At 44.9% G+C, this 57,119-nt stretch overlaps 1 protein-coding gene across 1 annotated transcript; it reads right to left on the reverse strand.

The window, feature by feature from the left end:
- Nucleotides 1-11,620: 11,620 nt before the first annotated feature.
- Nucleotides 11,621-45,933, reverse strand: PARP1 (poly(ADP-ribose) polymerase 1). Its single transcript, XM_027696563.1, has 23 exons — nt 45,751-45,933; nt 41,590-41,752; nt 40,595-40,713; nt 39,290-39,504; nt 33,828-33,924; nt 32,254-32,370; nt 30,541-30,717; nt 29,952-30,093; nt 28,150-28,290; nt 27,171-27,413; nt 25,963-26,031; nt 25,081-25,213; nt 23,689-23,884; nt 22,285-22,413; nt 18,967-19,050; nt 18,018-18,140; nt 17,416-17,544; nt 16,598-16,696; nt 15,913-16,065; nt 15,514-15,641; nt 15,071-15,132; nt 13,880-13,994; nt 11,621-12,469 (listed from the first exon to the last, which is right to left on the reverse strand). The coding sequence occupies exons 1-23, from the start codon at nt 45,868-45,870 to the stop codon at nt 12,388-12,390; spliced, it is 3,036 nt and encodes a 1,011-aa protein (XP_027552364.1). The 5' UTR covers nt 45,871-45,933; the 3' UTR covers nt 11,621-12,387.
- Nucleotides 45,934-57,119: the final 11,186 nt, after the last annotated feature.

Below are 57,119 nucleotides of genomic sequence, written 5' to 3' on the forward strand. Positions count from 1 at the left end.
GGGGGGGGGGGAAATCAACATTAAAATAACCCCAGCTTTGCCAAGCCTAGTGTGATAAGGGCCCTGATGTTTTCACACTTGGCTAGTTAGAAACCAATGGGCTTCAGCAGCAGCCAGCGTGGGTTCCTGCGGGTGGACAGCTCCTCCAGTCCTGAAATGCCGCTCCCTCCGAGCACACACAGTCACCAGGAATCCTTCCTCCAGCCCCAGCCGCCTTCTTCCAGCACAGGGGAGGAAGTTCAAAGCATTGCAATGAAGAGAACTTAAAAATACCTCCTCTAACTGCTCTAGAAGCCTTATGAACAGACTTTAAAAGGATCTCTGATATTTTGCCCTCCAAAAGTATTTCTGATGTGGACATAGGCTTTGAGGCACGGGAGAAAAGCACAAAAGCTTTAACCTTTTCCAAAGATTAAAGTCAAGTTTAAGTTTAAAAACAAGTACTTATTGCTGTTCACTTGAAAACTCCATAACTGAACAACAGAGGAGGAGTTCAACCACAATTCAACATGGGCAGTTGCAGATGCCCTGATGTTTATTTTCAGTACTAACATGAAGCAAAGGAGTTTAAATACGGCTTCTCAACTGCTGATCCTAAAATCTAAACAGGAACACAGACAAACATATTACATTTTTGAAAATGTTTTCATATTTTTTAATAGGGAACTTGTAACAATTATTATAATTTTGATAATAAATGTTACAAGTAACCACAGGGATGTTCCATAGCTACTGATTTTACTAATGTGTGGGGACAAATCTGTATCTAAATCAATATAGAAAATTCTAGGATCCAGACAAGCAATTACATAATGTAAAGCCTTTCCTCTCCAGATCATTACCCTCCTTTGTCTAAATTTGCACAGGTGAGCAGTTATTTTAGCACTGGTTGCATGACTACCTCAAAACCCTATGTAATTAAACTACACTGACAGCACTAAAAATGATGTGACAGAGGAAACTCACGGAGAAGAAGGGAAAAACATGAGTCTTTACTATAGACTGAGTCATTAACCCTCCAAGAGATCATTCATCTACACAAGCACAGCACAAGCTGTTTCAAAAGAGGAAGCATCTCAAATGATTGGGCACTATTAGGATAGCTTATTCAGGAAAACTTAGAAAATGAAAAGCACACATCAGTGGGAAAAGGGGCTTTGGGGAGCTTTTAAAGCTTCCCTGAAACTTTGTGTTTGTTGAAGAGATAAATAAATGAATAATTTAAATGAATATAACTTTTTGCTTCAAGCATGAGTCAGTATTTCCCTCACGTTATGAGCCCACTAATAAACTGACATATGTGTATTTCCAAACCCTGATTTAACGACTGGATGGAAGTAAATTTTTCAGCCACGCAAACCCTTCTACAGGACTTGTGCAGACAATAACCACAATAACAAAGCCCTCTTTTTGAAACACTGTTCTCATAAGGGACAATACGCTGATACCATGGTAACATACAATTTTAAAGGTATGCAGCACTGTAAAGTATTCGTTTTGGGTACTATATAGGAGCCACAAAACTAATTTGGAGCCTTTTCCCAAATGCTGTGATCTCACACAGTTCTGCTGACTTTTTACCTTAAACATCCAGAGCACAACAGTGTTAGGCTCATGGCGCCTTAGGACTGGGAAACCAAAGCGGCAAGAGGTGTGCCATATCCTTCCTGCAGCTATCCTGGAATGCATCAGAACATACCCAGAGCTATGTAGGGTTATGTAGGGGCAGGGTGCCTGTGAACCACAGCATAAGGCTGTACCGGGGCTAAAGACAACAACTTCTGCACAAAGTGCTGCTCTTATGCTGCAGCCCCTGCCCATGGGATAAAAGGCCACGCAGAAAGATCCTTATCCCCCTTCCCTTCTGATCCCTAGAACCAGTGATGTCTTAGCAATACATGGTATTTGGCAATATCCTACTGTTTGCAGTATTTATACTGTAAAAGCTGAACACTTTGACACCCATCACCTCTGCAGTCTGGCTCCTTTCTCCGATTCACCTGCCGATCGTCGGTGTTTGCCCACACACAGTGCAGACACACCGTACTCTGGTGGTTCACTGCTGGCCCCGTGCTCCTGATCCCTGAGCTGGCTAAGCATCCTTTCATTTCTGTCAAAAATGGGAGCTCACCCTCACTTTTACAGAGCTGATTCCAGGCATCCTGCTCCCTGAGACCAGCTCGTGGTGCCAAAGGACACACCACGACGCAGCTTTGCCTGTGCTGTGTCTGCAGAGCTCTGCCTCCACCGGGACCAGGACAATCTTCCAGTCACATCTGCTTTATCAGAGCCCCACCTCAGCTCCCCTGTGTGAACTTTATAACCGAGAAATCCACAAATAAGATTGCTATTACGAGGAGCAAGAGACAGGGCAATATTATGTACACTCCAATACAATCAACTGTTTCCCTCTTCTGACACAGAGAGAAAAAGCCATCTGGTCTGCAGCAGTAAGGCTGCCCACCATTTACCTCCGCTGAAAAGTTACCAGGAGATAAGAAGAGGGGAAAAAAATGCATTGACTAAAATTAGTCACTCGTTGGGCACCAACCCAACAGTCTGCAGAATCAAATTTTGTCTTCAAAATATGAATCCAATTATTAGGATTGGAAGTACTTCTGCAATTGAAACCTTTAATATTGTGGAATTTTTCAGGTAGAGGATTTGCCACAGCATTGTTCTTTCTTCACAGCACTTTATTGCATCCTGAGTTACTACATCCCTCTTCCTACTAAGAAAAGGCCTCAACTACAAGAAATGCATGTAAAAATATGCACTGCCATCTTCATTTTTTAGGCTGTCAGCGTGAACCCTCTTATCATTTCAAAAGGTCAGAATATCAGCTTTAGAGAAGAATGAGACAACAGTAAAGTCGAACACTTTCACCTCTGCAGTCTGGCAGAGACAACTATGTGCATTACATTCATCTCCTTCCTCAGTTAAGGAATAGTCACTGCCCAGCTGCATTACAGAACCCGACAAGAGGGCAAGTAGGTGCGATTAAAATACTCTGGGACAAATTCCACTTCATCAGATATCCAACCTGAAAGTGAAACTGCATGGTTCTCACCATAACAGCAAAATTTCAGTTTTCTTGTCTCTGAGTATGCTGTGTTTACTTATAATTCTTCTTACATGAAAACTCAGTTATGGCCTACTATAAACTATGCTGGAGAAAATTCACAGGTATGATACGTAAATCTGAAAGTCTGTTAGCCATGAACTATTCTAACTTTTTCAGGAACTTATTTTTACACCACTATAGAAGATTCCAAAATTAATTTTGCAATGCTTACTGTTACTATCCTGTATAAATTAAGCTGCAGATTGAAGTTAGTGTTAAATCAGTGAGGATTAAGTTTACATGCTCATTTTAAGTATAAGACTGGAAATGAAAGAACTATGTGTGGCAACAGTGTAATTTGAAAACATCCAGATCACCAAAACTGGATAGAATAGGATTGAAAGCACGAGGCAAACACATTTCAAAACTTCCACATTTCTAGCAGTTCACTACACTATAGAAAACATGAAGCTCCCTATCTGACAGAAAACATCCCCTACTTGCACCAAACTTAGGTAAATACAAACCTTAGGGCCAAGTCAACACAGCAGAAGCTTATTACCTTCACAAATACACACACTGTCTGCTTCACCTGCCGAGCAGAGACTGTACCAGTGATACTGCTGGCAAAAGTCTCCAGGATAGCCCAATCCTAAGGGAAACTGAGTCACACTATTACAGGATCTACTACGGGTGAAGCAACAGACCTGTCAAATCTTCCTGGTGCCACTGTAGGCAATATAAACGTGGCAGAGACAGAAAAGTTATTTTTCATACTTCATGTTAACTTCTTGAAACACACAGTGCCTTCCCTGGAAAGCAGGTGGAACAGTAACTTAAACACTGCTCCTTCTAGTGAAGAAGAAAACTTCATTCAATAAGAACAAACTGCTGCTAATTACTAACTATGATCTTGTCAACTGGTCCTTGACTTGTATGCTGGTCTGATTGATATGTGACTGAGCTACACTAAGTTGAGAGTGTCAGTTCTATCCTTAATTTATTATGATCCTTCATAAATCTGTTCTGTTAACACAATTGCACCAGCCACGTGGGCACACTAACCAATTTTTCTCCTGACAGTTGTTGGAGTTGTAACAACGACCCACACAGAGTAGCCAGAAGCAAGATTTCCACTCTGAGTCCCCTCCCTCGGAGAATCTTTGGATATGGAAAGAGTTGGTATGTTCATGAACTTGCAGGGGAACCACAGAACAGCATCACCAAAAATATGTCTACCCCACTGTGTGCAGTTATTGAAGCTACAAATGCCCTAGTTTTAGCTTGGCATGAGTTGACAGTTCGTAAGAGCACATGTCAAGGTAGCATGCACACACATTTTACACTGAATAATTTCCTCTTCTGTAACACTTAAGTGTTATGTGCATGAATCCATGTACACAGCAACACACGTGGTTTTCACCTACACTAAGTTTTTATCTAATCCTCATGCTCATCGAAAACAACATCCACACAAACCCTGTGGAGATGACAGAACCAATGAGGTTGGAAAACACCTCTGAGATCATCGAGTCCAACCTATGACTGAACACCACCATGTCAACTAGACCATGGCACCAAGTACCAAGTCCAGTCTTTCCTTATACACCTCCAGAGATGGTGACTCCATCACCTCCCTGGGCAGTACATTCCAATGTCCAATCGCCCCTTCAGTGAAGAAACTCCTCATAGTGTCCAACCTAAACCTCCCCTGGCGCAGCTTGAGACTGTGTCCTCTCCATCCTGTCGCCGGCTGCCTGGGAGAAGAGACTGACTCCCACCTTGCTACAACCTCCTTTCAGGTAGTTGCAAAGAACAATAAGGACTCCCCTAAGCCTCCTCTTCTCCAGGCTAAAAACCCCCAGCTCCCTCAGCTGCTCCTCATAGGACTTGTGCTCCAGACCCTTCACCAGCTTCGCTACCCTTCTCTGGACCTGCTCCAGCACCTCCATGTCCTTCCTGAATTGAGGGGCCCAGAACTGGACACAGCACTCGAGGTGCAGATGTACAGATCTGCATGTATGAAAACAAATGTCTACATGCTGTCTCCCTGTACAGCCAACTTTCATGTGCTGACACACAACACAGGGTCTCCGAGCTCTTCCCTGCACATTTATCGGTGACCCCCAGACGCACGCCCTGACCCCCCGCCCCGCGGAGCTGCTCGCACCGTGCACGGCACGGGCTATGAACACACGAGCCCTCCTTGCCCCCGAGGGCGACAGCAGGAGCAGGAGCGAGGGGCCGCTCGCCCCTTCCCCGGGGCAGGACGCCCCTTCCCCCGCAGTGCCCCGACCCCCGCGGGCAGGGCGGGCTGTCACCGCGCCCCGCCCGGCTCCCGCTGCCCGCCCCGCACGCCCGGCAGGTGCCGCCCGGGCGGGGCGGGAGGCCCAGCCCCGGCACCCCCGGGGGCAGCGGGAGTCGCACCCTCGGGACGGAGCTCCCCGCCCGCCGCCCGGGCCGGGGCCTCGCCCGGGAGGGGCGGCGGCGGCGGCGGCGGGGGGGCCGGGCCGGCCCGATTTCCAGGGAGGAGGCTCGGGCTCCGGCCCCGCACGGCGCCCGCGGCGGGAGGGAGGGAAGGAGGAGGGCGGGCGAGCGGCGGGGGCGCGGCGCGGGTGTCCCGGCGGGGCGAGGGGGCGGCGGGAGCGGGGGCACCGGTCCCTACTCACTCTCGTCAGGCAGCTGATCCAGCTCCGCCATCTTGAACGAGCCGCGCCGCTTTTTCAAAGGCTGCCTGGCGCGGGGCATTCTGGGGGAGGAGACGGGGCCGGGCGCGCGGCGGGCGCGCGCGCGAGGCGGGGCGGGCGGAGCCGCGCGCTCTGAGGGGAAGGGGCGGCGGGTCCCGCTCGTCCCGCGCCCCCATCCCGGGGGGTGCTTGGCGGGCAGGAAAGGGGCACAGAGCTTGTCACAGGAACCGTGCCGTTCCCCCCGCGGGCCGCCTGGAGCCTGGCGGGACCATCGTAGTTGAGGAGTTGGAATGGACCTTAAGAGATCACCTGACCCCAGCCCCTCCTGCCATGGGCAGGGACACCATCCACTAGACCGGGTTGCTCAGAGGCCATCGCACCTGGCTTGAACCCTTCCAGGAATTAGGCATCCACAACCTCCCTGGGCAACGTGTGTCAGTGCGTCTCACCACCGTCACAGTAAAGAATTTCTTCCTAATATCTAACCTAAATTTCCCCTTTCAGTTTTCTACCCATTACTCCTTGTCCTATCACTAGAGTTCCTGATGACGAGTCTCTCTCCAGCTTCCCTGCAGGCCCCCTTCAGATACTGGAAGGCTGCTACAAGATCTTCACACAGCCTTCTCTTCTCCAGGCTGAACAACCCCAGCTTTCTCGTGGCCTTCTTCTGGACTTGCACCAACAATTCCATGTCCATCTTATGATGAAAGATGAAGGGCAATAGGTGACTGGCAGTTCAGGGAGGGTGGGGAGGTAGGCTGTCACAAAGGGTCACCCCAAAGTAGCCATGTTAGCTACATGTCTTTAAGCAATCCCTGTGTTATATCCATCCTCCTTCATTAATAACTTTTTGCTAAACTCTGCCTCTTTTCCTTGTCTATGCTTTTCATAAATGGCTGCAAAATTGAGGTTCTGGGAGGAGAAAGAGATAGCAAACCCAGCACAGCCAGCCCTGGCCCCGCTGTCACTGTCTGTGTCACTCTTCCTCCTGGGAGGCAGCTGAAATGCTCACTGAGCCCAAGACCTGAAGGTCAAGGTCTCACTTGTTCTCACCCAGTGCCAGGAAGAGCCAACAAACCCCTGACCGTGGGTGGCTGTTGCCCAACAAGCTCCTTGTCTTGGCCTGCCCTCTTATCTCACACCCCTGAAAGCTTCCTTTGAGCAGTACCAATGTTTTTTTTGTACAGCCTCCTTAGATCTCTGCACCACAGTGAATTTTAAAGCTTATCCATCAAGAAATATAAACATGGAGATACTATCATGAACCACAAGTGCCTTAAATGGACCAGATTCTCCATATGTGTTGGGCTTTGACAACACTACCTACTATTACTTATACCAACCAAATTTCCTTTTTTTTAAATATATGAAAATGCAAATTGAGCTTCAAAATAAATCAACAGTACATCTTAGTGTCAAGGCTAAGTCTCTGTCACCTCTTAAACATATTGCCAACAGCACAATGGTGTAATGCAAAATGGATGCTATGCCTGTTTGCACCTCTTTAAATGCACCTAAATGAAACCAAATATTCTACAAAAAATAAAAAATATGTATCTTGGGACAAGGAATAGAGTTTAATTTGTGTTTTTAATTTGCTAACGAACTCACTCTGGCAGGTTGAGAGGGCAGGATATAGGTCATGTTACTAAACAATTTTAAATACATAAATAAATAAAATCCATTGTGCTCAAGAGGGAAAAAGCGAGTTTCTAAGCGAAGAAACAAATTGAGTAAAATCCTTTAGAAATTCCCCCCAGGGCTTTCCATGTACATTGTAGCAGAGTTAAAAAAAAAAAGTAAAAAGAAAAGACAAAGCCTAGCTTGCATTTCAGCCCCTTTTTCAGGTCATTCTGAAAGGCTGTTAAAACAGCCTTCCCTCCCCTTAGCCCCCAAAGGGCTTAAGACACTTCAGTGAGAGCTTTACATACTGCACAGCTCAAAAGAAAGAAAGCTGCTACACCAGACAAATGCAAAGCAGCGTAAGCATAAAACTAATGAAACTAATAACAAAAAGCAACAAAAGTAATCTGTGCTACTTCAAACACAAAAAAATACAAAACATTGAACCCTGTACAATTTTCTCCTTTAATAAAACACCTCCACCACCCAAAAGGCCTGACACGGACCAGACCTTCCAGGCTCAGCTAAACAATAATGTGTTAACAACACTAATATTTTTCTGTATTTCAGCTATGCTTGCCTTGTTCCAAGACTTGTATGTTAATGCTCAGCCAGGAGTGGCGACACTGAGACTTCCACAGTTGACAGAAGACACTGATCACCAGCGAGGTTTTTACTGCTGTGCTTTGTAAACCTTGTCATCAGGTCTGGCTGGGCTGAAAGCAGTGTTGCCCAGCGCCACCCCGATGCCAGAGCTTTCACTGAGGCAAGGGATTTTCAGGGGAGGGATGAAAAGTTTTCTACAACACAATCACATTTTGCAAAAGTCCTCAAGATCCTGAATTTCTGAAAGGGAAAGGAAAAAGGAAACCAAAAAACCCAATGCCTTTCAGGCATCTTTGTAGATGGTGATAAAACCAGAAAACAGATTAAAAAGCTAAGAGACATTTCGCCTTGCCCCAAATACCTCCTGCTGATCATCTTAAAATTACCAGGTGAGATGGCAGAATTCAGCTTTCAACAGCATGATGCTGGGTATTCCTCCATTTCATTTCATTCCAACAGCTGCATTTGGAAAATATTTAACAGAAGCTATTGCCATTCACTGTGCTGAAAGGGCAACAATCAACACTGTATTATGATTCCTGCTATAAAGGACCTTTTACATCTTGGCCTTTTATAAATGCTGCAGTATCTCTATGTTCTGGTTTTTAATTTTTCATGTGCAGGATTTTCTAAGTCAGACAAACGCGACCCTGTTTGACAAAGCCCCGGCCAGGGCCATTTGACAGTGTGCACACAAATACACCATGTTTTCAGTGCAGCCTTTTACCATTCTGGCAAATTTGTGGTTTGCACTTCGGTGACGTGGAAATAACACAACTCTTCTGACAAACAGGCAGGGTGACCAAAACCACCTGAGCTCATTGCCAACAACCTGCCATTAGGTGCTGCTGACTCACCTGCTTAGCACAGCTGGAGGGAGATCTTTAAACTGGCTTCACTGATGCCATTTGCTTTCACCGAGGGTCATGTTGGGCAACTGCTCCTAAGAGCGTGCACCGAAATGCTGCAGAAAGCACTTCCACGCTCCCATTTACCCTTAATTGCTGCAGATGATATTAAGACATGGGTTACACCACCTACTAACCAATGCATTCAGAGTCTCGTCAGCACAGAGCAGGTAGTGCTGCATCCTGGGGACAGGAGACAGATACTAGGGTGTCATTTTCTCATCTGCCCTAGGCAGGCCCTGGCAGTAGGAAGAAAAGCACAGACAGCAGGCAGAAGAGTGTGCTCTTTAGTCACTGAGGCACCTTCTTGTGAAGTCTGAGTCCTGCTGCATTAATTGCGTTATGAAATTAAACTTTGTAACGAGGGGGCGGGGGAAGAGCAGTAGTTCCCCCATTCAGTTGTTGGGAAGCCATTCCTTCTTGCCTTCAGACTGTACCTGTGTATCTCACTTTCTGTGGAAGGGACCTGCAATGCCTACAGGTCTGCAAGGTACCTTCACACTGGAACAAATGAAACTCATCACAGCAACTCACCTTGGCTGGGACCTACATCTGCATTGCTTCTCATTAGTGCTGCTGCATCTCCAAAATGACCATTTCTGGAGAAGCGGCCTGGCGTTAATTTGAAAGTAAAACCACACACAAGCTCTTGTTCAGATGCATGTACTCCACAACACTGGAAACTATTTTTCTGTGGGCATAACAGAAGGAGTATGAGTATAATGGACTAAGTTAGGGGCCTCACCACATATATAAAAGCAAATTAGGCAAAACACTGAGTGAGATTTAAATTGGCTACAATAACACTTCAGTAGACAATTATGTCATTATGTCTCCAGAATTCATAGAGGGAGGTCTGAAACAGTCTTCCAGAAAGAAAGCTGAAGCAGAGACCTCAGTAGTTACAAACACTGCATGCCTCATTTAAGAATATGAGTACAACTCTTTATGGTATTGAGAAAGTTTGATGTGTCCAGAGGTCTTTTTCATATCAAAAATATTTGTTTGGGGTTTTTTCCCCCACTTCTAATAAGAAACCAAAGGGGGTTGAGGGCAGAATGTCATTGTTTTACAGCTAAAATACTAGGTTGGGTGACTTAAGCTCTTTTTTTTTCCTCAGCCACTTCTTTCCTGCATGAGCTCAGGCAAGTCACAAAGAATTTATGCTGACTGCCAATCAGTAAGCCTAGGCTGGCTTCCTTCAATTAACTGCATTCATATAAACTGCATGGACTATCTAAATGTTTGTGAGCCACTGTACAACAGATCCTCCAGCCATGCTGAATAATGATAAAAAGGTTAAATATTTATAAATTGCTGCTTTTGGTAGTTTAATATTTAGATCAGAAGCCATTCCTTAACATGCCTTCCCTGAAAAAAGAAGAGGATGTCATGGGACCTAATGTCTTGACAACTCCTTCCTTTCAAGTGCTTTTGACAGAAATGGGGCTACCTATTCATCCAGCTCCACTCAGTGCACGTACTCCGAAAGCAACGCCTTCAGTGCTTGTCACTATGCTGCTCTTCTCAGTCTGGCCCTGGGGACAGGCTCCCTGTATGCTGGTTCCAGCGGCACCAGTGCCTGCTTCCAGGAGAGCAGATCCTACTCTGTGGTTGGACAAACTGGCAGGAGAAGCAGTGCCTGAATTCACATTAGATTTCACTGCAGGACAACCACACCAGGGCTCTCCTACAGACCCCAAAGGGCACCTGCTGCCTCTTCAGAAAGTCCTGTCCCTCTGAATCTTTCCCTGCCATATCTGTGAGGTTAGAGGCAGCTTGGGATGTACTTGCTTGTGCTGCATAACTGAGCACTACATACGCAGTGTAAAGCACTCCTTGTGATGCTTGGGTTGGATCAAAAGGCAACTTTGAGCCACCTCTAGTACAGGTAACAGAGAGAGCAACAAACCCGGGTATCTTTAACTCATGGTCCCAAACTGAACTGCAAGCTGTTTTTTTGGGGAGAAAAAAATAATGATCTACCTCACAACTAAATTCAACCAGTTCTCATGTTCTCCTTCAGAGACTGACAAAATCATACTTTAAGTGCCTGGCCAGAAGTTTTTTTTTGGAAGCAAACCAATGATTAGCCACTGGTTAAGCTACTTAAGAGCCAGAAGACATGGGCCACTCTCTTCATGTCCTCTCAAACTCCATTAGCAACAACCTCAATCAATTCTTTTCTATCGAGCTATCCTCAAGCCATACGACTTACCCAGTCCTTCCACATTTCCTTCTTTCTCTGACAGCACCTTTGTTTTCTATCACTCCTCATCCTCCTCTCCTTCAGGGGGTCCTGGAAAGATCTGCACCATCAGCAACCACTTTGGATTTGAACTCCTTCTGCAAAAGGCATTGGGACCTGACAATATTTTAGGAATCAGATCTCCTGTTTCCACACAGGTTACTAAAGACTGAAGCCACAACCATCAGAATGAGTTTGAAGTGTCCCCTTCTTAGGAATTAGCCAACTCTCCCCTCAGGGAAATCAGTAATTTTTGAAGAGAAAGATCTGATGTTGCTCTATACTTAAGTGCTCCCATATTGCTCAATGACTTACTGAAAGTGAGAAGTAAAAAACCGTTAAACATGGAAATTATCAGTTTATATTGCTGTTTCAAGACTACCCACAGTGTAGCAACAGACCTCACTCCAGGTCTCGATGAATGAAGCTGGAGCCCAAACTCAACTTACAGCTTTGTTCGGACGTCTACAACAACCAACTTACATCATGTTAAAGGTAGGTATTTAAAGGAGGTTTATTGGGGCTAATACTAAATTCAAACAGCCACAAGCTCATTTTCCATGTTTACCACACCAACTGTTGACAGATGAAGTCTCAGCAGAAAGTTCAAATTTTCATTTCACCATGACTTCCTGAAATGTGACTACAGATTTCAATATTTGGCATTTGATCTTTGAGAGAGATATCATGTTTAAGAACATTCTACAAAATACATTTAAATCATGACTCAAAATCAAAACAATTTGGAAGTTTTGAAACATAAAGCTGTTAGTATGAAATTAGCTTTTATTTTTTTTTACCTCAAAATAAATGCACATTTATCATTTATTCAAATGAAAACTGAAAAAGAGTATCTTAAACAAGGGGGAACCCTAACAGAGCAAATATCACGAACACCGTCAAATGCCTTCTCCTGCTGTTGCCCAGCTCTGTATGGCTAAAAACATCAGCTTAATTTAGTTTTCTTTTTTCTTTCTCAGTATGATCAATTAAAACAAACACTTGAAAGCACCAAAATTAGAAGTGGTATAAAACAAAACCAGATACTCCGTTCCCATCAGAATTCACGTCCATGTATTGCCACCCTTTTATATAAAACTTTCACTAAGTGTTGTACTAAATGGGATTTAGTAACCTCTTCTGCAGTTTAGCTCTTGATATCTTGGTAAGAGAAGTCAATGCATAAGCATGTCAGAAGTCAACGCTATAGTGTAACTACAGTATAACTCTAACAGGGCTTCTAAATACTGTTCACCAGAGTGATGTCTTATAGTTGAATTTCAGTTTCAGCAGGTACTTCAGATTTACCTGAGCAACATCATACACAATATATCTGGGAAGAGTGTTAAGGAATAATTACAGTAATTGATATTAATAACACAGAAAAAACTCAAAACACAGTGTAACTTTACCTTTCAATTTACATTACTACACAGATGCCTGTGTGATTAACCAGCTCTAACAGCTCAAATCACAACATTTTAAATCTGACTACTCTTTTAATCTGAAAGTGTTTTACATTATAGTTATAAACAAGCAATTAACAGTCACAAGGAGAACTGACGATGGTGCAGCAGAATCCTGAGTGACAGGCAGGTGAACCCACTTAGATACGGGGCTGTAGTTCTTGCAGATTATTTTTTGTCAGACAGTAACACACATCTCTCTCGCTATCTAAACAGCAGAATGACGTAGCCTAGATGAGATCTTCAGTTACAGACCCGGCATTTACAATTATAATTGCAGCTCTGTTGCTATTTTCCAGCACAAAGTCATTAATGCCCTCTTAATTTCCCACTAAAAAACCCAAACTGGAATCACAGAGAAGAGCTCTACAATTGTTGGCAGTGCTTGCACATTCTTATTTTTTCACAGAAAGTCCCAGCTCACCTATTTGTTTCTCAATGATTTAGGCCTCAAACTTACCTCTGATCCCAAAGTGTAAAACAAAATGAACGCACGTTATTTTACCTCAATTAGCAAATATTAATTGTATTATAGTTTATTGTCTGACCAAGACGGATACTATATTTAAGAAAACTCAAGATAAAAACAGTATTGCCCTGAGTTGTGTTGCCAACATTGCTTGTCGGAGGAAAACAGCTCACCAAGAAAGAAGACAGTTTCTACAAACCCTGAGGTTGCATTAATGGTTTCCCTGCTTCACTGGCAGTGAAGAGATTGACCCGAGATCCTAGACACCACTTATACATATTCTTATGACCTCTTGTGAATGTTAAGCACACATTTGGAATGAATACCCACTCAAAACCTGCAAAGGGTCTGTGGAACATGAGATGTGATGACAAACTCCCTAAAGCATAGATCTGGCTCCCCCCACCCTCCTGGCCACGCTGGCCAGACACAGCACCATGAGGAAGAAACCAGACTGGATCGATGTGAAACCATAGGCTGCATTCCCTTCTCCTTGTCCTGGCACATCTCTGGGCAAGACACTACTTGGCAGTGTTGCCTGGCCACTCCAATGCCTTCAGGTATTGAGTCCTGTTGGAGCAACAGCTATTGCTACATGTATAGTTTTCTATTTTTACAGAATGACAACTCAAATGCAACAACTGTAAAATCACCTCCCTTGCAGAAGGGACTGTCTGCAAATGCTCTCCAAAGCAAATGTGAAAGAAAGCAAACACAGTGCCAAAACTCCTGGCCTGCCTCAGCAAGGTCCTGCTAAACTTAGCAGCACTCAGACACTGTGTGCAGCCAACGTAACAGCAAAGGATACTCATTATACAGGAGACAGGTATCATTAATTCCAGTTGAGATCCCATTCCCTAGGGGAACCTCTACACCACCAAGGGTGGTAGTGGCTGTGGGATCAGGTGCAGTTTTGCCCAAGCCTAGAAAGGGAAAAAGCATCAGTTACAAATCTAGAAGGCAAATACAGACTTTGCACATAAAATGACTTAGCCAGCCAAATACTACTTCACATGTACTTTCAAATCAAGTGTAGAAGTACCTTAAAAAGAACGCAAGGAATACAGTCTGTTCATTCAATTTAGCATCACCATACTGACAGCAGTTGTGCTCTGCTACATTAGAAGTGACAATTTTAGACTTTTGACTTAATTGTCTAATCTGTATGATCAAAGCTAAAACAAAGATTTATAGCTCTCATATCCCAGCTCCATTAATGAAAACATGCACATTGCAGCGTTTTTAGACAAGTATAACAAACCAATTCTTATTCTCTTTAAACTTTTCAATACAAATCTGATTTGACATCATAATAACGTGTGTAGCATGTATTGAAAAAGATGCTAAATCACATTTTATTCTATTTTAGGCAACTGATGTTTTAAGCCTCTCAAAATGAATAGTTTAAGAAAAGCCACTCATTACTGAATGTTACTGTTCTTCAGTCTCCCATCTCGGTACAGAAGGCAGTCATGATTACCATTTCTTTCCCTTGAATTAAAGAGCTAAGTCTTTTCTCTCATCTTCTTTTTCAGTGCAATATACTTTTTGCAGATAGAAGTGTAATGAGAACAGCTGTTCCATCTGAACTTTTATTCTTAGCTTTTCCCTTCTCTCCAAGCTTCTAAGGCACTTTGAAAGCTAAACAATTATTCTTGTGATCTATCAAACCTCGCATCTTTCTTCTAAAATACACAGTATTGTTACAATGAAAGCGAGTAAGAAGTTCGAGAATGCACCTTATATTTTTTCCCCATGTAATATCAAATAGAAGTTTCCTCCTGAACTTCAGGCACCTTCAATCTTAACACTCCAAGTGTACTAGCTTCCATCTTAAAACAACACATACACATATACTGATGCAACTATGAAGGAACATTATGCAACTTCTTTAAGAAGTCCAGCTACGAAATGACTACAGTGCCCTTCACTAAGCAGAGCGCCACAACCCAAGTTTGTCACCAATTACAGATTACCAATGACAACTACTAATGCTTACCTTTCACACTGTGTTTTCCCTTGGGCAATTTTGTGATGTGAGAAGCATTCTTTAGCTCATACCTGGACAGCACAAAAAACACACAATAGCATTTTACATTCATCTTAAACTACACTGGTGGAAAAAAATTACAAATTTTTCAGGCTTCAGTTTATGGTGAGTTAATATAAAGCTAATCTAGTCTTCTGGAACTCAACAGCCTTCCTTGTCTTGGTTACTAATTTTGATGATGTTGGCATTTTGTACAAGATTCTAGCTAGAACAGCAACAATTATTTCCCCCCCCCATCAAATAGCTCTCATTTTAAGAAAAAACAAATCTCGTTCCTAAAGAAATACCATGTGCTCTATCCTCACACTGAAGAGAAGGCTTGCCATTTTAGCATCACCTTCTACAAGGATATATTAAGCACACTTGGCAAATACTCTTCATAAGTTACTTACATATTCCCAAGGGCAACTTCTCCCAGTAGTACTAAACCTATGGGATCAGCTTGAGATGTGTGACAGTAGTTGGCACTCTTGGATACCATGTCTGCAAAATAGATGCCCTTCCCAAACATGTAGCCAGTCTGCAAGCAGAAAATAAATAAATAAATAAAACTGGGACAATAACACAAAGGCAGCATTGAATCCACCTGGCTGGGCTCCCAGGAGAGCAAAGCTGCAACTCCAGCTCTTGTGGACACCACTCAGCAACTCACTTGGGACACATATTGGTGTGTGAATGCTGACAGATAACACAAGGCCCTCCCCACACAGAAATTCTCTGATTTAGGTTGTCTGACTGTGGTCATCCCTGGGCACAGGAATGTAGGCAGCCAGAGGAGCTGTTTCACATACCACAGGAGCTTCAGGCGGAGCTATCCGGAGACCCTGCGAGAGGATCCCGGCGAAGTTGGTGGTGCGGGAGCCGTGCCACAGCAGCTGGCGATTGTGAAGCTGCTTAAACGGTTTGTAACGCTGACTCTCCCCTTCACGCTCAATCCTGAAGATCTTCCGTTCACAAAGGGATAGGAGAAAAAGAACAACAAAGCAAGCCAATCATTACCTTCATGCAACTAATCGGGGGGGGGGGAATCATCCCATCTGAAATACACATTAATCTGCTATGAAAATTGATCTGGATGGTTTTTAGTATTTGTAATTTGCTGTGTCATGCTAGCAAAAAAGAGGTAGCGTCGATCACATGGTTCTTATTGATTACTTCACCTTTTCTTCTGCATTTTCATGAGGCCCTATTTTCCTGAAAAATCATTCAATGAACTAAGGCTCAATTTCAGATGATTGCTCCTCCACCTCGCCTTTGAGTCCAATTAAATTAAAATAAAAACAAAGACACCTCTTTAAGCTTAGATTCATCTCTGCCTACACTTCTCCTGTTCTATTAAATAGGAACTTTTCTACCAAACCATCCCTTCAACAAAGGAAAGTGGGTAAGCTACTCAAAAGTAAAAGGAAACTGCGAACAAGTCAACTAAGAAGAGTCCATCTTCACAAAGTTAAACCCCAGTATAGCCCAGCTTACATCCACAACTTTGAGGTCATATGCATTGTGCGTAGCAGCATGAGTATTCTTCACATATTGTTTAATAATCTTGGCTTCTTCTGAGTCTTTGTCAACAACCTGCAGAGAGGCAAACGAGAAGTTTCTTTAGCATCCAAACTAAAAGGCTTCTTATAACACGACAACATCCGCCCTATGCTTGCAGCTGCTCAGTTTAAGCCTCCTTTACCATTTAGGTGGAATATATTCCCAGCTAGAGAAATGTCTATATACAGATATATAGACAGCACTCAGTCACAGAATGTCTGAGACAGGAAGGCACTGCTTGAAATTGAGATGATTTTCAACTCCACTACTCAGCTGGAGGAGGTAGCCAAGGGCTGAGTCCAGTCAAGCTTTGAACACCTCCAAGAATGGAGCCTCCACAGCCTCTCTGGGCAACTTTTTACAGTGTTAGACCATTGTCAGAGCAAACAAAGAAAAAACCCAACACCTAACACCATCAACAACAAAATCTTTTTCTTTTGTTTACATACGAATTACAAATTGTATTTCAATTTGTGCCCATTGCCTCTTGTCACTGGGAGCCACTGAGAGAAGTCTGACTCTGCCTTCTTTCCTCCCTTCCCCCATCAGGTATTCATAAGCATTGATAAGATATCCCTTGAGCCTTCTTTTCTCCATGTCAGAAAGGCCCAGCTCTCTCAGCATGTCCTAATACAACCCATGGCCCAGTCCCCTAACCATCTCAGTAGCAATACATCTGTCCAGTTACAGTTTAGTTGATTTGTTATACTCCAAAATATTCACAGTCACTCATTTCCTTTTATTTCCTTTACCTTAATATCAGTTCGAAGTTTTTCATAGTTGATGTCAATTGGGTCTTTATCTCCATCGTCATTTCCACCTCTGAGAAGGCTGTAAGCAACCTCAATGTCAAGCAAGTTGTCCAACATCTGCACTTTAGCCTGAAGAATTCAAATAGGTTTTGTTATGTTAGTTGGGCCTTTGACATGTTCAGAGTAAGTCTGGAATACTCCAAATTATAGAAGTATATGACAGTCACTGGCCACATGGTGACATCTAACAACACTGTCTTTTAAATACATATACTTAAATATATTAAAATATACCCAAACCTGTATACATAACATCGCTATCTTCTAATATATCATACATATAATTATTTACACAGACACATGCACATAAACAAAATTATATTCTTAAAAAAAACAAGTTTAACCTCATGCTTTCATGAGGTTAAAGTAAGTTAAACTTGTTTTTCTTCAGAATATCTTTCTGTTTGTGAGGTTTGAACACTTACTTTAACCTCGTGCTTTTATGAGGTTACAGTAAGTGTTACAACCTTGCATATTCTCTGTGTAAGATGTCTGATATCAGACCTATTGCCTGCAAAAAACATACTGTTTCCAGTCAATACCTGAATGTATTCCAAGTTATTTAGGAGAGGTGGTTTCTTCATCCCGAAGTCATGAGGAATCAGAGTATAGAAGCGGTTGGAGAGGTCCAAGATCTGGGATTCTGAACCACTGTCAGAAACTGCCTAGACAAGACAACAAGCACCAAAGAAAATTACTGAGTAAGACTAAGTCTCCATAGCAATAAACACACAGAAGATCATCAGGTACTACAGGACTAACATGGAAGCAGCAATACAAATGGTGCTTATGCTGAAACTCTCACAGGACTAAAAAGTACAATTCTACTTAATTGTCTTGCCTGTAGTAAGGCACAGTATTTGCACAGAGATACACAGAATTTCTCATGTGAGAAAAATCTAATGGGGGTTATGGTTCTGGAGGGCAAAACAAAGTCTTCTGGATATGGAAAGGGTGCATATCCTTGTCAAGGCTCTGGTCTGTTCTCACAACTGAAGTACAAGTTCCTGTACCTATGCTTTGCCAGAGAGCCTACAACAAAAAAATGGGTTCTATACTGGTACACTTTTGCAAGTTGTTCAGGCAATACTATGTAGTGACTCTGGAATGGTTCAGATCACGATGTGTAAACACAATAACGTTATCAAATCAGACCCTTTCCTGTGTCAACTTAACCTTTATGCTCATCCTCTAATAGAATTCTCTGGGGTAGGAACACCAGCTCACTACTAGAACAAGACACTGGCTTCATTTGCTCAACTGCCATTCATGTCTGGCTCAGCCTAAAGTTTGTGCTACCAAAGGGTGAAAGACAGAAGTACTGCCCCAACTGGTACAACAGTTAAGAGACTACCCGTGGAAGCCACATCCTCTTCTCCAGAAAGAGTGAAAGAAAGCACAAATTTTTATATGCACAAGTCAACATTCACCCCACTCCAAGCCCAGAACAAATTCTGAATTCCCCTTTTTTCTAACATCTTCCATGCTCACCTGCTGAACCTCATTCAGGATGGAGTATGCGCTCTGGATCTGTCGTTTGCTCAGTTTTCCCAATGGCATCTTCTGCAGGTCAATCTGAGGAAAATATAAGTGATTAAAACCAAATCCCACCACATTTAAACCACTGCAGCATTCCCTCTCTGGTTTCTAGGGAAACTAATCCCTCCATCTTAGTAGGACTGACCCCTTGAAGAATGGAGACATTGGACTGAGGACTGTGCACTGAGGAATTATGTCAGAAGGACACATCATTGAGAAGACATCCTACAACCAAAGGAGTACTTAGCAATAGGAAGCTAAGCACACATGCTAGGGCAATGCCAAATTAGGGTATTAAGTGTCTGGCATGAAGTTTAATATTAACCTGGTGTCAGATGCATTCCTCAATCACTTCAGTAACCAGACACTTCAGCCTGGCAAAGAAGCAAACTCAAATGAAGGAATTCTTGTTCATAAGAAATCTGTTACTCTAGGCACAACCCAGACAACCTCTTCCAACTTTACAATTATCAAGGGTCAAATGCAAAGAGGTTATAAGGCGCTTCGTATTCATTCATGAAAAATGAACCAAAAAACTCCAACAAAGTTAAAAAGATGTCTTGGTTGCCTGCATTTATCCACTGATTTAACTCAGATGTTGGTTTTCTTTGTGTATTGGTGGATCTTGGGAGAGTTTCAGAAATCCTTCATTGTTAAGAACCATCTGAATGCAAAAACATTCAACAAATATCAAGTCCAATGGAGTCTTTCTAAAAGATCATACATACACCCTCTGGACTCTTGACAATAACCAAGACACACTCTGCAGGTCAAATTAGCTTTTACTTAACTCGATGGGTTTAAGATTTAGCTCATGGACCGAAGATACTATGAAATCATGACTATCACATACCATCTGGCTAAGTTCCACATTATTTATTCCCCATGGAGCTAGGATACCCAGTTGTATGCAAATCTTCTCTGCAAGCTGAACTTGGAAGGCTCTTCCAAGCCACAGAGATTGGTGTGAAAGAAGTGATTTTGCATGGAGATTCCCAGCCTGTACTGGGTTTAGGAGAATTTTACCTTTAGCGACAGCTAAGCATACATAAAGCCAGATACCAAGAAAAGCCAAGATGGGCTGCAGGAGGGAAGACAGGCTTCAAAACCAATCATGTCTTGGGGATGTGAGAGGCACAAAGCCAAGATTAATAATCTAACAAAAAACAACCTGCAATAGATTTTCAGCTCCCAAACTCTTGGGGACAATACTCTCTTGCTGAGTACCATCTGTACCAACTTGTATTATCTAATTATCAGCTGAAAAATCATGCAGAACATGTAAAAGTAAAATGGGCTATTTAACTGGGATGTACAGAATAGCTGCAGACACCTATACCAACCATAAATTAAATAAGTGTATAAAATAACAAGTATAAATGTATATAAAGTACTAAAACACTAACACCTATAAAACATCCCCCAATTATGTGATTTAGGAGTACAACTCCAACAGAGACCACAAACTGCCAAAAGGCTGGAGTTTGTGCCTCCTGCAACTCATGGGAGGTAGTCAGAGCCCTGCAGAGCTAAGCTCTGATATAAAGCTAAACTGCATCCAAAGCTTTATTGTTAGATGTGTCAAAAGAATATAGCAGCCAAGGGGCTGGGGCTAAAACAACAGCAGCACTGCAATTACCACCAGATGTACTGAGGTTAACAAGAAGAATTAGCTCCACATCACAGATGTGTGCACCAAGACTGCCATGAGAGGCAAGGAAGATGTTCTGCCTTCCACTCAGGCAAAGGAAGACACAGCATTAGAGTAGACCCAGGCCTCTAACAAACCCTTTCATGTAAGGCAGTGACACAGATAATTGTAATAAACTCATGTATGCTTGGTCAGGTAAAATGCTTGAAGGCTAAATTAGAAGCAGGAACATAAATGCATCAGATAAACCCATTGTCATGTAACAGAACAATTAAGAATTTGCTGCACTTTTGGCAGAGCGAGAGCACCTGGATGGAACGAAATACTCAAGATCAGGCTGATTAAAGGAACCAAACAGCCATTTCTGGACGATGCACAGAAACCTCTAACTAGGAAAAATATTATTTCCTCTAATGGAACACAGCTGTTCAGCAGCATCAGTACAGGAAGATAAATCTAATAGGAAGACAGGCCCATCTGGAGTCCCAGTTCTACTACAGATCTGCAGATGGTGTGAATTAACATGGTTTCAACAGAGTTCTACAAAACCAAATGACATGAAATGATGATCAGTTCAGAGTCTTTAGCCAGTTACAGTTACAAAGAATTATTAATATTAAACAAGATTTGGATGTAAAGCACCTCTGAAGATACAGGAGAACACACTTAACTGACGGTGCTACAAAATGTTGTGCAAAGCTTTCTGTAGAAAACAGTGCAAAGTTTTTCTGAAGGGCAGATACACAAAATACTGCTACAGAGAAAAAACAGCAATCGCTTAAATAAGAAGTCTTAGGGCAGGATAACTAAGCTGGCTGAAGAAAATCAGAATTTGCTATTTAGAATCAATCCAGTTTGAATGGCTGCATTAAAACAAACAGCAGGATCTCTGAACACCAGTAAAACTGTGCAAGGAGAGACAGACGAAGACAGAGAACAACTCTCTGAAAGCTTGTCAGAAAGATGGATCAAGAAGTATGGACGAAAGAATGATGGATGAAAATAGAGTATTATTAGAACGAATGAGAAATACAACAAAAACAATCTCAAGTTTTGCCCTGTTCAGAAGAGGATGTAGACTTTGTCAAGGCACTTAATAAGTATGTATCAACTGGCAGCATTTCTCAAATCTGAGCTGCGTCTCAATTGCTACCTAAACCAGCGGTAGTTCTGCAGCCCCCGGACCCCAAATGTGGTTCACCACTTAGTAAAAAAAGACGTGTCTCCAGCCTCACATCACCAGCAAATTGCTTATCTGCGTTACTATTCTAAAAGCATTCAGCAAACAGTGGTCACTATGCATGTGTCACTGGAAAAAACCCACAAACAAACAAAAAGACAGAATGATTACTGATCCCAGGACTGGCAGACGATGTTCTCACAGGCTTGTTAAATTGAAGACACCAACAGGCAAAGAATGTATCTGTGTTTTAAGAACTGCAGGTATCCTAACCAAGTTACTACTTTCAGTGCTTGGCAAATTCCAGTGGGACTCTTGCCTTTATTTTAAGGCTGATCTAAAACTTACACTGACTTTTGGGAAGTATGATGCACCCCAGATTGCAAAGAACTTGCAAATTCTGTCTGTGTAAGTATGATGGTTAGAAGGGAGAAGTCACCTCAAATTCCACCATCGCTTTCTTCATGCTCTCCACATCAAAGATCATCTTAATAAGATCTTGGATTGGCTTAGCAAGTTTTGATTTTGTCCCAGCACCTACTGTCAGTTTCCTGACAGCTTCTTCATCCTAGGAGGTAAAAATAGTATCAGAATTAGCAAAATCACAAAGGATAAAAGTAACAGGCTGGCTGCCATGGCAACAACTCAAAACCAATTTAGTGTATGCATCCTATGACGAGCCTGAAGTTCATGGGGAGCGTGGGACATTGCTCTGACATTTTGGAACAAAGTGGGCTTAAAAAACCACCTATTCAGTAATTTGGCAGATGTTATTTCAAGAGATAGCACAGTAAAAAGTAAGCAGAAAAGTAGAACTAAGGGAATAGAAACTCTCTTTGCATCTCTGCTTCACCTCAAGCAACAGTATTAATTACTTTTTCTGCAAGCCTTCTGCTGCACAGAGACTTTGATATGAAAAATAACTGTTTACTTTACTGCTTTTATGACAAAATAGATGTAATAACTAGTTTCACCAAGTTTTTGTAATAAGAATTGTCACAGATGTGTACAAGAATCATCAATTACCCAAAATACCATCTTGATGCCTTCTTGGAGAGAGCATTTTACAAATAAAGCATCTGCCAGGTGCTTTGAGTAACACTGTACATTGCAGTGAAACAGACACTTTGCCACTGAAATATTCAAATTTCCAGAACTCAAGCACTGAAAGATGACATCCGTTAATTTGGCCACACAAAAAACTCAACAGCTTGAAAACATGTTTTCTGGTAACTTTATAGCTTACTAACAACATTTAACTATTTCATCCAAAAACAGTTTAAGTTACAGGTATGTCTTTAAATAAACACATAAATCCTCACTGGGCAGAAAGAAAAGAATTCTTATTTAGTTTAGGTGTCTAAATAGCCAAACCTTACTGGCAGCAAATAATTTCTCTTTCTCAGACTGCTCAAAATGTGCACTAAGCAGAATGCTGCATAGGAGTTGCTTCTGCATTTGGGAGGATTTTGGAGGCAGAAGACAGATGAGAAGTATCTATTTTAAATAAAAGAAAATCTGGTTTTCAGACAATATGTATGTGAACTGACTGCTGAATTAGGTTCAAATTAACACCCTTGAAACTACAGAGTAAACAAGAACGAGCACTAAAGGGACTTCAGACTTGATAACAGAAAACTCCATAGTTTCCCAACAGTCTGTTTTAATGGATGGCACTCCTTGATCTACAGTTCTCCCCTGTAGCACAGAGAAGATGCAATAGCTGCACTTCAATCCTCTGGTTTGTTAAGTGTAAGCGATCCAACAGTGAGCACAGAACAGCACAGCTGTAGCAAGGCAGCTAAGCAATGCTCCACCTGGTACTTGGACATTTCACAGTTACCTGTCCATAATCTATTTCCAGCGGGTAGAATTTTTTTGGATATTTAGTGAAGTTCTTTGAATGCCAAGAATTGCCAGTTTTCTCTTCATACAAATTCAGGAAGTGTTCAACAGCATCTTCTTTTGACGGCATCTGCTCCAGCTTGTTACTCCCAATTACAGTGCCCACACGGCCCCAAGATCTGAACACCCAGTATCTATAGAAATGAAATGTGAGAAGAGAACAGACATAAGACACTCCAGTGCTGGATCTCAGTCCAAATGAAATTGACCCTGCGACACCCACACAACTGATGTGATCAGCCCTTTGCATACCATTAATTTTATGGAAGACGCTGTCTATCAGTAATTGTTGGAAATCAACAGAGGAGTCACCACAGAGTGTATGTCCAAGAACTGGCAAGAAAAATGGCCAGTGTTAATGCACCAGAACTACAGCCCTGAGAATAAACGGGTGCACAGCAGGAAAAGAGAGCCTAACACCTCTTCAGTCTTAATGGTTTGTAAATAAAAATCTTCAGGCTGTTGGGATCATATATTTGAAAAACTAAGACAATGCACCTTTAAGCCTCAAGCCCCAGAGTTCAGTATTTTAGAGAAATCAGAAGCAAATCAAGTATTTGCTTGTACTACCTCCACCACCTTGGGTGAGCTTCCATGGTATTTATGGGGATACAATCAGTCAACCTCTCCAGTATGTCAGGTACAAAATGCAGGCACAGAGATTCCTCCATGTACTGAACCAGAGATCTGATACAAACTCACACACAAGCTTATTATGAACATGGTGAAGTGCAATAAATCTGGAGCTGAACCATGGTTACTGATGACAGACATCAGCTACCCTGGATTTCTGTGTCACTTTGTTTGGCAGGGGCAGTTTCATATTAAAGAACCCTCGCAATTTCTTTATCTCATCAGCAATGCAACCACTGGACAGCTCTGCCATGCACCCAATGGGACTGAAAAGCTAAACACATGATCAGCCCTGACTATTTCAGTGCATTTTGTTAAGCCTCAGGGCTTAATTCAGGACTACACTGTGGTAGAACAGCCAGAATCTGGTTTTGTTTCCCCAGGTTACAGCTCTGCAATTAGAAGACAAGATTAGGTTGGAGAATATGGAGAAACCTCCCCCCCTTAGGTTTTGTCAACATCACAAAGAAATGTCTCCATGCAGAACAGAGATTTCTCCATGGGTGGCTTGTTGTTTGGCAGGTTTGGAGGAGTTCTTTTAGTTTTTTTTTTTTTGTTTGTTTGGGTTGTGGTGGGTTTTTTTAAAAGTATCTTCTCAAAGACATTTCACTCATAAGTGGCTTTCAGAGATGTTGAAAATCCAGTATGTATTAGGGAAAATGTGAATAAAAGTATTTCAAGGGAAAACTAAACTCACCTGTTCTCTCTGTCATCCTCTAGCAGCTGCAATTTATAATAGGAATTGGTTCCTTTCACAATATCTACTAGTCCCAGGGTTGCACTGAAAATTTTTCCACCTTTTTCAAAGACATGAGCAGAATCCTCCAAACCTGCAGAGAAGAAACGAATTAGAACACAGAGGAGGTTACTGTTTTAGCTCTCCTTCCTGCATTTGTGCTCACCCAAATGTTTCATGTAGTGTGATTTAACAAAAATACTGCAAAAACAGTGAGCATATGCTCATTCAAAACTACCTGAAGCATGTTTTCCTTCTAATGAATTGTGAGCACGCATCTTTAGATAACTGGAGTGAACATCAATCCTAACAAGAGGGGAAAAAATTGTAACCTTTGACAGAGGATGATCTAAAATCTTGTATCTAACACTGCATGACTGGCTGAAGGAATTCTCAAGAGGTGTAGCTCTGCAGGTGTTACATTAGCAAATGGACTGAAAAGCAAAGCTTGGCCTTGGATGCAGTAGGAATTCTCAGAACAACATCCATGCACCATAGGTCTGGAGAGTGGCATCAGCTGCTCCTTGAAAATTCTGGGGGCAGATGTTCATGCCAGACCTGCAGCCTCTGCCAACTGGGCTTTTATTCACCACACTGACAGATGCTCCTGAAGCTGAACAAGGTACATGCTTTCGTTTAAAAGGTCCTTCTGAAAGCTTCACTAAAAAATCCTATAATATCCAGCTTCGGATGTCAGTCAACATCCTTCCTTTGACAGCAACAAAAAAGATTTAAAAGTCCGTGTTCCTTTTATGGAATCCCTATCCTTTCACCAAAACAACACTTTGCAAACAATCACACATCCTGAAGACTGTGGGTAGTGCAGGCACTGTTATCACTCACCAGAATCAGGATCTACTGCTGCTCCACCCTTCACTGTTAGCTTCATTTTCTTTTCAGACTTGCTAGGTCCTGCAGTGAAAGACAGTTAATTTTTTTCCTAAGTGAGCAACACAGTCTGACTTGAATCAACACTTACAGTTCTCAATTTGCATAATTATCACCCTAAAGTGAATCAGATTACCAATATATGAGCACAATGACTTCAATGGCTTTTTTTTACCTAGCTTTAGCAGCCAAATTACAGCCTCCACCCCACCAAGTAAATGAAAAATAAGATTTCCCAGATTCTCTCTCTCTCCTTCTGGTTCCAAGGGGTGGACCATACCATTTTTTCACCTGCACAGCAGATAAGCACAACCAAGCCTGACAGAGTTCAAGAAGTGTTTGGACAATACTCTGGGGCATGTGGTGTGATTCTTGGGGATTGTCCTGTGCAGGGCCAGGAGCTGGACTCAATGATCCTTGTGGGTCCCTTCCAACTTGGCATATTCTGTAACCACAAATCCCAAAATGGGATTTAAAAAACTCACAGGGCATGGGGGGTGTTCAGATTCCCTGGAGATGCTACTGCTGTGAGACAGTCTGGCAATCACATACCCAATTGTATGACAGAAACCTCTGCTTTGGAGGATACAGAGAACAGGTTCCAAAGATAAGGGAGCAGACCTGATGTTTTTGTTCACTATCCAAAGTTAATAATGCAAGCTCTCTCTGGCATTGGTGAACAATGCCACCAGTGGTGGATATTTTTCCTCCTCTGTTAAAACAACATTATGTTCTTAATCAAGTAGCAGAGACCCAGCGCTCTGGACTCCAGTATTTTCTCACTTGCTAACACCCCTTGGGGGTCACCATAGTCTCTGTCATCTTGATGCCCCAGGACCTCCCTGGAGCTGCAATATTGACCAAAACTGGCAAAGAAGCTGATGTCTTATGAGGGAGAGACTAGACTGACGTCAGGGAAGCCTGGGCACATACAGCACAGATCTCTGAAGCAAGACTGACCTAGGGAAAACAAAAGCCAGCTCAGGAGAGAGTTTCACTTTTACTTAAAGCCAGTTTTGCCCTAAGGTCTCATTATTTAAATTTATTACAAGAAAAAGGGCAGAGAACTCAAAAAAAGGGCAAGGACAGACCATACCCAGGTTTGCTTTGTGCATGCACAGAATTGAACAGGCCTGTGGATAAACAACCGTTTTGTTCATCACCTTGTTCTTCTTTGACCTTGCCAGCACTCTTCATACTTGGGGGCTTGCTGCTCTTTCCATCCACAGCCATTTCCTCATGCTCCATTTTTACCTCTGCACCCCAAGGGGAAAGTGCATGGAGAGACACAAGCTCCTGGAAGTCCTTGCTGGAGGATTTCACATCCTGAAGAAACGCCTCTGAGACCACACGGACTTTGGCCTCCTTCACTTCTTCCATCTTCTTGCTCATTTTCTCCACATCTTCTGCAGAGGCAAGGGTAGGAAAAGGGAGAAAAAAAAAAAAACAGTGAGGATTTAGAACTCAGCCTCTCCCTTTGGCCACAATTCAGGGCTCTGTAACACTTTGTGGAAACACAGTTCCACTATATTTTGGATTCAACATGTTCTTTGGGGAGGAAAATCGCCTTTGGCTCAAATCTGCAGCTTGGACTAGAGCAGTAACACTCCTGCTTTACCGGACTGTGGACCAGCTCTCACCTTCCCAGAGCTGGGCTGGGGCTGTACAGTTCCTTGGGGATCTCCTGGCAGGTGGGAGAAGATCTGTCTCAGCAGTTTGCACCCCAACTCCAACAGGGAGCAAGAGCAGACCCTAACTTGCCAGTAGAGAAAACAACTGCCCTCAGGCACCCACAGTCAGCTCTGTAGCTTCTCCAAGGCAAGCACAGACACAGCCCCCAGCACCTCTCATCCCAACAAGGGTGGCTTGCACAGCACCACATTCTGCACACAGATCCCAGCTCCAGCTGCCAGACCCAACAGAGCCTTAAGGCACAACCCACAGGGTTAACCCGCTAAGCAAGTAAAGTCAAACAGCACACAGCTGTCTTTAGTTTTCCAAGCACACTAAGGCCATGTGTGCACACAAAACACTCCCCCTAATCCAAACACTGATCCCCAGACGGTTCTGAGGACACATGCCCCCTGTAATCTGCTCAGCTCTGTTACCAGTGCTACCAGTAACCGAGGCAGGGCTGCTCACTCTGTGTGCTGATGCACAGGGTGGCCTTGTTAGCTGTTGTGGTCATCTTTCCTCCCAGGTCCTCCACAATGCTCTTCACCTCCTCCTTGTTCTTTGACAGCTTTCCAACAACCAGGATCTTCATGTTGGTCAGTGGTTTGTCTAAGGGGTTTGGAAATAACACAACACGGTAGCAACAGGCATAGAGTTCCCCACACAACAAGCACAAAGGGACAGCATCCCCCCCACTCCGTACAATCAGCCCAGCTGGCAGGGGGAAAAGGGGCCAAGCAGGTCCCAACCGTGCTAAGCAAGTGGGAGGAAGTTCCCCTTCACATAGGAAAAGCAACAAAGCCCAGCAGCTGTCAACAAAGAGAAGGGACGGAACACAGGGAAATGGACATGTAGGCATATTAGTTGCCCTTTTTTTGTTTTGTTAAATGAAGAAAAAAAAAATCACTCTGCTTCAGTACTGTGCTACTAGAGACTGTGCTCTGCTTCCCTCTTTTTTGATGCCTGAACAGCATGGGAGAAACTCACTGTCACACAAAAGCTCCTGCCTCTTCAAAACGAAATCTGGTTTTGAGGGGCTGCAGAGAGGATTATCTCTCAAGCAACAGTGTTCCTACATTACAGTATATTTGAGTCTTGATCTTATAGACACTGAAAGGCGGTACCATGTAAACCCCATAACAAGTCAGGAGTAGACTGGTAACCATCTGAGGCACCATCACATTGTGTTAACACTCTGCAGTGCAGGCAGGTCCATCCAGGACACGGCAAGTGTCTAAGAGCATATTTGCACTGTTGAAGATAAATGCTATCAACTCTGATTGACCAACCGAGGCTTGTGTTTCCTCTGCTCCTCTCAACTCAGATTTGTTTGGTTGCCAGCAAACAAAGCAACCTGGCTTTAAAATCCGGTCAAACTTTTTGAGTTTACTTTCAGTGGGCACTGGGGCTGGAATCAATTTGCTAATCAGAAACAAGACCTGGGTTATTTTGTCTTCATTGCTAAAATAACATGATCTGGCTAAAGCTATCTGTGCAGAATTACTCTCACCCTTTTCACCAAGTAACAATAATGCCTTGCTCCCAAAACTATGGTCAGAGCTAGAAAGGCTGAATAAGAAAGAATTCAGCATAGATCTTAATGGACAGGCTATATCACCAAAGCATACAACTCTTCCAACAGCCTACAGGGAGTTTCTGGAGCCCAACCTTTTGGCACCTTGTGGGCTGGAGGCAGCACAACTATTTTGCATAAGGGGAGTCAGTGATTGGTAAAGCCGAATCTCAGTGGATGATTTAAAAACAAACAAACACAAAACACAAAAACCAACCAAACCAAAACAAAAACAACAGAAAAAAAAAAAGAAATCACAAAAACCCCTCTTGCCCTTAAAACCTAAAATGATGTGGAATATTTGGCATTATGCATGTCCCTGGATGTTCACCAAGAAACCAAGCAACAAGGCACTTTGCAGCAGGTCTCCATTGGGACACATTTTGCAACATCGGCATTATAAGTTTCTGATTCATTGCAAACACATAATTTCCTTACCATCAACAAACACCCAAAATGATTTGTGAGTAAACAACCAGGACCTCAAGTCCATGTCTCCAGGCAACCCACTGTACCAGGGCCCACCTGTGCTAGGAAGATGAAGCACCTGAGACTGTTTTTCAGCAGGAGAGCTCTGCCTGCTTGAGGACAGGAGGAGAAGGGCGTGCCTGTTCAGGGTAGCACGTTTGTCTGGCTGGGAATGGCAGCCTGAGCATCATTCCAAACTCCATTAACCCATGCCCAGCCAGAGACTTACCTCTGGGTGCAGACACGGTCTCTGACAAAGGAGCAGATGCGGAGGGAGGAGGTGCAGAGTTCACAGCTGCAGCATCTGGAGGGAACACTCTGTCCTGCTTCTTACATTTAAATTTCTTCAGGTAAGGAATTTCCCGAAACTCCTGTGGGATGGAAGCATAAGCAGAATTTAAAATCAATAAAAATTACTGTTAGATTTGAAGGCTAAATTGAGCACTGGCCAAATGTTGGCATTTACTGCAAGTCTTGGAAAGGATTTCCGAGAGATTCACACTAAGGTAGGCAAAACCCCACTGTACTGACTGTGAAAACAAAGCTGGAAGAGGGCAAGTGATGAGTTTTAAATCAAACCAGCAACATCTCTTTCAATTTAGTGTTATTGGAAAAAATATGATTAATTTATGCATTAGCTGCCTGCTCCTGGAGGGATGTGGCTGTGACAGGACTTCCCTGCTGTCACAGCTGCTCAGCACTGCAGCACACTGCTCTCAGGCATCCAACACTCACTGCTGCTTATTCAGTCTCCTCACAAGAGGTAACATCAGTTAAGAAATGTGCTTCAGAACATGAAATATGCAGTAAACACCCACCTTCGGGATTACCCAGTCTTTCCTGTTGGGAGTCTGCGTTTTAGCAACGCACTTTGTCCAGGCAGTGATATCACCTGAGCAGTAATATGCATCGCTCTTGAACACAAACTGCCCCTTACACTGCTCACAGGGAAGCAGAGCTCCAAATGCCATCCCATCTGCTACTCGGTCCAAAATCTAAAGCAAGAGAGAAACAACAAAACGGGTCACGGCAGGAGGAGGCTGGAAGCCCACACACTGCTCTGCACTGCAATGCACACGAAAATAATCGTCGGGCTGTTGGCACGCAGACGTTTCCAGCGCATGTCACACATACACTAAACATAAACCACAACTCTTACCCACACTGATTGATATATGATGCCTTAGAGGCATGACACAAAGTTTCTCCAGTCACACCCTATCTGCTCACACCCCTGGCTCACAGTCTCCTGTCCAGGAAGAGGCAGGTGATTCTGCCCCTCCACTCCACTCTCCTGAGACCCCACCTGGAGTGCTGCCTCCAGATCTGGGGCTCCCAACATAAGAAGGACATGGATCTGTGGAAATGAGTCCAGAGGAGGGCCACAAAAATGATCAGAGGGTTGGAGCACGTTTCCTGTAAAGACAGGCTGAAGCAGCTGGGATTGTGCAGCGTGGAGAAGACAAGGCTTCAGGGAGACCTTATAGGACCTTCCAGAACCTAAATGGCGTCTACAAGAGAGATGGTGAGGCACTTTTTACAAGGGCCTGTACTGGTAGGACAAGGGGGAATGGCTTTAAAGTGAAAGAGGGTAGGTTTAGATTGGATATTAGGAGGAGATCCTTCACTCATCAATGGTGGTGAGGCACTAGTTGCCCAGAGAAACTGTGGATGCTCCCTCTGTGGAAATGCTCAAGGCCAGGCTGGATGGGGCTTTGAGCAACCTGATCTAGGGAGTGACATACCCTGCCCACAGCAGGGGGTTTGGAACTAAATGATCTTTAGAGTCCTTTCCAACCCAAACCATTCTATAATTCTGTGGTTCAGGAGAACATACCTACCACACAGCACCTGATCAGGCTGCCATGCCAGAACAGCCAAGGAGATGAGCTACTGCCTCTGAGCACATGAGTAGGTAGGTGGGAATGTAGGCTCAGACAAGTCCAAGTTTTCCTGCCTAGAGAGTATTTCATGACCATTTTGAGTCTAGACACTTCCCACATCTCAGCCCACACTCCTTTCAAAGAGTCTTGATAAATACAAATACTTAAAGCAGTATGTGGCTCTGAAAGAGAGCAGACTTTCACACCTTACACAGACTGAAACTGACATTTTTTAGAAAAGAAACGGGAAAGAAGTTTTACGGTTTTTGCTTCATTTTGCATAATTGAGGAAGGCAACCTGAAGTGCCTTAACTAACCTGCTCTTAAAGAGACAGCAGCAAAAAAACCCAAAAAAACCCCCCCACCACAAAAAACCATGGACCACTTTGAGCATAGAATAAAGGCACATCACTGCAACCAAGGTGCTGAACTCAGCATCACACCCCACCACACTGCCCTTCACAAGAAGCCTAACAGCAATATCACCAGGGTCCTGCGACAAAAGGACTGGGCTTTGCACCAAATTTCTTTCTTATGTGTTACAGGAACGTGCTTCAGATTCATGGACCTTGCAGCAATATTGGGTCGGGTCAGCTTCACTGATTCAAAGAGCTGGTGCACATGCAGAGCAACTACAGATCAACTCACGGCATTCTCCCCTGAAGGAACCTCCTGTTTGTTGGCGATCAGCAGCTCTTTCAGGTCATTAGTGGAGCAGACCTTCCTCAGCTCATCCTTGATGCCCCAGATCAGCTCTGTCTGCTCCTGTTGACAAAACCCAGCAGCTTAGAAAGCAATCGACTGTAAGTACCTAAGAACACTCTTAAAACTGCAGTATGTGGACAAGGTTTTAGCAAGTCCATGCTTGCTAAAACCATCTCACACAGATTGTGAGGTGAAGAGCTTCAAGAACCAGTAGCTTTACCAAAGGGGAGTCACACATTTTACCAGGCACCTAGAATACATCTTTAAAGTCATACTTCAAATTGCAGCGTTCTTACTAAGCAAGGTCTCAACAGCCTTTGCAAATACCACCTAACTAGTTGACACTGATAATAGCAGGGATGTGGCTGTATCTGAGCCTTTTATCAAAATAAAAATCAGAAATGCTGATTGTCACTGTATTTATTTTAAGGTAACATAAGAGGAATTTCTACCAGCTCAGTCACCGCAGCAGTGCAGAGGAGCATGCACGTCCTTTTGGGATCTTCTACAAAAGCTGAAAGGGTTGGAAAGCAAAGCAGCATTCTAAAATATCTCAGATAGTTTTTGAATGTTATTCACTGGCTACAGTCAGAGGTGCAATCTACCCTAGAAGAACTGGTTAACTGGGTTAAATGGTTTCATTTTCAGTGTTAATGATCATGCTCGATGAAATGCTGTTAAAAAAGTAAAGCCAAAGTTAACCCTAAGAAAGGCTCATCCACAAAGTGGATTCACAAAGTACCTTGATCTGTCCTGAACATCTGCATTGCAGCAGCAAAACCTTCAAAATCCCTCAGCTAGTTTTTTTTTTTAATTAAGGTGCTGCCACACAACAAAAAAGAAAACTTTTGTTCAAAGGTGGAGACACCGTTTCTCTACAGCTCCATTAAGACTTCAATTGCAGCAAAAGCAGCTTGTTAAATTTTTTTTCTTGGGAACTTTCAATAAATACAAAATTCCTGAAGCTCTACTGGGAATTCTCCCACGATATTCTAGAAAGTGAAAGGCAGAAAGCTGTGATCTATCACAATTTGCACCCAAGAACTGAACACATCTCCCCAGAGGGTGAAAAATGTATGATTTCTCATTAATGTAGAGTTGTACACTATCTCTGTTTAATTTTTACAATGAGCTATTTATTGTTTCCCAAGCTCTTCTGCAACAGTGCTTGGGCTCCGAGCACCAGCTACCACAGCCAGGTAATACAGGAAGGACCACAGAAACAGCCTCTCTGAGAGAAAAGGCATTTAACCTCATCTATTTAAATCCAATAAGCAGAAGTCCTAGACTAGAAACATCCTTCCTGTCTCGAGAGAAAGGGGCAGGGTGAATTGCCTTCAGCAAAGCCTTAGTGACAGGGCACCACCTGTGCCAGGACACAAGGACCAGCTGTGCTGCAACTGCTCCATCTGGGCACAAGGTACTGCCTTCTCCAGGTGCTACAGCTCTTCAGTTAGTGCCTGACACTGCACTGTTCTAACAAAGCAGTTTTTAGGATGTGATCAGCTAAAACTCACCTTCAGCTGTTTTTCCTGCTTCGACTCTTTCTCTTTTTCTTTTTTCTGTTTCTTTTTTGCAGTCACATTTCCATCTACCTCTTCTCCTTTCCTCTTTCTAATAGAGAAAAACAAAACAAAACCACATACACATGAAAGGAAGTTATTTAAATGCCTGTCCAGCAGTTAGCAGAGCTCAGATTACTGACTGCCGATATCTGCAGAGGCTTGAATATCCTCAGTCTTGGCAGGCAAACCCATTTTTCAAATTCCTCAGCACTAGATTGTATGCATGTATTTGGCTCCACAACTTGAGTTGCCTCAATCAGGTCACACACATTTAGAGCTTTTCTACGGGGTAATCATATGGTCTGGCAGAAAAGCATGTCAAATACTGCAACATTTCCAGGCATCTTCATATACACCTATATTAGTTACCCTAAAGACACAGCTAAGAATCACTGAATAGCTCTCCAAATCTAAGGTGGTGTAGCAAGGTTAAAAGACCACAATGTCTTTCAGCCGAATCAACAGCTTGATATTTCAACTTAGACAGTTCATACTGAAATAAAGGACAGCAAACTAAGTAACGTTAGTAAGCTAACACACTGGGAAACTAGATATTTCCCATCTAGTTTCTCTTCAGACTGGAATATTGGCCTGCCTCTGAAATCAAACAGGTGGAAGTTTCTGCTTGAAAAGCGTTCCCAGGCCGATAGCGGTTTTGTGACGTACTATTACAAGTTGTGTGTGTGGAAATTTATTGCTATTAGCTGGGGTCCTGGAGCTTCACAGGGAGAAGTTACAAAAAACACTGCTTGAGAAAGACTGGAAAGAGGAAGCCAAATGAAAACTGGGGGATTTTTGGCAGACTTCAGAATGACAAGAGACATCAAAGGAAGATCTTTTGTGTTTCCAGAGTTATGTCATCCCCTTCGTCTGCATGGTTTCAAAATAAATCAATATTAATAAATCAAATCAGTGTGTACTCTCCCCATGAGAATACAAAGGGAAATTTTGCCCCAGTTGAGGCAGGATGGGCATGCAACTTGAGGCAGGGAATGAACACAGCTTCAATCTTGAACTTCATTTTGAGAGAGCTGCTATCGTATTGAAACATCAGCCAGGTTTCTTTTTAAGAAAGCATCTGTTTTAACTTTACAAGCCGTGGCTGATGGTTAAGCCATAAAGTTGACCTTCTCAACTGCTCTCCTACTTACAATTTTAAACAGTTCACTTTCTAGTATTTTGCTACCGTTTAGACTAACTCTGTATGACAGCTTATTAGCTATAAAGCTGCAGGAGGATGTCAGAAGGTACTCTTCTCCCAGAGACTCATGCATGAGACCTGTACATTCTAATGACCATCCTGGCCCTATAACTGGGCCAAGTGCTCATTTTAGTTGCAGGGGTCACCACTAGCCCCATCATTAGCACCTCTCACGAAACCGTGGTTCAGAGCACTCTGCAAGTCCTTGAGGGCTGGTTTTGCAGGAGAGCTCATCCTCCAGCTGTGCCCCTGCCAGGTCCCATCAGTGAGCTGGGGCTGTGCGCTGCCTCGGGGTGGGAAACCAGCTGCACTGTGCCACCAGCAATTGCTTGAGAAAAACTCCTTATTGTGTTCTAAATCAGGCAAGCAGCAACCAACATGGCAGGACTGGCTCCAGCACACACAGAGCAGTGCCCAGGCCAAGCAAGTCCTCCCTCCTCCCCAGCTGTAGCCTCTGCCAGGGGCAAAACCAGAGTGTTCACTGAGCCCCACCGTGAGGGTAGCGACCTCCCTGAGTTTGAACAGTCAGGGGTACACGACACAATCTGGGAAAAACATACCAGCTTGAGTACAACACACTCTATTACAGTATTAAGACCTCTGGTTTGGGAAGGTGTAAGTGCTTAGGATGGGTGCCCAACCCTGTATCTGCAGTGTCTGCTGATGGTCAGGCTGCCTCCAGCAAGCCAGCACTCACTCCCATAATGTAACTTGTCTCCTAGTCTCCAAGAGAAGCAAATCCAGCACACCAACCACTGGAAGGTGATCACTCTGCTGAGAGGCCCTGTGACCTAGGGAAAGCATCCAAATTCCAGCAGTGACTCAGTTTTGGCAGCTTCTCCTCAGAGTTAAGGGGACAGCAGTTGCTCTCCCAGACAGAACGATTACTGTACAACAAACGGAGCGGGAAGGATCATCCCAACTGCAGAGAGGCATAAAGCTTTTGGTCACCTTCTCCTTTGTGCCTGGCTATGCCCAAGGCTAAAGCAAACACTAATCATTTTATATAGCCTAGAGAAGGGAATGGCAAAGCTGAACTCATCTTGCACCTTCCCAAAACAGCAAATTTTAGAACAATCGACAAAATACATCTTCAGTGATACACACATTAATTTTATCTTCCATCCTTGGGACCAAACACTGTGCTGCTCACAGCAGCCGGGTGCCACTGTGTACATCCCTTTTCCTGCTGAGAAAAAGACACTCTTCCAACATCCAAGAAGTACAGCCCAACAGCTTAGAAGGACTGGTACTTCTCAGGCAACACAAAACACCACTTCTCACCTTCATGGAGGATACACAGCTACAAGACTTATTCCAGCTTTGGAATAAGATGAAGACGGAGGTGAACTGTCCTGTCCCATTCTAGCCTGGCCCCTCTTTACCATCTACTCTCTATTTTTCATGTTCCCCGCCTTACAGTGAGAATGAAGGGGTCAAAAGGACAGTCACAGCAACGCTGGGTAAGGCAAGCAGCCCACGGGAGGAATAAGAACTCCCCTTTTCACCTCCTCACAGTAAAGCACTGCCAGACTGTCAGTGACCTGAGTACTCACCATTTGCCTCAGGCAACCTCTGCAGTTAATCCAGTGCTGCATGACATCTCCAGAAGGACACCTTGCTCCTGTCCTGGACAGAAATTCTACCCAAACAAGAGAGGCAGAAAATACAGGGAAGTCTTACAGCTCAGAGCAGGAGGGTGAAACACATCCTACCAAAGGAATACTGTCCAAGGGAGCTCGCAAGCTGCTATTGCATTTGCTACATCAGTATGTGAGCATTCCTTCCACAGAGAAGCTGCAAGCAAGGACACAAGATCCTCCTCCCCCAGGCCTGCAAAATGCTGGTGCGTAGGCAGGACAGCCCCAAGCCCAGGGGAGGGTCAGTCTGTCTCACCCTGAGGAAGCTGAGGAAAAGAGACAGAATCCTCACGGGAAACCTTCCCATTTCTGCCCTTCAGAAGGAAAGGATTTTCCAACCTGTTCTCGGTAGCCCTGCTTGGCACCTCACGTCTCTCATCTGCAACAGACACACCATAATGCCAACCTTACAGAAAGGGCTGACAGGGCAGTCCCAAAGATTCTCCTCAGAGTATGGGCTGGACATGCAGAAGCAGCACTTAAACTTGGATAGGTCACATCTGACTTGTAGAGACTTCTGAGTCAAGATATAATTTGGACACAGCACAATTAGGAATATCTTTAAAGATCATTTTGAGAATCTCACTTGCAATAGATGCATCATTTCAGCAAGACGCTGTAATTTCTGTTGTTAATTCCTGTTATCTGATTGAACACACAGAGTGAATGACTGGAGGTAAGTGCACCTCATTCAAGCCTCTAGTGTGTTTTTCTTTTGTCTTCTCTATAACTGCAGTGCTTTCTTGGCAGAAAAATCATCAGGTAGTTAGCACACCACACCTCTCCACCTCATTCTGTTTATCTACACTCTCACTCATTCAGTTTGTTTGACAACTATTTTTCCAACTGACCCCTACTACCCTTGGCTCAAGCACACAGCCCAAAGAGCAGAAGGTAGTGGAGCATAAGAGCCAGCCAGCACCTTCAGGGTTGAGGGGCTGGTTCAGGCAGTGATTAGAAAACAGGAAAGATGAGATGTCCCGCTGCTTTTCTGGCATGAGGTCCTGGTTCACATTACCCTACATCACCAGCAGAGCTTTTTTCCACTGCAATTCTATGCTTTTATTTACACAGTGACTACTCTGTGGCCTGTCTTTACAAAGCCTTCATATTTTGCATAGCATCCCAGAAGTGGCCCAGAAAAGCAGAGTCAGGGCAGACAAGAGAAGCACTTACACAGTCAAATCTCTAGAGCGTTGCTGAGGACACAGGAGAAAACTACAAATAACACCATGAAACTCACACACTGTTCTAGGGCAAAGTGGGACACGCAGCTCGGCACAAAAAGCAAAGGACTACTTGAAAAGCTGCAAATGCATTAAAATACTGCACTTCTGCTTACACTCTGTAACACACACAGAGGTAAAATCCCGTGGAATGCATGGAAAGGCAGCAGACTGCCCAACACATGCACACAGCTCCTCTTGGTCTCTACCAGTTTAGCTGAGTGAGGTGAACAGCACAGAACCTGATAGGGCTCCAGCAGCACTGCAGGACCCTCCCCACAGCACTGGCACCACTGCCCAACGCTTCTGGAGCAACTGCTTTCCAACCAGGAATAAAGCATGGGGGTTGCAGCCTCTGGCCACCACACAGCTCAGCTGATGCAGGCTCCTCTGTCACCTATGCCCAAGGAGGGCATTCACATACACACCAGGCTCTGAACCTACACCACACCCATCAGCTGCATGTCTGGAGGACCAGTATTGATGAAGACCCCACAGATCTGACACGGCCACAGCCTCTCAGAACCAAAATCAGTCTCACTGGACATTTTCATGGTGAGTCCTTGCAAAAGCAAAGTTGAATTCAGTCTAAAATGCACAGAGAAGCCCAATGTTTCCCAACTACATGATCTTTCTTATTTGTAGGATTCAGAAACACCTCAGGTTCCTTCCTCTTTAAGTTTCTTGTGTTCACTGGTTTGTGTTATGAAGCATGACTAGGCAAGGTCATTTCAAGATCAAGTAACAAAAGCCTTCATTAACAAAGAAAGATTCACCAGCACCAGCAAGTCACCTGGAAACACTTCTCTGTCAGTACAAGTTCTGTCAAGAGCCTCCACTAAAAGTTTCAACGCAAGGCAATGAAATTTCAGACATACCATAAAAGATTCAGCAAACAAAAGCATCCAAGTGTAAGCACTACATGGCCAATAAACACCATTATCAGATTACTACCTGTCACAGATCAGCAGCTCATAGATAAGAGATGTCAAATCAATTCTCTAACAAGTGGTTTGAGTGGAGAAACCATCACTGATAACAGTATCACACAAGGAGATGTGGAGCCCAGTACCCATTCGTATTAAGCTTGCATTATTTTATGGTTGAAAGCCCTGCTTCAGCCCTCCAAGTCACAGCTGCAGGTCTCTGCATTTCCTCAAGGCAGACATGGGGGGGCAATGCTCCCACGGACAGGGAATGTCTGCTGTCATCTGCCTCAGGTCACAGGAAGGACCAAATCCTCCTACGACCAATGTTGTTTTAACAACGTCACACAACATTTATTATGGATGTATTTAAAGACAATGGCTCCTCTGTACAATGCAATTTCTTACGCTGCCCACATACCCTTCACTCTTGGTAGCTGGGAGCTGCTTCTTCAGAGTTTCTTTATCTTCAGCTTTCAAGATGCTGAAGCCCAGGAGCTGAGTGGCCCCATACGACGGCAGGAAGCCCAGCTCTGCTCGGCGGCTCACAAAGCAGTCCGGGTGGTACCAGTTATCTATCATTCCCAGCTGTGGCTTTTCAGGATGCACCATCTTCTTGGAAATCCGGATCTGGCCCTGAGGTAGATTAAGGTAACACAAGAGCAATTGTTAGGCCATTCTGCAAAGAGCAGAATGTTAACAACATGACGCTTCCTAAACACCTGTAAAACAGCAACAGTTCTTCTATCAAAGTCTGCAACTTTTGTTCAAGCTCTTTCACTACGGTTCCTCTGCTTTCATCAATACTCTTTCTAGGTTGAAAAAGTCACCTTTTCAGGTAGTTTTCTGTTCAAAACCCACTCAAACCGGGTAATCCTGTTGTATTTTCTCCAACTTCCAGTAAGCTTGAACAAGTAAAACTCTCACGAACAAAGTCCATAAAGGTAATTCTAAAAATTGACTTTATGTCCCTACCACTCAAACATCCATGATCTTACTCTGTCTTACCACAAATTACTTTTTAGGTGTCTAACAAGTAGTTGGTTTACCTGCATTTAGACTGCAGTACTTTGTGCGCCAACAAGGAAATGTCTACACAACAGTCACCAATGTTTCTGCAGATAAAAGCATACCTGCACTGCTGTTTGGCCCTTGCCAGCTTTAGCCAATTGGCAGGTCTATTCACACCCATCAGAGGTTCGCAACTTCATTTTGCCAACTACCCTTGGAAGCAGAGCACCAAGATGTGTTCAACTACAAGGCTGCATCATTAATTAACGTCACTGCTGGTTTTGTCTGCTCTCATGGAGTTAATACGGATACCCTGCACACACACACACACACACACACACACATACACACACACAGAGCTGGTCTGGCTGAGGAGGAAGAAGAGGCCAACACCTTTGCAGTGCAGCAACAAGTAGCACCACTGCAGTTGGTGATGGCTCTCTTGTGACAGAAAAGCTGGTGAGCAGCGTTTCAGCCTGTTCTAAGACCCAAGTGAAAGGAAGGATCAGCAGGTTTGAAGCCCAGGCTACCTCTGCCTGAGGGGTGCCTTTACTGTCGGCTGTCCAGGACGCAGCTGCTCCTCAGACACAGAAATGCATCTCTGCAAGTGCTTTCCATATGCAGGACAGACAGGAAGCAATTATAAAAGTCACTGTTTGAATCAAAACTGGTGGGATAAAAGATAAGAGATGGAGAACCAAGAAAAGCTTTTTACCTTTTCTATTTTCTGCTCACAGCCTTTGCAAGTACTTCTGTTAGACTTAGCATATTCTGCAGCAAAGTCATTTAGGCTCTTCTCAGCCTTGCCACCTCCTTCCTGTTCCCCTCCTTTTCCTGGAGAACAAAGCAAATAAATATAGAGTTCGGCTTTAATGTGCATTCCCTTATTTTCTTATTCTCTGTCCCAGATTGTTAGCAGTCTGGATTAATAAACCTCTTGTGTTCCAGCCACTCATTTGCCAAGAATCTGAATACAGAGCAAGATAAGCAGTCCATGCCCAAAAGCATTTTGCAAACAAAAACCAAGTTCTTTAAACAGCCAAGTAGAAATTGCACAGAATTGCTTATTTAATTATTTTAAAACACTTGCAAAGGTGCACACAGCTGACCCTTTCTGTTTCTTTCCTGAAAGCGGTGTAAAATGAGATCTTACTGAAGAACCGACTGGAACAGGAATCACAAACAGCTCTGCTTCAAAGCAGAATTCCTCTTCCCAACCACAAGTTGCCTTTCGTTTTTTGTATTACTACATTTCCACAAGCAAAGCTCAACCTAAAGCTGCCCAGTATCCTTAGTTTACACTGAGACACAGTGAGTTTAGCCTAGTCTGGACTTCCACCCTTCTTACTTGCTCACCTGACTCACTAGTTCATGGGGTAACAAAGAGCCACCATAACAACCACACTGCAGTGAAGGTACCATTAAAACAACATACGACAGCAGCATTTGTTAATGTTAGAGAATTGAAAACAAAATACACCAACCATGATTACAAAAAATACTTTTCAATATATCTGCCAACTGACTTGGCCTTTTCCCCCTCACTGATTTAACATGCTGGATGATACTGCCAGTGTCCTGGCAGAGACACTTCAACAGCTCCTCTAACATCACTTGCTGAAGGGATACAGAAATCAATCACCATGATAACAGCATGAGAAGAAGGAGCAAAGTTCCAGCTGAACCTCCAAACACGAGGCCTCTGCTTACCTCCTCCAGGGCCTCCAGTTTCAATGGCTTTCTTGATTTTCTCCTGATCTTCCCACCGAAGCTCAGGGAAACCATCAATGTCTGTGTGGGACACGATTCTAGCCCGCTTCCAGAAGCAGCTGTAGTGGTGCCAATGAGGGACTTTGCCATCAAACATAGGCGACTAGGAATAAAGCACATTAGGCCAAGATGAAGCAATTCAGGTAGAATCAAGGGGGGAAAAAAACCCAAACCAAAACCCAAGATAAAAAAGAGTATCTGGGCAAACATAAGCGATTTTTTTATTTATTTTATTTTTCTTTAAATTAAGAGATGGATACTATTTAGGACAAAGTCTAAGAAGAAAATCTACTAAGACAGACAAGCTGCTGGAGAGATGTCCCAAAGGGGATAGACGTGGAAGGAGCATTTAGCTAGCTTAACCAGTTCATCTTCCTGCTGCTTAGCCCATCTGTTTTACTGGAAAAAAAACAAAGGTCATAGCCTCAGCATGGCTGCACCAGCCCCTTGGAGACTGCTGCAGCACGAGACGCTGCTGATCTCACTCCACTCTGAGCGCAACAACACGATCCCTTTGAGAGCCACTTCTCAAGCAAACTGCCCATGTCCTGGAGAACCCAAGTCAGGCACAAGACAAGAAGGGTAGCTCCAAGGACCGTGGCCTGAAGAAATCCCTAAGTGGGCTGCAGGAGGCAGAGGCAAAATTTAAAGGAAACACCAAAGCCCAACTAAGTCCTGCATCAGAAGTCTAGAGGAGGCCACGAAGATGATCAGGGGGCTGGAGCACCTCTCCTGTGAAGAGAAGCTGAGTGAGTTTGGGTTGTTCAACTTGGAGAAGAGAAGGCTCCAGGGAGACTTTATAGCACCTTCCAGTACCTGAGGGGGGCCTACAAGAAAGCTGCAGAGGATGTAATGATAGGACAAGGGGAACAGCTTTAAAGTGAAAAGGGTAGATTTAGATTGGATATAAGGAAGAAATTCTTTACTGTGAGGGTGGTCTAAGGGGTGGCATTCCTGCCCATGGCAAGTTGGTTGGAACTAGATGGTCCTTAGGGTCCCTTGCAGACCACACCATTCTACGATTCTGCAATCAGGACAGAAGCATCACCCAAATCCTCCCTGAAGTGCAGCTCCAGAGTGCCCTGCCCTGCACCAGCCTTATCATGCAAGTGCTCCAATTGCTTATGACTCAGACACGTTAAGTACCAGCCTGTCATCGCTTCGGTTACCCATCAGACAAAATAACTGTACAGTGGTTTGGCTCCAAATAACACACACAAACAACTCAGTGCTGTGTAATTACTATTACTGATGATACAGAATCAACAACCTAGGAAAGCTTTCACTGTATCACTCACAAACAGGAGGGAGATTTCCAAGCCAAAAACAACAGTAGAGTTTCGTGCATGAGCAAAAAGGAAAGGGCTCTGAAGACCACAGCATGGAACCAGGAGAGCTGGGAGCCCAAAATACAACTAACAATCAACCAAAACTGTAAGAAGACATTTTTATTTCCAGCTGGACTCTTCCCACAAGCCAGGATTTGGATTACCCAGCACCACAGCACTCACAGCACCACAGCAGCCACCCTGCAGTTGCTCTCAACGCCTCTGGAAGTCACAAGCACTTTTGGCACCGAAAGTTGGACACATCTGGGCTTGTGTTGAGTTTTCCTGAAGGACTCCTCAGGGCTCTGCCCCCAGCAGAAAGATGCTGGCGGCACAAGGCACTGGGGTGTATGAAAGGGAGCAGAGCTGGCTCAATGTACAAGATAGCCACGCATGCAGTGAGTAGATCTCCTCCTCTATGTGGAGTTGTAGACTTCCTGAGTTCTCTATGTGAAAAATGAAACCTTCAGGCAAGCTAGGTCTTGTTTACACAACTTCTCTCAGCTCACCTATCTTCAGACCAAAGTTTCCTAAACAAACTAAGGAAAAAAGAGATCGATTCACTTTCACATTGCATATGCAGATAACAGAAACCACTCAGTTCTAGCTGGAAGCAAAAGGCGAAGCTGTGCTGATCCTGCAGTGCCTGGGTGCCTGCCTTGTTCCAAACATTGAGCACCCCACTGACGTTCAGAGCTCTTGAGGAACCAAAACAAAAGGGGGGTCACGGCTGACCCAGCTAAGGACTTGGTCTGGGCTTCCCTTTGATTTCTTCTGCACAGTTTGCAAAAGAGCTCTGTGTATTGATGGCGGCACAGAGGCTGCTCTGCAGGGGATTTCCCCAAGAGGAAGCAAGGGGCCTTCGTGCTCTGTGCTCTGCTGTGCTCTGCTGAAATTCGGGAGGAGGGATGCTCAGCAGCACGGTGTGAGAAGTGCTCTGCTGGTAGAAAAATTGGCAGTGGCGGGAGAGAGCCCTTTGCAGAAAAGATCAAACAAATTCAAGACATTGTGGGGGAATAAATAAAATTACAAGTGTTTGGTGCAAGACTTGCAGTTTTGGGGAGATGGTTGGCAATAAAAGGCAGTGGCTCTGTGAGGAATGCCACAGTCCCTGCTGTCTCCTTCCACCTGCCCCCAGGAGATCGCTCCATAAACCAAACCCTACAGAACCAGAACACAGGCACGCCGCGGATCCCCAGGCCTCCGTGCTGAGGAAGGGCAGCCCGCCTCGCATCAGCTTAAACTGCTGGGGAAGGCAGGAAAGGATAACAAACGCGAGAAAACCGAGGAGCAGCAGCTGGAGCAGGGGAGGAGGAGCAGCTCCAGCGAGCGGCTTAGGGCAGCCGGAGAGACAAAAGGAAAAGGCAGCAGCAGGAACACGTGCGAGCAAACACCGCAGCCTGGCACCGCACGGTCCCACGTTTTTCCCAGAGGAAGGAGGCTCTGGGGAACAAAGGCAGAGGCAGGTATTTCCCCTGTGGGGAGCCAGCTGTGCCTCCAAGCCAGGCAGACCTGCCAGCCCTGCCCCGCATGCAGCAGCCCCCGCGGGGGGCCAGGCCCCGGCAGCCTGGGCGAGGAAGGACTGGACCCTTCTCCTCCTGCTTCTAAGTGCTGTCTCTCTCCTGGGCACAAGGAGGTATGTCCTCCAGAACCTGCTCCTCAGGGAACCACAGCAGCCATCCATGCGCAAGGCTTTCCTCTGGCGCTCGCACTCCACGACCTTGCTCGCCTTCCACAGTTACACACATATATATGCCTTTGCTTATCTTTCACAACAACAACCCCCAACCTCAGCCCGCTGTCCTCCCGCATCCCCAGAATGCTGCAGGTGCCCCCTCCCACCTCCCCTGCTGGAGCCAGGGGAGATCAAGTACCCCCCTCCCGAGAAAGACGCGTATGCCTCCCCCGCACAGAGGCGATTCCCTGCCCATCCTCGCACAGCGGTGTGCGATGTCGGCTCCGTGCACAGCCCCCAGCTCTCCAAAGCAGGACAGGGCCCTTCCCACCATTCCGAAGGGAAATTGAGCAGTTTCTTTCCCAAAAGGCAAATAACAACGTGAGGGTGGCTGACAGCAGGACGTGCCTTCGCAGCCAGTTCGCTGATTGCGGTTCGGCTGCTCCACGCCTGCCCTGTGCCAGCAGCTCTGCAGGACCATCCGGCCCGCCCGCCCACCCTGCGGTGTTACTGGGACTGTCAGGGGGGCTCGCACGGGGCTGCCCCAGACCTCTCACCCCTTCGGTGGTGTCCCTTTGCATACAGTGTCTCGTATGCAAAGCGGCCACCCAGCGGAGATTCCCCGGCCCCGACACCGGGTGCCCCGAGCGATGACGCTTCCCGGGGCACGGAAAATCCGACCCACGGAGCGAACTCACCTCCCACCTCCCCCCCTGGGCGGCAACAAAGCGCCTCTGTGGGGGCCCCCAGGCCGCCCCCCCGGCCTTGCCACGGCACCGAGCGGTGAACTTGGCACCGCTTCGCCTCCAGCCGCCCCTGCAGCGCGGGTGGAGCGGGTCCCACCTGCGCCGGGGAGCTGCGGGCAGGCTGCCCCGGGCACGGCGCCTGCGGCGGGCACGGCACCGAGCGAAGGCGCCTCCGCTAAAAATAGCCAGCGCTCGCCCCCGCGCCAGCGAGCGGCGCGGCCGGGCGGCTCCGGAACGCCGCGGCGGGCGGAGGATGCGGAGCCCCGGACTGGCCCCGCCGCTGGCGGCACCGATCGCAGCGGCCAGCCCAGCCCAGCCCAGCCCAGCCCGAGCGGGCCCCGCCACGCTGTACCTGCACCATGAGCGCCAGGCGCAGCGAATCCTTGGCGATGCTCTCGCCGCACTTCTTGCAGGAGGCGCGGCCGCTCTTGGCGTACTCGGCCCGGTACAGCTTCTCCGCCGGCTCCGCCATCGCCGCCGCTCCCGCCGCCGCGGAGCCGCCCCGCGCCGCGCGCCCGCCGCGCCCCCCGCCCGCGGCAGCAACAGCCGAGCGCCGAGCGCCCGGCCCCGCCTCGGCCGCCGGACTGATCGGCCGCTCGGGCATCGATTGAGCATGCCTGGCAGGCTCCTACGGTGTATCAATGGGGGGCGGGGGCGGTGGCGCGTCACGTGGCGCGGGGCCGCGCGGACCCCAGAGGACGCTGGTTCGAGACCCTCCTGATCCCCATCCCGTCCCCTGCCGGGACCCTCTACATCCTTCCGCCTCCCTCCGCCTCTCTGTCCGCAGCCGCACAGAGCAGGCTCCCCGGCTCTTGGGAGAACCTGTGCTCAGCAGCTCTCCCGCAGCCAAACACTGACCGCGTGATGCCGCTTCCAGGCGGGCATCTCAGTGGTGCCCAGAGAGAGGATGGGGAGCGATGGCCATACACTGAAACACAAGAAGTTCCGCCTCAACATGAGGAAGAGCTTCTTTATGTTGACGGTGGCAGAGCACTGGGACAGGTTGCCTAGGGAGGTCGTGGAGTCTCTCTCTCTGGAGATATTCAAAACCGACCTGGATGCACTCCTGTGTCACCTGCTGGAGGTGACCCTGCCCTAGCAGGTGGGTTGGACTGGATGATCTCCAGAGGCCCCTTCCAACCCTAACAATCCTGTGATTCAGTTTTCTCCAGCCTCTGGGGATAACGATGAGACTTCTGACAAAAGCAAAGGAGAGCGATTTGAGAAGTTAAACCTGGATTTTTTTTTTCTCCCTCACAGGAGGTAATTATCCCCTAGTATCAGCAGAGGGCATTGGCTCTACAGCTTCTTTGGAGAAAGGAAGAGGAGAGCACTAAAGTTACTCCAAACCCTTTCTAAGTATTTGTCGTGAATTTTATAGAGATTCTGGAAATAAGGTTTAACTAAGGCTGGATGTGCAGCTCCGGCTGGGATTCAGGCACCTCGCAGGTGTCACTCAGAGTTGCACACCGGCATCTCAGCTAAACCTGCGATGCTGACAGACCTCTGATCTTGTGCTGCCCATCTCCCCGGCTGTCACACGTCTGCTGTGTACCAACGCAGCGCTGGCCTCACAGTAAGCCCCCCAGCAGCCTCCGGACTAGCGGCGTGCCAGGGAGGAAGGATGGACCCTGGATACATCACTGCGGATTTGGGGAAGGAATAAGAAAAAAATCTCTGTGCAGCACTAGATGGTGCTGCGAACACACAGTCGGATACACAGGTACTCAATACAGCGGAGCCTTTGCTATTGCTAGTTACTTCTTACAGGAGTTCTTTACCCAAACACCAGTGGTTCAGAGGCACATCAGCGCATTTGGTTCCACACTGGGGAAAAGTGACAGACCCAAGAGAGCTCATCTGGATGATCCGACGGGCAATTGGGGGTGGTTACACCCCACACTGTCCAGCACAGCTGCCAGAGGCTTTGCCCGCTTTGAAGGTGACCAGCAGAGAAGCGTGTTGTGGCACTCACCCATTTTAACCAACCTACTGCCACCCTGTTCCATCCAGGGACTTCCAAGAGGAAAGCAAATTACACACAAATAAGAGTTGACTTGAAAGAGTCATCCTGAGTCAAGTCAATGGCCTGGTTAACCCTGATCCTGCCTTTGCCAGGAACTGACATAAGAAAGGCCAAACAAGCACTAGTTGATCTCCCAAATATTTCCCATCCTCTTGAGATTTGTGGCTCAGGGATTTCCTGCATGCCATCATCCTGGGGGGAATTTTTCTTCCCAGAAAGTGTCCAGTTTCTCTGAAAATACTCTTTTGTTTATATGTTATTTATTTATAGGGTTTGAGCAAAAGAGAAATGGCTGCTTGTTAGTGCTTCCTCCAGCTGGGGCCATTTTCACTTCTAAGGAAAGACAGCCTTGTCCAAACACCAAAGTGCTGCTCCACAACCTGCAGCCTAGAGACTGGCAAGGGATCTGTAAGATATCATGAGGTAGTCAACAGAATCATAAACAGAAGTTCACAGGCATGTGAGCATGAAAACAAGCAAAGAAAGTGCCAGTAACAAACGGCTGTTCAAAGTTTAACCTTTCTATTTTTTTTTTAGTTGTGAGTGCATACTACATTAACACTATTCAAAATGGGGTTTAGTGGGTTTTCTTTTTTAAAAGGAGTAGGTGGTTCTTCTGTGCGAATGAGCTCAAAGGCTGGTTGGAAGGATCAGGCACAAGGCTCTGGGCACTTCACCTTTTCAACCTTACTTGGAGAATGTCCACAGGAGTTTGTATGGCTATAACCAGCGTCTTGCTTTGAAACAGGAATGTCTACACAGAAGGAATTATGATTTTTCTTATTGCAGTGTAACTTCCTTTGTAGGCAAAGTATCATCCTGATTTGTGGTGCTATGAGTTGCCAAATCATGTTAATCCCTTTCAAAATCTATTGATCTCAACAGACCTGCCTTGCTCTGTGTCTTCCCAAGTGTGACATATGGATCGCAGCACATCCCTTCACCTCTCCCAGAGCAGTGGGGAGCCAGTGAGTTAGTGCTCACATGGGGCCCTCAATAACACAAACAGCACTAAGGATACCAAGTTTTGTTCAAAACAGGGAATGCTTTGACAGCAGCCAAGAGAAAGTGGCATTTCCAAGGCCAATTTCCTGGGGAACTATCCCTTTAAGTAAGTCCAGTGTTTCTTCAAGAGCCCCAGTATTTGGCTGCTGGGTTTTACTAGAGCCTGCATGCAGCAGGAGCAAGGGCAGTTAAAGAGGGAAAGATTTTTATGTTCCCATGCAGGCTGTCTACATCCCTTTCTAACATTATTCCCGTCTCAGTAGACTAGTGACTTTTGGGATACTGTTGGATGACAAGTGCTGCACTGACATGTGAGACCAATGGTTTGTTTTTCCTCTCTGTTGCCAGAGCAGAACTCATGGTTATCCGTAGAGATAAGTTTTGTTTATCTCCATATACTGATGCTGAGATGCCAAACTGACTGCTGGTGCTTACAATGTCGTGCTTGCCAAGAAAAACCAAACCACATCACACATGTGACACCATGGGGTCCCATGGCTTGCTGCACTGCAAACAGGAGCATAGGTGAGAAAGGGGATATAATCAAAGGGTCTGATTTGCAGGCTTCAGCATAAATGTCAGGATATCTGGTATTTTTCTTAAAGCCTCTGTTTCTGCAATCTCACTTACCTTTAAGGATGCCCCCAGCAATTTCTGACCTCCAGAGGCAAACCCCAGAAAAACAGTAAATAAGAAAATAATGACCCAAGAAATGCCAGCTCTGACAGTTATGAGTGTCTCAGGATGTGAAACTCGATGCCTTGCATTCAGATGCCTGGTTTGTGACTGCAGGGCACCACAAAAAATTATATTTTCTTTTCTGGGCCATTTTGCATTAGATTCCTCTGGAAGGCAGAGGGAAGTGGGTCAAAATCCTGGTACCAGGAAGACATAAGATATCTCTTCAGTGTCACAGGACCAAATGCTTCCCCTCAGATTGTGCTGACAGTACCCTGAGCAGTAAATTTTCCAGACTGTTGCTTTGGGCTCCATTTCTGACACATGCTTGAGATGTCTTCCTACAAGATTTCCACCCTGCTGTGCATCTCACAAAGGGTGAGAACATGTTGGACATGTATGGGGAACATGATCTCTTGTAGCCTGTGGTGGAACCAGACCTGTTCTTGCTCAAGTCTGGATTTGTTGCTGGGGGAGACTTTATATTATCTGGTTTTTGATATCATACAGCTTGAGAGTTTTGTAACAAAAACCCATTCAGTGCTAGGTTATCCTGTCTATTTGATGATCCATGTTTTTCGTGCCACTGCATATAATCAGCGTGGTTGGTATGACCCTGTTTGCATACAGGAAATCGGCTACAGGCAACAACTGCTCTGGCTCAGCTGTGCCCTCTCACTTATGAGTGATCATCCCATTGACATCGGTAAGACAACACCAGTGGGAGAGGGATGGGAGAGCATGCACCCCACATGTAACTGAGCATCATATTGTCTTTTCTTTCCATGGAATAAGTCAGAGGGCTTATCTTCCTGTCTGGGGGTTTTAAAAAGATTTTTGAGTATCTTAATAAATTCCCATGGTCCCTCTCTACTGAACGATAACTAACACATGCAACCTCATCAGATTAATTTAGAGTGTTCCTAGAGCACAAAGGTGAGTTTTGGTACCCAGAGCTGGTCTCCTGAGCCCTCCTGAGCAATTTTGCATTACAGACCAGCACAGAGCTCTCTGGGAAGCAGCTCTGTTAGTTCCTCCGTTCTTTAGAAAGCTTCCTTAAGTAAACCTGTTTTTTCAGGTTTCCAGATGCCAAGGACAATAGATGTTGGAAGAGGCAAGTAAGGAGGGATTGAAAGAGGAGAAGCATAATTTCAGACTGCCCAAGAGGCTTGACTGATTAGCCTTCTCTCAGTAAATCCAGCAGTAACATAACAGTGGTATGACTTACACATCCTGAGCCTGGGGAAGATCATATCCGAAGCCAGTGGCAGGGAGCTGAGTGCAGCCACAGTGCTTGCCATAGTTAGTATCTGGGTGCTTGCCAGGCTCTGAGGTTATTCACTCTGACATTATCCCTGTATAGGAAGGACTGTGCCATTATCCCTGTTTTACTGTCCCCATGAGGCAATTGAGACACAAATGACTATGTGATGAAATTACAGAGTGGGAAATTAAAAAAGGGTAGAAGGAAATTTGTTCTTATGGCAGGTTAATTAAAGCAGAGCCTACAGCCACAGGCAGATGTTGTGGCAAAGTAGTGCTGAAAGGAATTGTTTAGAGTTCTCCAAACTGCAAATGTTAAAAGGGACATAAAAAATTGAGGTTGGGAGATTAAGCCCATACCTAATTTATGATGGCCGTGAGGAGACATAACATGGGGAAGAGATGAACCTCAGTCTCACTGTGGGTCCTACCTTTGAAATGCTCAGCCCAGTGAGTTGGAGATGGACGAGCTGAATGGGCACCTGTGGTCCATTCTTGATTTCTGTTACCTGCCAACAAGAATAAGAAACCACACCCTGTGAAACAGCAGATTGCACGTCTCCCTAATCCTGGGCTAAGCCCACAGCCATTTGGTCAGCTTTGGGCATGAAAAGTTATGGCAAACTCCTTGGGCTACCTCACTACTTTTTTTGTGTGGATGCTGCCCATAAGCTTTTACCCCTACCTGAGTTCCCAAGCACCATCTTTACCACTTGTGGTGCAGTGAGGCTGTTAAGAATCCCACCTGTGTGGATTCCACTCATAAAAACCTTTGTTGCCAAAGGAATGAAGCACCAGCTGCAACCCTAAAAACAAATATTCAAGAGCAGGAACCAGGAGAGAGAGCTGGAGAGTTCATGCTTCAAGATCTGTATGTGCCAGTCCCAACCTATAGCATTATGGAGAAGTTTAATTAAGGATGGAAGTTTCCCCATTTGAAGCTCTAATCTCAAATACATCACATAGGCTCAAAGCCCAGCTATGACTCCTGACTAGAGCACCACACTACTCTGGCCCCAGGGCAGATCACTGCAGCCCTGGGGTGGCAGATACCTGCTCTACCTGTGCCAGCAGTCTGGGTATCCTCTGTCCCAGCACAGCTGCCAAAATACATATTGGGCAGCATGGGATGCCAACTAAAGAGTCTGCATTATGGTTCCCTCTTCGAGTTCTTGAAAATTAATAAATAAAGGCCAAAAAAAAGAAGGACCAGAGGGCTAAAAGGGTCAGAGTAGCTAATGACACTTTCACTAGCATTGTGCTGATGGGCCACAGAAGAAAATGACATTTTCACTATCCCATGCAGTAGATTCCGGCTGCACAGGTCTATAGGCCCTTTCCTGTAAGATACAGATACCACCAGCCTCTGAAACAAATCCATCTTTGAAATGGTGAATGCATGCTGCGTTCTGTTAAAAAGCAGTGAAACTGCACAGGGAATGGAAACATGTCAAATAACTGACCCAGCTAGACCCTATAATTTATCCAAAATCTAAATCCCATCTGATTTTGATGGACACAGAAAGTTGAGACCTTGCTTTCCCAGCCCAGCTGAAGACAGACTTTGCTTTGTTTGTACCCACACTGGCTCTTTTTGCCAGGCAAAGGCCCAACGCATTTGTTCAGGTGCTCTGCAGTTCTGCCCAGGTGAGCAGCAGGATGTTTCTTCTGGTCCTTCAGCATCCATTATGTGACTGATTCCAGTTATTCATTAAATGCAACAAGTGAGTGGTGACAGTGGAGGCTACACTACCCCATAATTAATCTCCCATGCCTCTTTGATGAGGAGATTTCCAGTTACACTGGACAGACCTGTCCTTATCGCTCTTCTTACAGGCTCACTTTCATTCTCAGTTGCCTTCAGACACAAATGTGTCTGGTCCCAGAAACTCTGAATGCCCTTTTTCCTCAATTGCCAAAAGATGCTTCTTGTCTATAGGGCCCTGGGTTTCACTAAGAGCTCAACACTCTTTGGAAGAGCTAAATATTTCTGCCTGGGTCATAACTTGCTAAAACGTCAGTCCAATTCCTTTGTAATCTGCTGATTCAGAAAACTCTGAACTGCTTGTAAATGCAATAATGAGGAGCATTGACCATTCATCTAATAAAGTTTGCTTTCTGAAGCATTTCTCAGTTCTGACTGTAACAGTCACACAAGTTCATGACAATAAATATCTCTTAAGTATGGATTTTATCTTGATAGTCTTCTTTTAAATTGTATATTCCTGATAGGGAATCTTAGTCTTCCTTTGTGACTAGTGGCTGTTAGAGGATATCCTAATAAAAGGATAATTGGTTTCTTTGTCCTAATAAAAATACACTTTTTAAAGGCGTCTGATGTATTCACAAATATGCAAAACATTCAGTCCCTACTTCAGGTGCCTTGAATTTATTCAGGTTTCTAATTCTAAAGATCCCATTTACACAATTTACTCTGCAGTGATTGCAAAGAGAGGAAAAGCTGACAGCAGAACCCAGGAGTCCTGATGTCTGCTCCCCTGGTCCTGGAGAACAATGTCAACACTTAGCACCCACACTTCAGCATTGCTCTAATTAGAGCAAACCAGCTCCTGACTCTGTTTGCACTGTGTTTGTAGATGAACTATACATAAAGCACACCACAGAGCTAAAGCATACAGGTCACTGATAATATATGGCATAAAATAAGGCAAGCAATGACGAAAGTGACTGCTTGATAAACACATCAGCCCAGCCAAAGGCAACACATTTCAGAGGAAGATGTTTGTTTTCAATAAAGCTGAAGCAATCTCTCCAGTTACTAAGTGAACTTTACAGGGGATTAGCAGTGCTGGAAACTGAAGTCCTCTCTTCACCCAGAGAAAAACTGTACGAGGGCAGTACAAGGCCACTAATACATCGTGTTTCTGGGCACACTGACCTCTTGGTAGAGGTAGGCAGGGATGCACCTCTTTGCTGAGGCTGCAGGCAGCCAGAGCTGGCCGTGCTATCAGTGCTGAGAAGTGGACACATCCTGTCTGGGAGTGAGTTAAGAAAAGGTGCCCACTTGCAGACAGTTAAGCACATGTTCACCTGCTGGCAGCTGATTTTAGATACAATCAACTTTCAATTACCTACGAGGACGTGTCTCTGACTTCCCGCAACACTGCTGGCTACGGTCCAATGCTGTGGAGGGTGATGCTGAGGACAAGCAGCTCTCGCCTGCCTTGACGTGCTGGCAGTGGCTGCTGTTGCTGCAGAGAAATGGGCTTTGGCATTTCTCAAAGCAGAAGGCTCCAAATTTCCCCGCCAGCTCTTGTTTACAGGTATTTCGCCTCATCCCTGCTTTTGCTCTGTCTGAATAAGAGAGTTATTCCCACCTGCCCTGGGGTCAGCTTTGGCAGAAGCCTCATTGCTATTCTCAGTCTCCTCTGGTCACGTCTCCTCTGCTGGGTCAGCCCGATCCCATGGTCTACGGTTACATTTCACAAACTGCTTTTGGAAACTGTGGTCCTCCTTTACATTCTGCCTTTAACAGAATCAGCAAGTTGCAGGGACCAGTAATCATCGATTTCATTAAAGGACCAACAAAAATCAATGACCTCTGGGAGAGATCCTGGAGTCCTACGGTCTTCCTTTTTCCAACGCTGCATGTGTAGTTGCTAATTTGTTGTCCTGTGCATGTCTATCTCAGTGGCTGCTCATTGTGAGATCCATTATCATTACTGATGATGGGAAGAAATGTTCAGGCCCCCCACTGAACCGAGAGTCTGTAGCAGTAAATGGGATATGATAACTTTCATTATCTCCTGCTCTAACATCAAGAATTCAGCGACCAAAACCAGCAGGGAATGTGTAGCAAGGAACTTGCACTTCCTAACCAAGGGACAGCATATTGAAAATCAATTATCTAGGGCATGAAACACTCGTGGTTCTCCCAAAGGAAAACACTGTTTGGCCTAATCGCTCTGCAACTGGTCTTAATTAGTTATCATGAGTCATATTTCTATTCACATCTCCAGGAATCAAAATAGGCCAGTATATGACAGCGTATGTTTCTCAGGACAAAGTAAAACAAAACAAAACAAAACATTAAAATAAATGTATAGCAGCACTTTTGTTTCCACCAGCTTTCATATGGCGTAGCTTTCAAAATGCATCTCTGTTTTGGCTGCCTGACACCTCAGAGGTCAGAGCTTCCTAGCCCTGCTGCTGAAATAGGCAGTGATTTTTTTCAATGCCTGTGTGGTTGGTGGCATGTGCTTTTTCAGCTGCTATAAGGAAAATTAAAACCTTTAGACTGATGCATTCTCTAGTTTTCAAATGCCACTGATCTATTAAAAAAAAAAAGAGGAGTTATCAAGCTTTCTGCCCTCCTTAGCTCTGATGCTGCAGTGTTTCTGAACTCACTCAAGTGCATGGGTCTTGTATGCCCGACTAGAGTTAAACATACACTTAACACGTCTGTTGGATTCTTAAGCCTGACAGCCAACACATATTTTCCTTGTAACTTCATATTACACAGCTATCAAGGTGACACTAGCACCCAGAAGTGTGAGCTTCAGCAGGAGAGGAGACTACTACAGCTCTTCAGATAATTGAGAGTACAGTTCCCAAGAGACCTCTTACTTACAGTTCTTTAAGGTCTCCTGTTTCACAGATGTGACTCTCATGTTCCCACATTGCTGCCATTGCCATCAGGTGGCCAGTGCAGTGAAGCCTAATTCAGAGCTGCCCTTGAAGTCTGAGCACAGTGACAGAATTGCAGCCTCTTACTCTGTCTTTGGCTTTGATTTATCTCACCAGCCAGTTTTAAAGGGGATCTGCATTCCTGAGGGGATCAGCACTTAACATCACTCATCAAATCCACCTGAAAGGACAAAGGGCCATCACCTCAAAGCATTGGGGCACTTACAGGGTTTTGCGAAACAAAATTGGACAATTGATTTGGAAACTTGTTTGGAGAGGAGTTTCTCTTTGACTCTTCCTAGTGACAAATCTGGTCTGAATTCTTTGGTCTGTGCAAGGCTCTGAGTGATGTTTGACTCTCAGATAAAACATGATTTTTGTACATTTTTGTTCCTCAGTGAAACAATCATCTGAACCAGTAGCTCAAACTAACTCCCCTGGAGTTGTAATATCTGAATTCTCAGACTGGATGTGCATTCTGCAACTCTGCCCATCTTCTTTTCTTACATGACACAAGTTCTGTTTATTGGGATTGTTTAGAGAAGATGGAGCCAGACCCTTTGGAGATTGTACAGCAGAAGGATGAAAGGCAATAGAGACAATTTAAAACATAAGAGAGGTTGTGATTTTGGTAGAGAAAAAAAGGATTATCATCAGTGTGATGAAGCAATGGAACAGGTGTCCAGGGAGGCTGTGGGATCTCCATCGTTGGAGATGATTCAAAATTCAGCTAAATGAGGCCCAACAGCATCCTGCTGTTGCTGGACTAGATTTGAGCAGAGGCCAGCAGTGGTCCCTTTCCATTCACCCCAGCCTGTGACTCTGTTATGAAGCCTGTTAGCAACACATGGAAAAAAGTAATAATTTCCACATCTTTTTTAATGGAGCAATTCTTGTTTTCCTGGGGTAATGTGGCGTTTGATATGCCACCAAGGAGGAAGAGATATACATATCATATAAGCCTAGAGACCAAACCCTGCCAGTAGCTGAGCAGAGGCATTGAGCTTAATGGAATTAGAGGCTGTTCATTGTTTTGTAATGTCAGTTTTTATGAAAGAAAGCCAGTATGAGATCCTCTTCACACTAATGTACATGGCAAAATGTCCAGCAAAATCGGTGAATGCAAGCAGTGATGGATGCCTCAGTTTTCAAGCTCAGAATATCCATTGTGGTGGAGTCTGATGCTGTCTGAAAGGAGGCTAAATCACAACCATTTCCCTTCAGTTCCCTCCCTGGTGGCTTCAGCTGTTCTGGATGGCTTTCTGACTTCCAGTACTTTGTCAGCAAAACCTGTTTTCACACCGGGCTTCAAATCCCGCTCAAGCTTTTGTTCTTCATGGGGGAAAGACACAAACACCAGCTTGTCTGTTTTCAATCAAGGAACGTGCAGTACCAGAGGATGAAGATTCTTTACTCTTGATTGAGGCTAATTAGTGTTTCCTCTAAGAAGACTAAAAAAAAAATCCACTGGGTATCTGAAACAGAAATTGCCTGGACTCAGGAAAAGAGCAGTGTTGCTTGAAGGAACTGGTCTGCCTGGTACTGCTCCAGAGGTTTCCAAATGCTTGTTTGGACATCTCATTCATGGGTGAGGAGGAAAGACCATTGAAGTCAGCTTTTTCAGCTTGCTTTACAAGTAGCAGAACTCTAAGCTTTTAAGAAGTTGCAAAAAGATCCCCACACTTGGAGAAAGTATTTTTCTGCCCTTTTGAGTGTGACCCCTGCCTGTGATGCACTACCTATGGATGCCATGTCTGGGTGTAATCAAAGCATCACTGCTGGCACCAAAACAAGAGATTCTACTTCTCCCACTAGTGAATCTCATCTACAAAACTGAGTTCTAACACAGCAGTCCTCCTATGTTAGATGTAGTACTTTTTTGGAGTAAGAAATCATCACCTCTGACTTTTAGAAATAAGTGTTTTAGTGTTGGCAATATGAAATAGTGAAAGAGTAAGATGCTACAGAAAAGCATATCAGCAGATAAGAAAGAGGTTGACTAGGAGCAGGGTAAAAAGGAACAGAATAGAAACACAGAAAAAGAGAAGGAGAACTATGAAGGACAGTGTAAGATCCAGAGCTGGGCTGCAGGGTAGCACCTT

This window comes from Neopelma chrysocephalum, unplaced genomic scaffold (genome assembly GCF_003984885.1).
Source record: "Neopelma chrysocephalum unplaced genomic scaffold, ASM398488v2 Primary Assembly neopelma1_108, whole genome shotgun sequence".
Taxonomy (NCBI): domain Eukaryota; kingdom Metazoa; phylum Chordata; class Aves; order Passeriformes; family Pipridae; genus Neopelma; species Neopelma chrysocephalum.

Excerpts from the sequence above, each read along its gene's own strand:
- PARP1 (XM_027696563.1), bottom strand. The coding sequence starts at position 45,870 with ATGGCGGAGCCGGCGGAGAAGCTGTACCGGGCCGAGTACGCCAAGAGC. Across the intron at positions 15,133-15,513 it reads GAAGTTGCCCTTGGGAATAT|GTATGAGCTAAAGAATGCTT; the intron begins GTAAGTAACTTA and ends TGTGCTGTCCAG. Across the intron at positions 12,470-13,879 it reads ACCTGTCTCCTGTATAATGA|ATATATTGTGTATGATGTTG; the intron begins GTATCCTTTGCT and ends CACTCTTCCCAG.